The following is a 60,948-nucleotide window of genomic DNA, read 5'->3' on the forward strand; positions in this document are numbered from 1 at the left end:
TATTAGAGTAGTTATATTCTTGTACATAGGAGGTAGTATTATAGTAGTTATATTCTTGTACATAGGGGCAGTATTATAGTAGTTATATTCTTGTACATAGGAGCAGTATTATAGTAGTTATATTCTTGTACATAGGAGCAGTATTATAGTAGTTATATATATTTTTTTTTTTAAATGTAGATTGTAAGCCCACATAGCGCTCACAATGTACATTTTTCCCTATCTGTATGTCTTTGGAATATGGGATGGAAATCCATGCAAACACGGGGAGAACATACAAACTCCTTGCAGATGGTTTTTTTGTCCTTGGCGGGATTTGAACACCAGGACTCCAGCGCTGCAAGGCTGCAGTGCTAACCACTGAGCCACCGTGTGGCCCCTTATAGTAGTTATATTTTTGTACATAGGAGGTAGTATTATAGTAGTTATATTCTTGTACATAGGAGTAGTATTATAGTAGTTATATTCTTGTACATAGGAGTAGTATTATAGTAGTTATATTCTTGTATATAGGAGCAGTATTATAGTAGTTATATTCTTGTATATAGGAGCAGTATTATAGTAGTTATATTCTTGTATATAGGAGCAGTATTATAGTAGTTATATTCTTGTACATAGGAGGTAGTATTAGAGTAGTTATATTCTTGTACATAGGAGTAGGATTATAGTAGTTATATTCTTGTACATAGGAGTAGTATTATAGTAGTTATATTCTTGTACATAGGAGTAGTATTATAGTAGTTATATTCTTGTACATAGGAGCAGTATTATAGTAGTTATATTCTTGTACATAGGAGTAGTATTATAGTAGTTATATTCTTGTACATAGGGGGCAGTATTATAGTAGTTATATTCTTGTACATAGGAGTAGTATTATAGTAGTTATATTCTTGTACATAGGAGGTAGTATTATAGTAGTTATATTCTTGTACATAGGAGCAGTATTATAGTAGTTATATTCTTGTACATATGAGCAGTATTACAGTAGTTATATTCTTGTACATAGGAGTAGTATTATAGTAGTTATATTCTTGTACATAGGAGTAGTATTATAGTAGTTATATTCTTGTACATAGGAGGTAGTATTATAGTAGTTATATTCTCGTCCACCCTCCATACTTGTGTTTCGGCTGCTGTAGACAGAACTATTTCTCTCTTAATCCTGGAACATTAATCCTCAATCACTGAGGGAACTTCTTCTTGGTCTCGGCTGTCTGTGTTGTCCTGCCTGTGATAAGCGGCTTGGGTGCCTGTATCTGTAAGGCTTGGGTGTGCGGGGTGGGGGAGGGGTGATAAGCGGTGGCGGACATCAGATACGGAATAAGTTGCTCTTTCCTGCGCTGGTAACTAAACTTTCCGTCACGTTGCGATGTTTTTTCCATTGATCAGATTAATGGCTTTTAATGAACGTGAATCTATCGAGCGGCTTTAATAAATGATAACGTGGATGTTACTGCCCTGAAAGACGTCTCAGAATTACCGCGGAGTAGACGCTCGGTGTCCTCGGGGGGTAAATGCTTATCACATTCTTGTGGCTTTTATTTATTTATTTCATGTCCATTTCAGTCTCCGCCGGTTATACTTAGTCACTCGGCTTCTCCAGCTGAATAATAAACTTTCTTCTTCCTCCTCGCAGCAGTTTGTGCTCCAGAGCTGCTGCTGCTTCTTGTTATTGGGGACAGCAGGATTCTACCATTGTCAGCCATTGTTAAGCCTATAGTAGGCTGCATTGGGTCACTCAGTCACCCACCTACATTAGAGTATGCAGTCTGAAAGAAATAAGACCTCTGACCGTCTCTACAGCTTTAATTTTCACCCAGCTTTCTGTTGACCCTGAGCAGCACTCTCTGTGTAAGTGTCAGTCATTACTGTAGTTCTGGCATTCTATTCACCAGCTGTTGTGCATGATCTGTTATTTCTTATTGGGATTCTAGATACAAACTTTTTTTTTTTTTTTAATATAAAATAACTTTATTTATAGTTGGCTTTCACACATCACACAGCGAGTGCCTCACCACAGCCCAGTCTGTGGAACGATTGTCCATAAATCCGTCACCCACCATTCACTGCGCGGCAGGATAATAAACCGCGCAGGGATTTCTCCTCTGTACAGCAGGCGCAGCGATAGACTAACATTTACACAATAAATCCGACATCAGCCTAGCAGGACATGGTACAGGCCAAGTCCCCCTCCTCCTCCTGGCAATGGTCTGGGCCAGTCTTGTAACATTTTTATACTGTTGCAGATTATCATTCTGTTTCCTTAAAGGGATTCTACCACTAAAGCAACATTTTTTCTAATTACCACGTCGGAATAGCCTTAAGAAAGTCTATTCGTCTCTCATCTTTATACGTGGTCTCCACAGCGCCGTTCCTTAGAAATACCGGTTTTAAACCAGTATGCAAATGAGTTCTCCGCAGCAATGAGGGCGGGCCCAGCGCTCAAATGGCGATGGGGGCGTCCCTACTGCTGCCCGAGAGCTCACTCCAGCACCGCCTCCATCTTCAGCTGCACCCCCGCCTCTTCTGTCTTCCGTCTCAGTCCAACTTGCCTGCGCAGTGCGCTCCTGTATTGAACTACAAGAGCAAGAGCGGCTTCCCAAAAATGCCGTCGGGGGAGGCCGCTCTTGCTCTTGTAGTTCAATACAGGAGCATACTGCGCAGGCGTCGGAAGTTGGACCAAGACGGAAGACAGAAGAGGCGGGGGTGCAGCTGAAGATGGAGGTGGTGCTGGAGTGAGCTCTCGGGCAGAAGTGGGGACGCCCCTATCGCCATTTGAGTGCTGGGGCCCGCCCTCATTGCTGCGGAGAACTCATTTGCATACCGGTTAAAACCGGTATTTCTAAGGAACGGCGCGGTAGAGACCACCTCTAAAGGTAAGAGACGAATAGACTTTCTTAAGGCTATTCCGACGTGGTAATTAGAAAAAGTGTTGCTTTAGTGGTAGAAACTGGAGGTACGGCTCTCCAGCTGTTGCAAAACTACAACTCCCAGCATGCATACTTGCTCTGCTGTTCTTGGAACTCCCATGGAAGTGAATGGAGCATGCTGGGAGTTGTAGTTTCACAGCAGCCGGAGAGCCGAAGGGTCCCTACCCCTGCTTTAAATGGAACTGAAAAGGGGCGGAGCTGTACAATAGCAGGGAGGAGTCAGTGCAAAGCATCATGGTACAAAGGTTCAGGACCAACAAAATTTAGCTTAAAGTTTTTTTGTTTTTTTTTTAATTGGCTTGGCCCTTTCTGCCTACTTAGGCCCCGACAGTGTGGTTATTAAAATGGACTAAGTGGAGATGCCCTCTAATGCTTAGTCACATGACCTGCTTTGTACTTAGAGTCACATGACCTGCTGAGCACCAAAATCTATCAGAGCCTTGGGGTAAGATTGTGTGTAATGTCTGCTCTTATCAGTGGTCAGGGCGGTTTTCCTAGGAGGTGATTTTCTGGTGCTGTTTTGTATCACTATATGGCTTTATATGTAACGTTGCTATCAGAGGATACTGTTATCTGAACTGGCACTGTATGGCAGCATTATATAACTGTGTATGATACTGTATGGCAGCATTATATAACTGTGTATGATACTGTATGGCAGCATTATATAACTGTGTATGATACTGTATGGTACTTTTACTTGGAATTACGTAGTGCGGTGATGTGTTGTATGTTGGTGTTATTTGGATACATTTGGCCCTCTATGGCGGGGGTGAGCTGGGTATTGTCTTGTGTCCCGGTGCAGAGGCGGTATCTACAAGACACAGCGCTCAGGCCGAATCTGCGAATCCTCGCTGTGACTGTCTATGGCCCGCCATAAGGACACTACATATGTGAACACACATAATAGCGTTATATCAGAGATTTTCTGCATTTAACTCTTCAAATAAAATGGCTGCCATCTCTAACTTTCTAATCCTGAAGGATCCCAGAATAGCGAGCCTCCGTGTAGGGTCTGGCTGCCATGATACGGAGGCGCCGGCGCTGCCGCCTTGTGCATTAGCGGCTGATTTGGTGAAGTTCTGAAGACAGGTTATTTGCTTCAATAAAATAAATGGATGCGTTGGATTGTGGAGCTGTCACTTCTACTTGTTGCATTGTGTCAGGGAAAAAAAACGGTGACAAATGTGCAGTAAACAGCCGCCATCATCGCTGTCACTCTCACACTTAACTTAGCTGCTGCCTCCACTTACCGGGGGCTCGGAGGTGGCTATGGAAGGTTCTAGAGCCGCCTGTGACAGCCCCTCAGCGGGAGACGCCACCTTGTCACATAATCTGCTCTAATCCCCGCTTTCTTTCTTTGCTCCAAAAATGTCTGCACAACAGAGACAGCAAAATCGCCGCTAGCACCCTGACGACACCCCGAGAAGGAGGTGGGTGGCGAAAACTGAGAACATTCACTCCATATAATCCAAAAACTCCTCTGAACTCTGCAGTGAAGGTGTCAACAGTTCTGAGCTTAGTTATATCTGTATCTGGAAAAGCTGGGTGACAAAGGGGTGTTATAACAGCTCCAATGGGGATTGTCTCTTAGCTTTTCTAGAGTCCTGAATGGCAAATCTGCCTTGTTATTTGTCATCACATCTTCACTAGGGCATTTTGCCTTTCAGGGCTCTGGAAAAGTTTGGTGACTGTCCGTGTAGGAATAGTTACTTAGACCACATTCATTGTTATCCAGCTTTTCTACAAAATCTGCTTTCTGTGCCCTAGAAAAGTTACTGAGGCCATAGTGATTGTCATCCAGCTTTTTTGGAGTCCTGAATGTTATGTAGTGAGAGGGGATCGGTGCATAACAAACCTTGTGGGAACTTTCACACCCAGCTTGCCCAGGAGCAGATAGAAAGTTGTATGATTTTTGTATTTTGGGTCTCACAAGTATAAATTGACATCTAAAACATAAGGTGAGCAAATGTATTGAGGCCATGCTATTCAGGAGTCTCAGAAAGCTGAGTGATAACAATTAATAGGATTAAACTTCTTCCATAGCTGTGCACATTATGGCTGGATTACAACAGGGGGCGCCGCTCAGGGTAAGAATCTGCTGCTCAGTCCTATTGTAATTAGATTTGGTCAAGGTTTATCGCTGATTTCCTGGGCTGTAGCTATAGGGGGCGCTGTCTCTCTGGAGAATCCCAAGGTCATTGTCTTTGCTCCTAGGTTTAAGCAACCAGAAAGTTTGCCCAAGGATTAGAAACCCATGGCCGCTTTTTCCAGGAACAGCGCCACCACTGGTCATGGGTTGTGTCTGGTACTGCCGCTCTATAGCAATGTATGGGGTGAGCCACTTCCAGCTCTTGGACAGGTGAGGCGCTGGTGTTAGGTAGGCAGCCATGTTACTCAGACCCCTGAACAACCCCCTAAAGATGTTCCGTCTCTTCAGTCCATCAGACAGAGGTGACCGCAGCGATCAGTGATCGTCTCCACTCCCTTTCCCCACCGAGTCTCACAGGACCTGTAGACAGCAGTTTGCCTTCGCTCCTGGTGCTGGGGCTCCTTCCCTTGTGACTTGCACCGCCCACCTGGCCACTATTTTGAATAATTACATTTCTTAGCCAATAGAAAGTGAGCAATTTGCATAATTTCCCAGAATGCATTGCGGGATCTCTCCCTGAGCTAAAAGGAGGGCGGAAATAATAAATCAAATGAAGCAAAAATCTTTAAATCATAACAAACTGCTCTGTGCTGCTGTGACTGGAGGGGTGGGCGGAGCTTTGTCATGCTGGCTCAAAATCGGGTCAGAACCGGGTTCAAGACCCCACTGGTGGAAAATAATAAGTTATAAGCTTGACACAGTTATGACTTTATTTCTGGTTTGTTGTTCGGAAGCTCTCATAGATGTCTCTGTCGGAGGTCATGTCTGACCTCCGACAGAGACCCCAATATCCTGCGCCCACCACACACAGCAGCGGGTTCTAGCAGGAGCCTCTCGCAGACCGGGGTCAGTCCACACAGAGATCACCCGTGCAGGGAACGCTCTACCTCTAATGTAGGGGGCGCTACCTTCTCTGCAACACCTAAGGAGAGCCTCAGGCAATGCATTGTGGGAATTTATGCAAATGTGAAAGGTTGAAGGTATATCTGATGAAATCAGGGGAGGGGCATCACATGAGACCTCCCCACTCCCCTCAGTACTTCTGGTCCTCCTGAGGTGCACCATGGGATTGAGGCCAATAACCCCAATTATATCACACCCTTGTAGCATATTAAGGAGGCTCCTCCTTAAAGGGCTGATCCACTTTTATGGCAGATGATGTTCAGACTGACAGCTCAGGGGTCACAGTCACCATCAATCTGTTATTGAAAGCCTGGATAAGCGAGAAGGACCCGCAACCCAAAAGCGTCTGGGTACAAGGGACTCTCACACCAGTGACTACCAGGATCCTACGGCAAGGGGCACCCACCCCCACACAAGCAGAGGTAGGGTCCCCTATCAGTCAGTAGGGTATGCAGCGCCCTCAGGTGGGGGATACCTTCAGTGGGACCTCTATGTAACTTAAGGAGTGTTAGAGGCAAAGCATCCTGGGAAATTATGCTAATTAGATGGGGGATGGTACAAGGGTTGTAAACTTCTGCGCAGATCTCAGATACATTCTAGAGAGCGGGGGAGGCGCATTAATCACGGAGAGTGAAGGGTTAACCAGGCGCTCATTAGGTCCGCTCTCTAATACTACAGCAATTAACAGGCTCCTTGTCATGGAAATTAATGAGCAGTGGTCACAAACCCGCCCCCGCCCAGGAAATTAATGAGCAGTGGTCACAGCCCCACCCCCTGCGCTGGAAATTAATGAGCAGTGGTCACAGCTCCGCCTCTTTCCTCTGAATAGTATTAGGATCTTGTCATTGGCGGCGTTCTGTAATATCACCCTAGACTAAAGTATGTGCCCCCCTCCTTAACCCTTTCCTGAACCCCAAGTGCTAAACTGTGCTAATCTATGTCTATGGAGGTTGGTGTAGATGCAGCTTTAAGAGCGCAGCAGATATGGCGGCACCCATCAGATAAACGTTATGTAACACTACAAGTCCCACAGTGTCCTGCAGATTGTGACGGCATGCTGAGACTTGTAGTTCGCCAGTAGCCGTATGCAGGCGCTGAGTCCTCAGTGGCGTTTTCTGAGTCTCGATGTGTTAACCCTTCTATTAGCGAGGGTGGGCGCACGTCTCCTCATTTGTCTTCATTCCTGTGTTCCGACCGCCAGGATGTCGTGTTGCCATGGAGGGATGAAAAGTGACGGTAATGATCATACGAATCGCAGCTAATAGCAGTAAAGTGAAACACTGGGGGGGCGAGGCGGCGCAGTGGGGGAAATGACCGCCCCATTATGTCCTATACTTTTATTTTTGGACATACAACATCCAAAAATATCCAAAAGCTCGGTAAGTTTGTGTTCAGAGCAGCTGTAGCGCAGCACCAGGATCTCAGCGACAATGGACAAAATTGGTGACAAAATCCTACTGTGTATAAGTGACACGCCAAGTGAGTGTGAGCAGCGGTGTCACTAGTGCAAGGATCATGTGTTCACTCTTAAAGGGGAAGCGCTGACTATTGGCCCACACCTGAAAGTGCAGAACATCCCAATGAGTCCAATATGTCACTGCTGAGCTGTATCTAATCCTATCCTGTGTGATACTGACTGCTGAGCTGTGTATCTAATCCTATCCTGTGTGATACTGTATACTGAGCTGTGTATCTAATCCTATCCTGTGTAATACTGTATACTGAGCTGTGTATCTAATCCTATCCTGTGTAATACTGTATACTGAGCTGTGTATCTAATCCTATCCTGTGTAATACTGTATACTGAGCTGTGTATCTAATCCTATCCTGTGTGATACTGCCTGCTGAGCTGTGTATCTAATCCTATCCTGTGTGATACTGCCTGCTGAGCTGTGTATCTAATCCTATCCTGTGTGATACTGACTGCTGAGCTGTGTATCTAATCCTATCCTGTGTAATACTGTATACTGAGCTGTGTATCTAATCCTATCCTGTCTGATACTGCTGAGCTGTGTATCTAATCCTTTCCTATGTGATACTGTATACTGAGCTGTGTATCTAATCCTATCCTGTGATACTGACTGCTGAGCTGTGTATCTAATCCTATCCTGTGTGATACTGTATACTGAACTGTGTATCTAATCCTATCCTGTGTGATACTGTATACTGAGCTGTGTATCTAATCCTATCCTGTGATACTGACTGCTGAGCTGTGTATCTAATCCTATCCTGTGTAATACTGTATACTGAGCTGTGTATCTAATCCTTTCCTATGTGATACTGTATACTGAGCTGTGTATCTAATCCTTTCCTATGTGATACTGTATACTGAGCTGTGTATCTAATCCTATCCTGTGATACTGACTGCTGAGCTGTGTATCTAATCCTATCCTGTGTGATACTGTATACTGAGCTGTGTATCTAATCCTATCCTGTGTGATACTGACTGCTGAGCTGTGTATCTAATCCTATCCTGTGTAATACTGTATACTGAGCTGTGTATCTAATCCTATCCTGTGTGATAGTGTATACTGAGCTGTGTATCTAATCCTATCCTGTGTGATACTGTCTGCTGAGCTGTGTATCTAATCCTATCCTGTGTGATACTCTATACTGAGCGGTGTATCTAATCCTATCCTGTGTGATACTGTATACTGAGCTGTGTATCTAATCCTATCCTGTGTGATACTGACTGCTGAGCTGTGTATCTAATCCTATCCTGTGTGATACTGACTGCTGAGCTGTGTATCTAATCCTATCCTGTGTGATACTGTATACTGAGCTGTGTATCTAATCCTCTCCTGTGTGATACTGACTGCTGATCTGTGTATCTAATCCTATCCTGTGTGATACTGTATACTGAGCTGTGTATCTAATCCTATCCTGTGTGGTACAGTCTGCTGAGCGCTGTATCTAATCCTCTCCTGTGTGATGCAGCCTCCATCGATGTTGTCGCCAACTCACAATTCTTTGTGACTGCTGCGTTGCGGGGCGAGGCGTAGGGGGCGCCGCACACAGTTATAGACAGTAAGAGATATATTAGGTGACAACGATGTGGAAAGTGTCGCTTTCCGGCTGCTTTGGGGCTCACGCTCTGCCACTGTCACCATCATTACGCCACACTCCATGTCTCCGATCCCGAGCGATGGGACGTTCCTATGAGTGACGGACGCCGACGCTTCTGTGCCCGCCGTATAATTAAAGTGTTAACCCTTGCCCGCTCAGACAGGTGAGTGAGCGTCGCAGTCGCCAAACCCTCAATTTCACGCCAATTGCTTTTTGCTTTTCAAATAAAAAATAAGATCAAGCGCTTGTCGTATAATCAGGAAAAATACTTAAGAATCACCGGGAAATTGAATTTCTTCGCTCGGCTGCGCCGGTAACCAGCGAGGATTATTCTGATCTATTATCGGAAGACGCTCGCGGGTTGTGATTTTGTTGCTGCTTGTTCGGAGGACACGACACGTTTCATGCTACATTAGCCGTGTGTGTCGGTCGTGTTGCCACACATGGCGGGGGAGGGGCCTGGGAGGAGCTCTATAACAATCCGCCATTCTGAGGGGTGTCCTCAAAGGACTGACTGAGCCCCCTAAAAAAGTCCCGCTGTCTGGCCGGAGTACGCAGCGCTCCGGGTGTAGCATCAGGTCCGTAATACTAAGGCCAGCCATTGTTTCTTGTTGTGGTCCTCTAGACTTGAGCGAGGGTGCCCCCTATTGAAAGAATCCCCCCAACCCCAGATAAGTACCCCTGACCGCCACGTCTGTCCCCACTTCAGCGTGTCATGTCCTGGAGCGGTTCTGTGATCTGGTGTGTGGATTCTACACGTCATGTCGATCTCTGCCAAACTCATCACCGGCCGCCATATTGTCAGCTCATTGTCTGTGTTTAGCGCTGGCCACCATGTTGTCAATTAATTGTCCATGTTTAGCGCTGGCCGCCATATTGTCAGCTTATTGTCTGCGTTTAGCGCTGGCCACCATGTTGTCAATTAATTGTCCATGTTTAGCGCTGGCCGCCATATTGTCAGCTCACTGTCCACGTTTAGCGCTGGCCACCATTTTGTTAGCTCATTGTCCACGTTTATTGCTCGCCGCTATATTGTCAGCTTATTGTCCATGTTTAGCGCTGGCCGCTATATTGTCAGCTTATTGTCTGCGTTTAGCGCTGGCCGCTATATTGTCAGCTTATTGTCCATGTTTAGCGCTGGCCACCATGTTGTCAGCTTATTGTCCATGTTTAGCGCTGGCCACCATTTTGTTAGCTCATTGTCCACGTTTATTGCTCGCCGCTATATTGTCAGCTTATTGTCTGCGTTTAGCGCTGGCCACCATGTTGTCAGTTCATTGTCCAACCTCCCCGCTGTCTATGAGCCGCTGACATGGCGGCGGCGTTATCTTGTATACATTTTTATGTTATCTCATTGTGCTCCATTAGACTTGTCTGCGGCATCAGCTTGTCGGAAATGGCCCTCGTCGTGTTGCGGTCTAGCGTTATGCAGGCGCTTGGCGTTCGTTCAGTTATTGACAGTCTGTGCATCATACAGAGTCTGGCAGCCGTCCAGCATGGATCTCTTCCCCCAAATGTAAAGCATATGTGCTCGCCCGGGCCGCTCATGTAGGTATCGGCGGCTGTTGCCGCGTTCTCTGACATCACCCAAATTGCTACTTGGAACGGTGCCACACTTATCTATACTGTGTACGTGGGGCCATATCTTACCATAATTATCAGCCGGGGCCGCGCAGACAGCTCCGCTCACAACAAACATAAACATCCCAGCGCCAAACGGCGAGATTAACAGCAGCGCTAACCCCGACGTATGGATTAAACCATCATTGTAATCCCAGATCGATCATTCATGGCTTATTTAGCGGAGCGCCGTCACCTTACTCATCATTCTAATCAAAACGCTGCCGATAAAGTTTTATTACAAGCGGAGACAAGATGGAAGGAGATATATATATATATGTGTGAAACAGGAGCGTGTCTCGTGTCGCGGACACCGCGGGATCCGTGGCAAGATAGCTCATGTCGCTTCTTTTTTCCACTATTTCGAGGTGATTCCGCTTCAAAATCCACCTGCAAAAAACTCTGTGTGAACATACTCTAAGGAAACAAAAAAATCACTGACTGGGCCGTTGTGATCCGCCGGTCAGACAGCACACAGGAATTACAATCCAGTTCTTCTGATTTTCTACTGTTGAGGTTTTTTCTGCTTCGTCACAAAGAAAATAAAAATAATTAAAGAAAAAAAACAAGAAAAACAAATTTCCTGCAGCCAAAAATGTTATGAAGAAATGATTGTGGGACTTGGCGGCCGGCGGTGGCGTCAGGAGAAGATACAATCCTGTAGAAATAAAGAAAACAGCGTGAGGCCTCTGCGCGGGAGAACGGTGGAAGTCTTCACACGTCCGCGCTGTAATCCGGCCGGGCACCGCCACCGCCCGCCGAGACATCAGTAATGGAAAGTAAACATGCCGGGTGCCACCACCTGTTACCGCGCGGGTCACACCAATTATGTCATAGGGGGAAGATAATCATTGGAAAAGGAACGGAACAGTAAGGCCTCACTCACAGGACGCAGGCAGTCATTTCGTAACAATGTGTCAGCCTACAGGAGATGAGGAAGAAGTGAGACCGCTCTGCCCCTAATCAGATATCGCTTTGTTGGAGGAGGGAACCCCGCACCTATTTCATAACCATCAAGTAGGGGGTCATGGCGCCCTCCACTCCCCCACAAATACCCCACAAGTGAAGGGCGTACAAATGTGCTGCAGATCAGTGGGAGCCTTCATTGGTAAAATCGGGGCATTTAAGTCCCACCCCCAGACATGCAACTTATCTTGTAGGACATCCCACTTTGGGGGAGGGGTTTAATAAGTCCTGCCCCTATTTCCCTCTGGGCTGTTTCTGAAAATCAGGGACTGCCCTGGCAAATCTGGGGCCATTGACAACCAGGCCCTACTCCCCCCATGGTTGTGATCCAGAGGGATGGCGGCCGCTGTATACAGACCTATTCCAAACAATGACCGCTGATGGTTTGTTACAATGTATCAGTCCGTAGAGGATTGTCCAGGCCATACTTGAAACCCTCTCAAGTTCCCATAAAAAAGGGTTAACCTCCTGGTCTCCCGAAACAGCAAGCAAACATCCCTGGCCACCGGTTATCAGTCAGTTGGGTGGTCATGTCCAAAAATGGGGTGTGGCAATATATATAAGGGGTGTGGTGACACCCAGAATGTAGGGGGCGTGGCTACACATGTCCAGTCTATGGTCTAGACTGGATACAACTGTAACAAGCCCTCAGCCGTGAGAAGTGTCGCTCAGGACGAGGCTTTCAGCCTGAATGTTCCGAGTTGTTGAACGTTTCGTTATCCAGACCCGTTGTGTTTTGGTGCCCTCATTAACATAACTCCACCCATTATTTATTATTGAGACTGCTGCTGCCGCCATGACAGTTTGTCACTCTCAGAGTCCTCTCCATGCCTAATATAGGATCTATGGCGTCGCTGCGGGGGAGGGCGTCTAAGGGCGCCGATCACGTTCCCCACAAGTGGTACATTAAGTGCCTAAATCAGCCCGGTGACCGTGTGACGGCCTGAAGAGCGAGAGGAGTTTCCATAGCGACACAATGCTGTGATAGATAGAGCGACAGGTATTAAGTGTCCGCCGCCGCCGCCGCCGCTCGCTACATCATATGGCGCCATTTATTATCCCATATTGTTTTATTAAATGTCGCCTCTTCATTCTATAGGTCGCGTATAAAGAGACAAGACTGCTGATGATTATTTCCGTATCTACAGTCTACGTGTGTGATGTCGGCCACATATAGAGGGGCGGTGCTGATAGCCGGGGGGCGCCGCACACCCATAATCCTCCGCTGCCCCATAACCGCCTGTCCGGGCCGCTGCCTAGGAAGTCACCAGGTGACAACCACAATCTGCACAGCCCGCCTATTATGCCGTAGTCACTGACAGGTGCCCTCTATACATGGTGACAGCCCCAGTGATTCCCACCCCTACCTGCAGGGGGCAACACCTACTACATGGGTGACACTGTAACCAGCTCAGCCTGACAGTCTCACGTAAGAAAATCTCCAAACCCGAACCAAAAGAGGGAAAAATCTGCAAGTGCGATGGCAAATTTACATGTCATACACTACACGCCTAACCCTGTCCATGCCCCCTCCTAATTCTACCAAGTCTCTTTGTGCCCCTACATAGTATAATGACCCTTTACAGGCCCCAACACAGTATAATGCCCCATTAGTGCCACCATACAGTATGAAATCCACCTTATGCCCCGAACATTATGATGCTCCTTGGAGGACCCCACACACTACAATGTCCCCCTTGTGGGCAATATTCCGTACAATACACCTTCTGTGGCCCCCACTCAGTATAATGTCCCACTTGTGGCCCCCACATAGTATATTGTCCCCCTTCTGGGCCCTACACAGTATAATATCCCTCTTGTGGCCTCACACACTATGATGCTTTCCTTGTTGCCCGTACACAGTATAATATCCCCCTTGTGGCCCCCACACAATATAATATCCCCCTTGTGGCCCCCACACAATATAATATCCCCCTTGTGGCCCCCACACAGTATAATATCCCCCTTGTGGCCCCCACACAGTATAATATCCCCCTTGTGGCCCGCACACAGTATAATATCCCCCTTGTGGCCCCCAAACAGTATAATATCCCCCTTGTGGCCCCCACACACTATAAAGACCTCATTGTGGCCCCCACACAGTATAAAGTCCCCTGACTGTAATCCCCAAAGTAAAATGCACAATAAACAAATCAAAAATTGTAATAGTCACCCTGCTCGGTTCCCTTGGAGTCTACTTGGGCGCAGCAGGCAGGGTGTAGTGATGTCACTGGTATGTGGCCCCTGCCCGCTTCCAGGACCAGAGAACAGGGCCAAATGGTGACGCAGGGAGTGGACAACTCAAACTGTGTACTCAACTGTGCCCGGAGGATGTAAAGACCTCTCGCCCCCTGGGGCAGGACCTGACATCCGAACTGTCCTGCTGAATTCTGAATGGGTGGAAGGAATGCTCTAGTCTCACAGACCAAGCCGGCTGGTTCTGCAGCCCTGTCTATGTGGTGTAGTCTGGTTGGGGTTATGTGTCATGGACGTAGGTGGTACCTCCAGAACCCCTTACTCACCTGCTGCAGCCTCTCCTGGGTCACGTTCCATAGTGTCTGCACACACCACCCATGTGATGCCCAGGTACAGCATGTAGATGCCAGAGCAGGTGTACAGACCCTCCACTGGGTGTGTGCCCTGTATTCCCAGCATCCTTGGCATCCTCTGTGACTACTACCCCGGCATCCTCTATGACTACTACCCCGGCATCCTCTATGACTGCTACCCCGGCATCCTCTATGACGGCTACCCCGGCATCCTCTATGACGGCTACCCCGGCATCCTCTATGACTGCTACCCCGGCATCCTCTATGACTGCTACCCCGGCATCCTCTATGACTGCTACCCCGGCATCCTCTATGACTGCTACCCCGGCATCCTCTATGACTGCTACCCCGGCATCCTCTATGACTGCTACCCCGGCATCCTCTATGACTACTACCCCGGCATCCTCTGTGACTACTACCCCGGCATCCTCTGTGACTACTACCCCGGCATCCTCTGTGACTACTACCCCGGCATCCTCTGTGACTAGTACCCCGGCATCCTCTATGACTACTATCCCGGCATCCTCTGTGACTACTATCCCGGCATCCTCTGTGACTACTATCCCGGCATCCTCTGTGACTACTACCCCGGCATCCTCTGTGACTACTATCCCGGCATCCTCTGTGACTACTACCCCGGCATCCTCTGTGACTAGTACCCCGGCATCCTCTGTGACTACTACCCCGGCATCCTCTGTGACTACTACCCCGCCATCCTCTGTGACTACTACCCCGGCATCCTCTATGACTACCAGATACACAGGCTCAGAGCTATCACTGAGGACACAGGGCTGTGTGTGTCACGCTCAGTGCTATCTGGAGTGCTGTGACTCGGCTCTGCTACATCTGGAGGCACAGCGCTGCGCTCCTGTAGTCGTTGCTACTTTCTGTACTAATAATGAGACTTTGTTGTTTCCTCTAATCCTCGGCCTCTGACGGTGCGATGTGCTGCAGCAGATTAGCCCTGTGGCGGTGCAGTCATTTACCGGTGCTGGCCGCTGATTCTCTGCAAGCTCTGCTGACCCCAGGGGCCCCTCTACAGACTCCACTCCCCCTCCATGATCTGACACCCCCTGTCCCTCATGGACTGACACCCTTTCCCTCTCCTCCCTCTTACACCCCTACCCCTCATGGACTGATGCCCTCTCCCGCTCCTCACTCTTACACCCCCTGCCCCTCATGGACTGACCCTCTTTCCTCCTCCATAATCTGACACCCCTACTCCATATGGACTGACACAACCCCCCCCCCCCCCCCACTGATGCCGCCTTCACCATCTCCCCTGTCCATATGGAACTACAGAAGGAGATTGTTTCTGTCACTTGTCCTGCCGTTGCCCCCCATGGTTGCTGTTACCCCCCCATCATCTTTGCCCCCTCCCCATTAGTGTTGTGGCTAGGAGTACATGTCAGTGTTTCGGCCGCTTGGACCAGATCCATCTATTTGTATCTACGTTTAACCCTGCAGCCGCGAGACGCCGGTCGCTGATAAGCAGATCAGAGATGTAATGGCAGTGTCATTTCCAGCGCACAGCGGTGATAAGTCGGCGGCGATGACAGCAGACACGGGGGCGGTAATTGTCGAGGGGGTGGGGGGGAGACTTTTGAAAAGACGATCGGAACATCCAGAAATTATCTCTTCATCTGCCGCCAATGACCAGAAATTAGAACCGCAGGAACCAAAACTGAAATCTCTTCACGGACAAGAGACCCCCACCCACCGCGTGCAAAAATACGCCCAACGCTGGATTATCGGGGGCCGCGCCATCCCTGCTGATGATTGATTTTCTAGGGTCAGTAATTAGGGGCCACAGGTAGAAATATCAGAGATAAGAGATACAGAGGAGGGGGCAACAGGTGAGGAGGGGGCAACAGGGGCAGAGTGGTAAAGAGGGAGTGATAAGTGATGAGCGGGCATCAGGGCATGCGTGAGAGGATGGCGGTATTACTCCTGGCCGGAACGGTTACAGCACAACACATACAGATGACTTTATAACCAGGAGCATGAATAGAATACTAGAGTGACATTAAAGACTGACACGCAAGGTAATAAGAGTAAACAATGAAAGCTCCATTCAGAGTCTATAGAAAGCTGGGTGAGGACTGCTGTGGGCACCACGGGAGAAATGATCTGCAAGGAACCTGAACTTTTCATGTACTGCCCCTTTAAGAAATCTCGTACCACGGATGAGCGGTCGGTATCGTGGGGAATTCGCCGACGGGGAGAGATTGAGTTGACCCAATCACAAGATTGATGTCAGTGGAGCCGGAGCGTAATAAAGTCGTCTGCCGAGCGATCTCCAGAATATAAACTACGGATACGAGAAGCTGCGGGGAAAGAACCCGCCAAGTGCAGGACGCCGGGATATCAGGTCGGGTATCGGCGGTGGCATCGCCATGACGTCTTCAAACATGGCGGATCAGCCTCAAAGTGTTACAGTTGGGAGTTGTGCTTGGTTACATTGTTGCGGCCCCGTTATACAGTGCACTGATTAGATACGTTACAATGTGACATCTGAATAGCCACGCCCCCTGCCAGTAATTGCCGCAATATACTGATGAATATGCCACAATTTTTCCTCCATACTCGTCACCCATCTTTCCCAGACTCCAGAATGGCACATCTGCTAAATCCTAACAACCATTAAGCTGCCAATTGACTGCTATACTGTTCATCCTGGTGCATGAACGGAACACTAGCGGTAAAGTGCAAAGTGACACCAACAGCCCTAGTGCATGAACAGAATACAAGAGGTATAGTAAAGACTGACGGACAGACAGTCATGATTTAGAAACGCAAAGTGTCACATAAGTCACCCTGGCTTGTGAATGGAATGTCAGAAGTACAGTAAAGACTAATACGCAGGTTTTCTTGGTTCATGAATGAATGCAAGAAGCACAGTAGATACTGACACTAATAAAAGTAGTCGTGACTCATGAACAGAATGCAAAAAGTACAGTTAAAACTTACACAGTCCAAGTTAATGAATGTAATAATGAGAGAAGTATAGTAAAGACTGACACACGCAGTGAAGGAGAGGAAGGGTAGGGGGTCAGTCCCATTCAGGATCTGTCAACAGCTGGATGTGGGCACTTTATTGGCAGCCATTTTGGTTGTCAGCCGATACCGCTCAGCTGTCCTATAGTTATGGCACGTCGCCCTATCACCGTGCCTGGACGTGGCACCATGGTGAGCGCCGTATCCAACCACAAACTATAAACCAGGAGGGGAGGGGGAAACTGAAACCGAAATCCCAAAGACTTCAAAACCACCAGAATTTTTCCCTCCCAGCAGCTGGATCATGGCACGATTGGCGCGGTGTGGCGTCAGCAGCCATTTATCGTCAGGGACGCCATTCTTGATGTGATTGCAGCTCGGTGGGAGCGCCTGCTCTGAAGGCTTCTCGCTCTAAATGAAGATTATAGTCGCCGGATGTCTCATGATTCAGCTTTTTTCCCTCAGTAATCTGCATCTAGTTGCAGGACGGTGCAGGAAGGAGGGCGGAACAGGGTGAGAGGATGGCACAGCCGGTACAGGGGTAGTAGGGTGACAGTGGGCACAGGCCAGGAGGGTGGCACAGCCGGTACAGGGGTAGTAGGGTGACAGTGGGCACAGGCCAGGAGGGTGGCACAGGCCAGGAGGGTGGCACAGCCAGTACAGTACAGGGGTAGAAGGGTGGCACAGCCGGGACAGGGGTAGAAGGGTTACAGTGGGCACAGGCCAGGAGGGTGGCACAGCCAGTACAGGGGTAGTAGGGTGACAGTGGGCACAGGCCAGGAGGGTGGCACAGCCGGTACAGGGGTAGTAGGGTGACAGTGGGCACAGGCCAGGAGGGTGGCACAGCCGGTACAGGGGTAGTAGGGTGACAGTGGGCACAGGCCAGGAGGGTGGCACAGCCGGTACAGGGGTAGTAGGGTGACAGTGGGCACAAGCCAGTACAAGGGTAGTAGTGTGACAGTGGGCACAGGCCAGGAGGGTGGCACAGCCAGTACAATACAGGGGTAGAAGGGTGGCACAGCCAGTACAGGGGTAGTAGGGTGACAGTGGGCACAGGCCAGGAGGGTGGCACAGCCGGTAAAGGGGTAGTAGGGTGACAGTGGGCACAGGCCAGGAGGGTGGCACAGCCGGTACAGGGGTAGTAGGGTGACAGTGGGCACAGGCCAGGAGGGTGGCACAGCCGGTACAGGGGTAGTAGAGTGACAGTGGGCACAGGCCAGGAGGGTGGCACAGCCGGTACAGGGGTAAAAGGGTGACAGTGGGCACAGGCTAGGAGGGTGGCACAGCCAGTACAGGGGTAGTAGGGTGACAGTGGGCACAGGCCAGGAGGGTGGCACAGCCAGTACAGGGGTAGTAGGGTAACAGTGGGCACAGGACAGGAGGGTGGCACAGCCAGTACAATACAGGGGTAGAAGGGTGGCACAGCCAGTACAGGGGTAGTAGGGTGACAGTGGGCACAGGCCAGGAGGGTGGCACAGCCGGTAAAGGGGTAGTAGGGTGACAGTGGGCACAGGCCAGGAGGGTGGCACAGCCGGTACAGGGGTAGTAGGGTGACAGTGGGCACAGGCCAGGAGGGTGGCACAGCCGGTACAGGGGTAGTAGAGTGACAGTGGGCACAGGCCAGGAGGGTGGCACAGCCGGTACAGGGGTAGTAGGGTGACAGTGGGCACAGGCCAGGAGGGTGGCACAGCCGGTACAGGGGTAGTAGGGTGACAGTGGGCACAGGCCAGGAGGGTGGCACAGCCGGTACAGGGGTAGTAGGGTGACAGTGGGCACAGGCCAGGAGGGTGGCACAGCCAGTACAGGGGTAGAAGGGTGACAGTGGGCACAGGCCTGGAGGGTGGCACAGCCAGTACAGGGGTAGAAGGGTGACAGTGGGCACAGGCCTGGAGGGTGGCACAGCCACTTATCCTCTGTCAGATTAGTGCGGCTTTTTGGTGCGTTTCCTCCATAATATGGCCTGACCTTTAACTCTCGCAGCGCTGCAGCCTGTCCCTGAGCGCCCTCGTGCTGGGAGCCTTTTATCATGGCGTCACCCCAGAACGCGCCCGTCAGCGGTTTTCTCCTCTCTCCGCTGTATACAGACGATCTCCCGGGGCCTGTGCCTTTAACTAAAATATTCATAGACTGCGTATAGGATAAAAGCCGCAGACACGGCGTATCGTGCACAGGACGGGCGTGAAGACATTCGCAACGGACTATGTCAGGGCCTCAGTATGAGAGAACCGCCCCTTTAAATCACACCAAGAAATTACATTGAAAAAGTTATCTGTGATTAAAATGATGTCTTATCTGAGTCTGGGAAAGCTGGGTGGATAAACTTCTCCCTCAGCTCTCCTGACTCCTGCATGGCAGATCTAGCTAGATAGACACCGAAACATCCGACAACTCCCAGAACACTGAGCTGCTGATCAGGAGACTGGGAAAGCTGAGTGACCATAAACTATGAGCTTTCTAGGGACTATTACCCAGCTTTATCATAAGCCTGCATGGCAAAACCATCTAGTGAAGCTAAGAGCACTTGGGGCAAATTCTGATAGGGAGATTAGAGTGTCAGCTCCTGGGGTCAGGGATGATGGGAGTGATACACTGTGTGATATAGAGATTAGAGTGTCAGCTCCTGGGGTCAGGGATGATGGGAGTGATACACTGTGTGATATAGAGATTAGAGTGTCAGCTCCTGGGGTCAGAGATGATGGGAGTGATACAGTGTGTGATATAGAGATTAGAGTGTCAGCTCCTGGGGTCAGGGATGATGGGAGTGATACACTGTGTGATATAGAGATTAGAGTGTCAGCTCCTGGGGTCAGGGATGATGGGAGTGATACACTGTGTGATACAGAGATTAGAGTGTCAGCTCCTGGGGTCAGAGATGATGGGAGTGATACAGTGTGTGATATAGAGATTAGAGTGTCAGCTCCTGGGGTCAGGGATGATGGGAGTGATACATTGTGTGTGATATAGAGATTAGAGTGTCAGCTCCTGGGGTCAGGGATGATGGGAGTGATACATTGTGTGATATAGAGATTAGAGTGTCAGCTCCTGGGGTCAGAGATGATGGGAGTGATACATTGTGTGATATAGAGATTAGAGTGTCAGCTCCTGGGGTCAGAGATGATGGGAGTGATACATTGTGTGTGATACAGAGATTAGAGTGTCAGCTCCTGGGGTCAGAGATGATGGGAGTGATACATTGTGTGATATAGAGATTAGAGTGTCAGCTCCTGGGGTCAGAGATGATGGGAGCACCTACAGTGTACATTAGTTATATAAATGGCGGCTACCTCTGCTGGCTGCGGCTCTCACTTCACAAATCTTCGTTTCTCTCCTTCATCTCCTCACAATCGAAAAAACAAATATTTGCCTGGTTTGGACCAAACACCGAGCGTCTGTACATGATGAGGGAGCGACGCGGGAAACGGGGTACTGCAGCCAGATGATGGCGCCATCAGCAAGATATAACAGACCTGAAACAGAACAGCAACATAACTAGTTACATAGGACTGCCGGTGACATCTACTACATTACCTGTACTCAGAGAGATATCACTGTGTGTTATCTGTGGTGTTACATGGGACTGCCGGTGACATCTACTACATTGTCTGTGGTGTTACATAGGACTGCCGGTGACATCTACTACATTACCTGTACTCAAATAGTTATCACTGTGTGTTATCTGTGGTGTTACATAGGACTGCCGGTGACATCTACTACATTACCTGTACTCAAATAGTTATCACTGTGTGTTATCTGTGGTGTTACATGGGACTGCTGGTGACATCTACTACATTACCTGTATATAGAGAGTTATCACTGTGTTATCTGTGGTGTTACATGGGACTGCTGGTGACATCTACTACATTACCTGTATATAGAGAGTTATCATTGTGTTATCTGTGGTGTTACATAGGACTGCCGGTGACATCTACTACATTACCTGTACTCAAATAGTCATCACTGTGATATCTGTGGTGTTACATAGGACTGCTGGTGACATCTACTACATTGTCTGTGGTGTTACATAGGACTGCCGGTGATATCTACTACATTATCTGTACTCAAATAGTCATCACTGTGATATCTGTGGTGTTACATAGGACTGCTGGTGACATCTACTACATTGTCTGTGGTGTTACATAGGACTGCCGGTGATATCTACTACATTACCTGTACTCAGTGAGCTATCACTGTGTTATCTGTGGTGTTACATGGGACTGCCGGTGACATCTACTACATTGTCTGTATATAGAGAGTTATCACTGTGTTATCTGTGGTGTTACATAGGACTGCCGGTGACATCTACTACATTGTCTGTGGTGTTACATAGGACTGCAGGTGACATCTACTACATTACCTGTACTCAAATAGTTATCACTGTGTGTTATCTGTGGTGTTACATAGGACTGCCGGTGACATCTACTACATTATCTGTGGTGTTACATAGGACTGCAGGTGACATCTACTACATTACCTGTATATAGAGAGTTATCACTGTGTTATCTGTGGTGTTACATAGGACTGCCGGTGACATCTACTACATTGTCTGTGGTGTTACATAGGACTGCAGGTGACATCTACTACATTACCTGTACTCAAATAGTTATCACTGTGTGTTATCTGTGGTGTTACATAGGACTGCCGTTGACATCTGCTACATTACCTGTCCTTAGAGAGTTATCACTGTGTTATCTGTGGTGTTACATGGGACTGCCGGTGACATCTACTACATTGTCTGTGGTGTTACATAGGACTGCCGGTGATATCTACTACATTACCTGTACTCAGTGAGCTATCACTGTGTTATCTGTGGTGTTACATGGGACTGCCGGTGACATCTACTACATTGTCTGTATATAGAGAGTTATCACTGTGTTATCTGTGGTGTTACATAGGACTGCCGGTGACATCTACTACATTGTCTGTGGTGTTACATAGGACTGCAGGTGACATCTACTACATTACCTGTACTCAAATAGTTATCACTGTGTGTTATCTGTGGTGTTACATAGGACTGCCGGTGACATCTACTACATTATCTGTGGTGTTACATAGGACTGCAGGTGACATCTACTACATTACCTGTATATAGAGAGTTATCACTGTGTTATCTGTGGTGTTACATAGGACTGCCGGTGACATCTACTACATTGTCTGCGGTGTTACATAGGACTGCCGGTGACATCTGCTACATTACCTGTCCTCAGAGAGTTATCACCTTGTTATCTGTGGTGTTACATGGGACTGCCGGTGACATCTACTACATTACCTGTACTCAAATAGTCATCACTGTGATATCTGTGGTGTTACATAGGACTGCAGGTGACATCTACTACATTGTCTGTGGTGTTACATAGGACTGCAGGTGACATCTGCTACATTACCTGTCCTTAGAGAGTTATCACTGTGTTATCTGTGGTGTTACATGGGACTGCCGGTGACATCTACTACATTACCTGTACTCAAATAGTTATCACTGTGTGTTATCTGTGGTGTTACATAGGACTGCTGGTGACATCTACTACATTGCCTGTATATAGAGAGTTATCACTGTGTTATCTGTGGTGTTACATGGGACTGCCGGTGACATCTACTACATTACCTATACTCAGAGAGATATCACTGTGTTATCTGTTACATAGGACTGCCGGTGACATCTACTACATTATCTGTACTCAAATAGCTATCACTGTGTTATCTGTGGTGTTACATAGGACTGCCGGTGACATCTACTACATTATCTGTGGTGTTACATAGGACTGCTGGTGACATCTACTACATTACCTGTACTCAGAGAGATATCACTGTGTGTTATCTGTGGTGTTACATAGGACTGCCAGTGACATCTACTACATTACCTGTACTCAGTGAGCTATCACTGTGTTATCTGTGGTGTTACATGGGACTGCCGGTGACATCTACTACATTACCTGTACTGAAATAGTTGTCACTGTGTGTTATCTGTGGTGTTACATAGGACTGCCGGTGACATCTACTACATTACCTGTACTCAAATAGTTATCACTGTGTGTTATCTGTGGTGTTACATAGGACTGCCGGTGACATCTACTACATTACCTGTACTCAAATAGTCATCACTGTGATATCTGTGGTGTTACATAGGACTGCTGGTGACATCTACTACATTGTCTGTGGTGTTACATAGGACTGCCGGTGACATCTACTACATTACCTGTACTCAAAGAGATATCACTGTGTGTTATCTGTGGTGTTACATAGGACTGCCGGTGACATCTACTACATTACCTGTATATAGAGAGTTCTCACTGTGTTATCTGTGGTGTTACATAGGACTGCCGGTGACATCTACTACATTACCTGTATATAGAGAGTTATCACTGTGTTATCTGTGGTGTTACATAGGACTGCAGGTGACATCTACTACATTACCTGTATAGAGAGAGTTATCACTGTGTTATCTGTGGTGTTACATAGGACTGCCGGTGACATCTACTACATTACCTATACTCAGGTGTTACACAGGACTGCCGCTATGACTATGTAGTCAGTGTAGTATGGCTCTTACATGGGACTGCCGCTATGACTATGTAGTCAGTGTAGTATGGCTCTTACATGGGACTGCCGCTATGACTATGTAGTCAGTGTAGTATGGCTCTTACATGGGACTACCGCTATGACTATGTAGTCAGTGTAGTATGGCTCTTACATGGGACTGCCGCTGGTTCCTCCTCGGTCGGGCTGTGCAGGGTTAATCCCCTCCCGGCTCCGCTACATGTGCCGGCTGTGGTGCGGTCTCATTGGCAGGTCTCTCCTCTGCTGTCGCTCTCAGTACTGCCCCCAGCCGGTGTAAGCCGCAGTGTGTGCACAGTGCCGGGGCTGCGCTCATGGAGGACACATCTCGGCTCTTCTGGCTGCTCTGAGGTAAGTGCTGCCGCCTGTTCGGTGCCCCGGCCCTGGGTCTGTACCCGGAGGTCCCCCCGGCTCTTTCCGCCGGACCTGCCTCGGTACTCGGTGGTGTCACTCGGTCAGGAGAATTCGCGGGAAAGGAGATGAGATATGAGGAGACGGCGGCGGAGAGAACCGGAGAGAGGGGGGGGGGGGGGGGTCACTGGGGAGCAGACCACCAGAGAGGAGGAGGGGGGGGGACTGTCCTGGATGGAAGGTCCCAGCGGATACTAGAGCCCAATACAGACTGTGCAGGAGAGGGGTAATAGTGACCGAAACCTTGTGTGAGGAGAGAACTACAGGAGAGGTAATATCTATCTATCTATCTATCTATCTATCTATCTATCTATCTATCTATCTATCTATCTATCTCCTATCTATCTATCTATCTATCTATCTATCTATCTATCTATCTCTTATCTATCTATCTCCTATCTATCTATCTATCTATCTATCTATCTATCTATCTATCCTTCTATCTATCTATCTATCCATCTATCTATCTATCTATCTATCTATCTATCTATCTATCTATCTATCTATATCTTTTTCCTGCTCTTGTTATGATCTATCCCGCACCCTCAGTATATACATATATACACACAGTATACAGTGAGTGGCGGCTGCGGGGTGCCCAGTGTGAGATGTAGTGTCGGTGCCCTCTCTGCAGTGTTGCCCGCTCTCGGCTGTCACTTCTCTTATTTCTATTGATTTCCACATATCAAGTGCTAGGGAGAGCGGGCGGAGGATGTAGCAGAGTTGAAGTTGTGCAGTGTAGAGCCAGAATATACCTGAGCACAGGTCATGTTATACAAAATAGCTGAGCAGATAACAAACCCAGATCTGCTGCATGTCACCATCTCAGCCCTGCTACATCCCGGCTGCTGTCACCAGCTGATATATGTGTAGCAGAGCTGTGTCTGCCTCTGGGCCGGGTCCTATAACACAGGGATTGGATTGCTTGAAATGTGTCACTTGTAATAGTGGATGCTGGGAGTAATAGTGCGATTACTAACCCCGACTCTCTGCACTGACAGCCGACCATGGGAAGTGACCGGTGGAAAAATATCGGAGGATCCTCACAAATGGAGGACGCGGTGCAGGAGAAGTCACAGGTAAGACAATGTAGCAGAGCTGATATAGTCATATTGTGATGTATTATCTATGGCCTTACATAGGACTGCCGGTGACATCTACTACATTACCTGTACTCAGAGAGATATCACTGTGTTATCTGTGGTGTTACATAGGACTGCTGGTGACATCTACTACATTACCTGTACTCAGAGAGATATCACTGTGTTATCTGTGGTGTTACATAGGACTGCAGGTGATATCTACTACATTACCTGTATATACAGAGTTATCACTGTGTTATCTATGGCCTTACATAGGACTGCCGGTGACATCTACTACATTACCTGTATATAGAGAGTTATCACTGTGTTATCTGTGGCGTTACATAGGACTGCCGGTGACATCTACTACATTACCTGTATATAGAGAGTTATCACTGTGTTATCTGTGTGTTACATAGGACTGCTGGTGACATCTACTACATTACCTGTACTCAGAGAGTTATCACTGTGTTATCTATGGCCTTACATAGGACTGCCGGTGACATCTACTACATTACCTGAACTCAGAGAGTTATCACTGTGTTATCTGTGGTGTTACATAGGACTGCCGGTGACATCTACTACATTACCTGTACTCAAATAGTTATCACTTTGTTATCTGTGGTGTTACATAGGACTGCCGGTCACATCTACTACATCACCTGTATATAGAGAGTTATCACTGTGTTATCTGTGTGTTACATAGGACTGCTGGTGACATCTACTACATTACCTGTATATAGAGAGTTATCACTGTGTTATCTATGGCCTTACATAGGACTGCCGGTGACATCTACTACATTACCTGTATATAGAGAGTTATCACTGTGTTATCTGTGGTGTTACATGGGACTGCCGGTGACATCTACTACATTAGCTGTACTCAGAGAGTTATCACTGTGTTATCTGTGGTGTTACATAGGACTGCCGGTCACATCTACTACATTCCCTGTACTCAGAGAGTTATCACTGTGTTATCTGTGGTGTTACATAGGACTGCCGGTGACATCTACTACATCACCTGTATATAGAGAGTTATCACTGTGTTATCTGGGGTGTTACATAGGACTGCCGGTCACATCTACTACATCACCTGTATATAGAGAGTTATCACTGTGTTATCTGGGGTGTTACATAGGACTGCCGGTGACATTTACTACATTACCTGTATATAGAGAGTTATCACTGTGTTATCTGCGGTGTTACATAGGACTGCCGGTGACATTTAGTACATTACCTGTATATAGAGAGTTATCACTGTGTTATCTGGGGTGTTACATAGGACTGCCAGTCACATCTACTACATCACCTGTATATAGAGAGTTATCACTGTGTTATCTGGGGTGTTACATAGGACTGCCGGTGACATTTACTACATCACCTGTATATAGAGAGTTATCACTGTGTTATCTGGGGTGTTACATAGGACTGCCGGTGACATTTACTACATTACCTGTATATAGAGAGTTATCACTGTGTTATCTGCGGTGTTACATAGGACTGCCGGTGACATTTAGTACATTACCAGTACCTAGAAACAGTTCCACCTCTGCTACATCAGTACGTCTTGTTCAGTGTGGGAATAAACCACTGAAGGGTTAACTGCGCTGTGCGGAGATGACTGACAGCCGCCATGTTTGTACTTTGGTCAAACCTATTAATATTCGCCATTTCTCGTACAGCCTTCTGTCCTAATAAGACGATTCCTCTTTAACGGCGCCAAATACTGCAAGTTATATGTAATGTCGCCCATCCTGGTAAACACAAGAAGATGGCAGGCAGTATACATTGTGCGTATATCTATGGGGCGGGACTCAGTTAGGCTCCTCCTATTGTTACAGTCCATTTGATTACTATATTCTGAGCTAATTCCTCGGGGGAGGAGCATAAGGCTGACATCGCCCCCATGAGGCATGTTAGGGTGTGAATTCTCAATAACCGTGGATAGGGTTCTGGTTGTAGCAGGGCCTGACCAATATTCAGAAGGTGTGGCCATTATCCAGGAGGTGTGGCCATTATCCAGGAGGTGTGGCCATTATCCAGGAGGTGTGGTCATTATCCAGGAGGTGTGGCCATTATCCAGGAGGTGTGGCCATTATCCAGGAGGTGTGGCCATTATCCAGGAGGTGTGGCCATTATCCAGGAGGTGTGGCCATTATCCAGGAGGTGTGGCCATTATCCAGGAGGTGTGGTCATTATCCAGGAGGTGTGGCCATTATCCAGGAGGTGTGGTCATTATCCTGGGGGTGTTACTTATATTTTAATGCAGTTGTCTGCTTCTTTCATGCAATTGAGTTTAGGCTCTGCCTCTCCAGAATTAGGTCACCTGGTCATAAATTCTGTTCTAGAGCACAGACCTGGAAATGTTCTTGTAAGTTCCACAACACTTGTGGGGTTTCTTCTCTTCTTGGGGGAAGAGCTTGAGCATCACCAGCTTAGAGTGTCATGTGAAGAGGATACGGTAGGAGCCTAGTGCGGGGAATGCAGGTACTTCTACCTTGGAGTTCTGTGTGCAGAGAGTCCAGGTACTTCTACAAGGGAGCTGTGTGAGGGAAGTCCCAAGTACCAACACCAGGTGCTGTGTGCAGGCAGTCCAGATACTTCTACTGAAGAGCTGTGTGCAGGGCATCCAGGTATTAAAACCAGGTGCTGTGTGCAGATAGTCCAGGTACTCCTGCCAGAGAGCCGTCTGTCTACCAGGTAACAGTGTGCAGGCAGTCCAGGTACTCCTACCAGGGAGCTGTGTGCAGGCAGTCCAGGTACTCCTACCAGGTAACAGTGTGTAGGCAGTCCAGGTACTCCTACCAGGGAGCTGTGTGCAGGCAGTCCAGGTACTCCTACCAGGTAACAGTGTGTAGGCAGTCCAGCGACTCCTACCAGGGATCTGTGTGTAGGCAGTCCAGCTACTCCTACCAGGGAGCTGGTGCAGGCAGTCCAGGTACTCCTACCAGGTAACAGTGTGCAGGCAGTCCAGGTACTCCTACCAGGGAGCCGTGTGCAGGCAGTCCAGGTACTCCTACCAGGGAGCCGTGTGCAGGATGTCCAGGTACTAACACCAGGGAGCCGTGTGCAAGGAAGCCAGGTGCTGTGTGCACGAAGTCCATGTACTTCTACCAGGGAGCCATGTGCTGGGAGTCTATGTTCTAAAACCAGGTGCTCTGTTCAGGGAGTCCATGTACTAACACCAGGTGCTATGTGCAGGCAGTCCAGGTACTTCCACCAGGGATCCGTGTGCAGGCAGTCCAGCTACTTCTTCCAGGGAGCCATGTGCAGGCAGTCCATGTACTTATACCAGGTGCTGTGTGCAGGCAGTCCAGATACTTCTACCAGGTGCGGTGTACAGGCAGTCCAGGTACTTCTTCCAGGGAGCCATGTGCAGGGAGTCTATGTACTAACACCAAGTGCTGTGTGCTGGCCGTCCAGGTACTTCTACAAGGGAGCTGTGTCCAGACAGTCCATGTACTAACACCAGGTGCTGTGTGCAGGCAGTCCAGATACTTCTACCAAAGAACTGTGTGCAGGGCATCCATGTATTAAAACCAGGTGCTGTGTGCAGATAGTTCAGCTACTCCTACCAGGGAGCTGTGTGCAGGCAGTCCAGATACTTCTTCCAGGGAGCCATGTGCAGGCAGTCCATGTACTTATACCAGGTGCTGTGTGCAGGGAGTCCATGTACTTATACCAGGTGCTGTGTGCAGGGAGTCCATGTACTTCTACCAGGTGCTGTGTGCAGGGAGTCCAGGTACTTCTACCAGGTGCTGCGTGCAGGGAGTCCAGGTACTTCTACCAGGTGCTGTGTGCAGGGAGTCCAGGTACTTCTACCAGGTGCTGTGTGCAGGGAGTCCAGGTACTTCTACCAGGTGCTGTGTGCAGGCAGTCCGGGTACTTTAACCAGGAAGCCGTGTAGATGGTTCTAGATCAATACACTATGATGTGCTGTCAGGTTGCCTTTACAGTTCTAGCGGTGATTATAGTTGGTTTTCTGACACTTTTGTGCCGAGCAGATCTAAGTGGAGGGCTCTAGATTTCTACTTTGTTGTTTTCTCTGCCTCGTAGCTTTCGGCTTCTCACACTGTTAGTTCCTCTGCAGCCTGTATGTAGAGGGGTTCAGTGCAGAAGGTGCCATTAGCTGATCTCTGTGCTGAATGTCCTAGACTTTTCCATTGGGATTTGCAAGTGGTTCTGGAGAAGGTTCTAGCCTTTCTGGCAGTGAAGGGCTGTAAAGTTACCATAAGGAGCAGAAGAAGGTTATAGATACCCCACCGTGGAGCACAGCAGCAACATACAGGACACTATAGAGAGGTCAGGCTTCCATCAATAGTACAAGTGAATATAAGAAATTGTGTAATTCGTCCCATCAGAGAAAAACGCCTTAATCTCCACTTATTAGGCTCCTCTCTTGATTTTCCTTTCTGCTGAATCCATCTTGGTTTCCCAAGACAGACTGTCAATATCAGATTACATATGTCCATGTGAGTCTATTGAGAGGGAAGGAAGAGATAATAGTAAGCTTCTCTCTCACCCCAAGTGCTTTATTGTCATTGATATTACCCAGTTGTCTCTATAGTGTCTTTTATGCTGCTGCTGAGTGACTTGGAGAGAGTTATGGAGCAGAATATCCTGCTCTGTCCATGTCCTGCCTATGGGAGACATCATATCATCTAGTGTCTGACCACCAGAGCAGGGAGAACTAAGGATCAGAGATGGAGCCTGCAAGGGGAAAACCGCTAAAACTGCAGCATACACGCCATATACCGGCCATGGCAGCTGATTCTGAGGCGGCACCTGTAGGGTTACCTGCTGAGGGGCTCTGAATCCCTCCACCATGTGGTCTCAGTGCAGAATGTTTTGTTTTCCTTCTTGCTGATGAGCTCCTCAGATTACCTCGCAGTATAGGAATTGTCTCTTGCCTCCAGTTCTAGGAGCGGACTATATGGAGGAGCAGAGCTGGCTATTGAGCTGGAGCAGAGGTCAATCCTTTTTCCGATAGGTCATGTGCAGGGGCGGAGGAGAGGATCGGCTGTCCGGGCTTCCTGTCTGATCCTCGTCTGATGGATCTGTTCTGTTTACGGACCATTTGATTCATCACAATATGCAGATACAAAGAAACTGAATGGCCAGCCGGGGAGTGAAGGGTTGTAGGATTGGGGGGGAATTGTCCACCTGTAATCAGAGGTGCTGCAGGTAACAGTCGGGGGTCACGTGGAGACGTTCCCCCCCCCCCCCGGCAGCCGCATCTGGTGAGTCACTGGAGTCATCATCGCTCGGCATCATTACCTTGTCATGTTCATGAGCACAGAACATGGGAGCAATAATGACACGACAACCTCCATTGCCTGTTCCAGCCTTTCACTGCCCCCCCGTCCAAATCCTCTCCAGCGTCATGTACAGGGTTAATGGACTGACAGTGGTTGTCATATCATGGGGGCAGCCATAAAAATTAACCCCTCCCAAGGTGCTAACTCCATTGTTCATTCCCGCTCTGTATCCATAACAACCTCTGTGTTCTAAAATCTGGTGACCGTATCCCCTCAGTGCAGCCGCCGTCCCGTCCTCCTCTGCTGGGAATGACTTTCGGGGGATTTGCTCCGGCTTACAGGACCAGGCTCAATCTTCTGTTCTGCAGCGCCCGACGCAATTCAGGTTCTGAGGATGAGACAGAAAATCCAAACAAGTTTGTAGCAAAGTGTAAATGTCCCCTCCCCCCGAATATTGTAAGGAAGGAGGGATTTATGGGGGATATTTCCTGGGCAGGTTAAAAGATTCAGCGCCAAAGTGGTTAGACATTTTGTGTTTTTGGGCAAAAAATGAATTTTTATCAGAAGAAACAAGAAGAGCGATGAGAAGCAAAGCCGACCCTGAACGGGGTAACATGGCACAGCGGTCCAAGGAGAAGACGACTCGGGGTACAGGATAATGACAGGCTGACACTCGGGGTACAGGATAATGACAGGCTGACACTTGGGGTACAGGGTAATGACAGGCTGACACTTGGGGTACAGGGTAATGACAGGCTGATACTCGGGGTACAGGGTAATGACAGGCTGATACTTGGGGTACAGGATAATGACAGGCTGATACTTGGGGTACAGGGTAATGAAAATCTGACACTCAGGGTACAGGATAATGACAGGCTGACACTCGGGGTACAGGATAATGACAGGCTGACACTCGGGGTACGGGATAATGACAGGCTGACACTCGCGGTACAGGATAATGACAGGCTGACACTCGGGGTACAGGATAATGACAGGCTGAAACTTGGGGTACAGGATAATGACAGGCTGATACTCGGGGTACAGGATAATGACAGGCTGATACTTGGGGTACAGGGTAATGACAGGCTGATACTCGGGGTACAGGATAATGACAGGCTGACACTCGGGGTACAGGGTAATGACAGGCTGATACTCGGGGTGCAGGATAATGACAGGCTGATACTTGGGGTACAGGATAATGACAGGCTGACACTCGGGGTACAGGATAATGACAGGCTGATACTTGGGGTACAGGGTAATGACAGGCTGATACTCGGGGTACAGGATAATGACAGGCTGACACTCGGGGTACAGGGTAATGACAGGCTGACACTCGGGGTACGGGATAATGACAGGCTGACACTCGGGGTACAGGATAATGACAGGCTGACACTCGGGGTACAGGATAATGACAGGCTGAAACTTGGGGTACAGGGGAATGACAGGCTGATACTTGGGGTACAGGATAATGACAGGCTGATACTCGGGGTACAGGGTAATGACAGGCTGATACTTGGGGTACAGGATAATGACAGGCTGATACTTGGGGTACAGGGTAATGAAAATCTGACACTCAGGGTACAGGATAATGACAGGCTGACACTCGGGGGTACAGGATAATGACAGGCTGATACTCGGGGTACAGGATAATGACAGGCTGAAACTTGGGGTACAGCATAATGACAGGCTGGCACTCTGGGTACAGGGTAATGACAGGCTGACACTCGGGGTACAGGATAATGACAGGCTGAAACTTGGGGTACAAGATAATGACAGGCTGGCACTCTGGGTACAGGATAATGACAGGCTGGCACTCTGGGTACAGGGTAATGACAGGCTGACACTCGGGGTACAGGGTAATGACAGGCTGACACTCGGGGTACAGGGTAATGACAGGCTGATACTTGGGGTACAGGGTAATGACAGGCTGATACTCGGGGTACAGGATAATGACAGGCTGACACTCGGGGTACAGGGTAATGACAGGCTGATACTCGGGGTACAGGATAATGACAGGCTGATACTCGGGGTACAGGATAATGACAGGCTGACACTTGGGGTACAGGTTAATGACAGGCTGATACTGGGGGTACAGTATAATGACAGGCTGAAACTTGGGGTACAGCATAATGACAGGCTGACACTGGGGGTACAGGATAATGACAGGCTGACACTGGGGGTACAGGATAATGACAGGCTGACACTCGGGGTACAGGATAATGACAGGCTGACACTCGGGGTACGGGATAATGACAGGCTGACACTCGGGGTACGGGATAATGACAGGCTGACATTGGGGGTACAGGATAATGACAGGCCCATTCCCTATGGCATCAGAACCTGATCAGTGATTTGGGGGGGACACATTTATTTGGGGACGTTTTCTGTCTCGATTTTCTGCAGATTCCAGTTTGGATTTCTTTCTATCGCTCTTTCTCTATGAGTGTCACTCTCTGTGATATTTCCAGAACATTCTACATCTCAGCCTCCATTACATTAGGGTTCACCCCTCGATTGTCAGCCTCTCATCCATTATTCCCCTATCAGTCCCCAGAATCCTCTTTCTTAGCACAGTCTTCTCCTATCTCCGGTGGTATTTGCGGTGGTGTTGCATATTATACCGCACGTTTTCTTCCATTCTGGAGCTTTTACGGACAATCAAGTCAGGATTTGAGGTCTTGACTGTTAATAAAAGGCAGCTTTACAGAGAGTCCGGGGGGTGCGCCGCAGGAGGGGATTCCTCCCCCAAGATAACCACTTAATACCACGTCCTCCGCAGCGACCACTCAGTGACTCCGGATAGAAATGATATCAAGGGAATAAGCCACAACTAAAGCCATTAGTGAGGCTGCGATAGCGTTATATCCACAAGATAGAAGATATGAGATAAATAGATAGATCTATAAAGAGATAGATAGATAGATAGATAGATAGATAGATAGATAGATAGGAGATAGATAGATAGATAGATAGATAGGAGATAGATAGATGGGTAGGAGATAGATAGATGGGTAGATGATAGATAGATAGATAGATAGATAGATAGATAGATAGATAGATAGGAGATAGATAGATAGGAGATAGATAGATAGATAGATAGGAGATAGATAGATAGATAGATAGATAGATAGATAGGAGATAGGTAGATAGATAGATAGATAGATAGATAGATAGATGGGTAGATGATAGATAGATAAATAGATAGATAGGAGATAGATAGATAGATAGATAGATAGATAGATAGATAGATAGGAGATAGATAGATAGATAGATAGGAGATAGATAGATAGATAGATAGATAGATAGATGGGTAGATGATAGATTGATAGATAGATAAATAGGAGATAGATAGATAGATAGATAGATAGATAGATAGATAGATAGGAGATAGGTAGGTAGGTAGATAGATAGATAGATAGATGGGTAGATGATAGATAGATAAATAGATAGATAGGAGATAGATAAATAGATAGATAGATAGATAGGAGATAGATAGATAGGAGATAGATAGATAGATAGGAGATAGATAGATAGATAGATAGATAGATAGATAGATAGATAGATAGATAGATAGGAGATAGATAGATAGATAGATAGATAGATAGATAGGAGATAGATAGATAGATAGATAGATAGATAGATAGATAGGAGATAGATAGATAGATAGATAGATGATAGCTAGATAGATAGATAGATAGATAGATAGATAGATAGATAGATGGGTAGATTGATAGATAGATAGATGGGTAGATTGATAGAGAGATAGATAGATAGATAGATAGATAGATAGATAGATAGATAGATAGATAGATGATAGGAGATAGATAGATAGATAGATAGATAGATAGATAGATGGGTAGATGATAGATAGATAGATAGATAAATAGATAGATAGATAGATAGATAGGAGATAGATAGATAAATAAATAGATAGGTAGATGATAGATAGATAGGAGATAGATAGATAGATAGATAGATAGATAGGAGATAGATAGATAGATAGATAGATAGATAGATAGATAGATAGATAGGAGATAGATAGATAAATAAATAGATAGATAGATAGATAGGAGATAGATAGATAGATAGATAGATAGATAGATAGATAGATAGGAGATAGATAGATAGATAGATAGATAGGAGATAGATAGATAGATAGATAGATAGGAGATAGATAGATGGGTAGATTGATAGATAGATAGATAGATAGATAGATAGGAGATAGATAGATAAATAGATAGATAGATAGATAGGAGATAGATAGATAGATAGATAGATAGATAGGAGATAGATAGATAGATAGATAGATGGGTAGATTGATAGATAGATAGATAGATAGATATGAGATAGATAGGAGATAGATGGATGTATAGATAGATGATGTTCTCCTGTGATCGGATACATGAAGGATACTTTGATACATTGTTCCTTTTTCCCTTCATTTTGTTACTTTCTCTGTAAATGTTTCTTTTGTGTAGATCAGGAAATCTGAGAGATAAAAGTGGAGGAGCTGAGACCCCGGATCAGCGTCGCCCTCGTCTTTTCTCGCCTTCTCTCACTTTTGTCATGTAAGATTGCCGCTTGTCACCAGAACAATGCGCCTCTTATAAGGTGCCGGATTCGCCATCTTCTGCTCATTGTCTGGAGTTTTCTAATTCCCGGGGTCAGGAGATTCCGCCACTCTAGGTAAACCGCTTATTGAGCTGTGACTGATGTATCCGAGGGCTGGGCGGCTGCCGCCTGGCATTGACCTGTGCCATCTCTCCATCTCCGCTGTGCTCACACTATATACTTTGGCAGGCGCTCATTACAGCCATTATACTGGAACAATCCGAGGCCTGGTGTCAGCACCGTCCACACGTGTCTTTCTGGAACATTCTACGACAATGTATTCTGTACAGAGGATTAGTAAGGGAGAAGGTCGGGGCGCTCCGAGTGGTCCTCTCTGGGTACGGCCAGTAAGCAGGGCGTCATGTCAAATTTATAAATGGACCCCTTTCCTGGAATATTTTTGGGTGGTCCCACCCCATACACAACGTGTGAATCTGCAGCATCGTCTGCATGTGCACTCTTCTCTCAAGATGGCGTCTACACCACAAGGCTCCTTGCTCCCCCCCCTCCAGGCGTTGCTGCCACCATTGCTCTGGGTCCTGCTGTCTGGACCCCTCGAGCTCTGCACGTTCCGACTTTGGGCAGCATCAGGTTATCTGGGGTTGCTTTGATATATGGGTAGCTTTCAGGGGCGCCCTCCACCCTCGTCTTCACTGTCTACACATTATGACACTTCTCGTTCCACGTTCTCCTCTCTCCGGCCCAGACCACCATGACGACTTCCTCCGGCTGTGACCCAGACACCTTTAGCTCCTCACTAGTCCCACTCCTACAGATGTATTTTACATTATACCAGTAGTGTATGGCGGTATTATATACGCACTGTATGGTTGTAGTTGTATGGCACCATTATTTGGCCATTATCGGTATATATTTCCCAGATCCTTGATCAGACAGGAGAGAAGGAACCATGAAAGGAGGCGTGAATCCATCTTAAAGCTGCGGCGTGCTCGGATCCCGCCATCCTACATGCACATAATTACACTCCTCTATCTTCTCCCATCTATTTGATGTCAAGGGTAGGAACAAAGATGTCCTCTCATCTTACAGATCTGATCCATCCTCTCCGCCACGTCTGAAGTTCTCTCCCGGAGCGTTTGATGCCGCAATTCACCTTTTATACCTAGACAAGACACCAGAAAATGCAAAGAAGGGACCCCGGCTCATGTGATGACTACAGGAGTAACGTTACCGGGGGTCATGTGACCGCAGTCCTTGTCATTATTGGTGGTGTGTGATATGGCGGCACTCAGACTGGTCCAGCCGATCCCACCCACCCTGCCCACTGCACCGCCGAGGTCTATATACAGAGACCTGAAGTAGTTCTGCCATACAGTTATAAAGTTATTTATATACCACAGCCTGGCCATTATAGATATATATAGGAGGCTCAAGATACAAGATGTCTCTATAGTGACCTGAAATAGTTCTACCATACAGGTATAATGTTATATGCCGCAGCCGGGCACTGCCATACAGGTATAATGTTATACGCCGCAGCCGGGCACTGCCATACAGGTATAATGTTATACACCACAGCCGGGCACTGCCATACAGGTATAATGTTGTATATTGCAGCATATACATACAGATACTATTGAGGCGCGAGGTTTCAGGCACCTCCATTATGTGACTTTTCTCATCCTCAGATTTCAATGTCACAGAAGAACGGTGTGGCGGTGGAGATGAAGGTGAACGTCTTCTTAACGGTGCAGAGCACACAGGCCGCTGTCTGGCACTGTCGTCCTCCTCCCCCGCCCGGCGATGACAGCCGCCTTGTCAGGTTTGGCGGTGTATTATCCTCCACTTGGGCGCCTGATGCTTTTCCTGTTGCTTGGCTGATCGTCCGGCTCCTGTAATAACAGCTCTGCCCAGCATGTGCTGCCTAATAGTCTTGGGGAGTGGCGTGATGGCGGTGTCAGGAGCAGCGGGGGGCCACCTTAACCCCCTCAATGCCAACCCGCGCCTGCAGCGCTAAAAGCTTCTGACATTTACTAAAGCCAATCCTCACCGTGATGTGTCCAACTGCAACCGCACCACCCTGATATAGAGAAATAAATTCCATACTTATATGGTAATGTAAGGTGGGCACTGTGTGGTAGCGATACGTGGGGGCTGTAGCGATACGTGGGGGCTGTAGCGTTACGTGGGGACTGTAGCGATACGTGAGGGCTGTAGCGATACGTGGGGGCTGTAGCGATACGTGGGGGCTGTAGCGTTACGTGGGGGCTGTAGCGTTACGTGGGGACTGTAGCGATACGTGAGGGCTGTAGCGTTACGTGGGGGCTGTAGCGTTACGTGGGGGCTGTAGCGTTACGTGGGGACTGTAGCGATACGTGGGGGCTGTAGCGTTACGTGGGGGCTGTAGCGATACGTGGGGACTGTAGCGTTACGTGGGGACTGTAGCGATACGTGAGGGCTGTAGCGATACGTGAGGGCTGTAGCGATACGTGAGGGCTGTAGCGATACGTGAGGGCTGTAGCGATACGTGGGGGCTGTAGCGATACGTGAGGGCTGTAGCGATACGTGAGGGCTGTAGCGATACGTGGGGGCTGTAGCGATACGTGGGGGCTGTAGCGTTACGTGGGGGCTGTAGCGTTACGTGGGGACTGTAGCGATACGTGAGGGCTGTAGCGTTACGTGGGGGCTGTAGCGTTACGTGGGGGCTGTAGCGTTACGTGGGGACTGTAGCGATACGTGAGGGCTGTAGCGATACGTGAGGGCTGTAGCGTTACGTGGGGGCTGTAGCGATACGTGGGGGCTGTAGCGTTACGTGGGGGCTGTAGCGTTACGTGGGGGCTGTAGCGTTACGTGGGGGCTGTAGCGTTACGTGGGGGCTGTAGCGTTACGTGGGGGCTGTAGCGATACGTGAGGGCTGTAGCGTTACGTGGGGGCTGTAGCGATACGTGGGGGCTGTAGCGTTACGTGGGGGCTGTAGCGTTACGTGGGGGCTGTAGCGTTACGTGGGGGCTGTAGCGATACGTGAGGGCTGTAGCGATACGTGAGGGCTGTAGCGTTACGTGGGGGCTGTAGCGATACGTGGGGGCTGTAGCGTTACGTGGGGGCTGTAGCGTTACGTGGGGGCTGTAGCGTTACGTGGGGACAGATAGGGTTATTATATTACCTTTATATGGCAGTATTATGTAGACACTGGATGGTGGTATTATGTTTGCACTGTATGGCAGTATTATGTTTGCACTGCAGTGCACTATTACATGCGCAGTATGGTACTGTTATACCTTCTTCTCATATTCTAGGGACACAACTATGGGGAGGCAGAATACACAGAATAATAGAATTCGGGCCATATGGGCCAATATGGAGGCTCTGGCATCAGCGAGTGTCTCCGGCTGGCAGGATGGAGTATAAGGATGGCTGTGCCACTGTCAAGGAATGTTTAACCCTTATTGCCGCCTCCGAGTACTCTGCTGGTTTTCGGGATTAACCCACACAGCGCCAGCCCGAGGGGGAGGGGCTGATTGGTGCAGGCACAGGGGACGGGTCACATATACGGAGCAGACAGATGGATGGCGCTCAGTGACAATGCGCCACGCTCCATCATCTCCTCTCCCTGCTCCAGCGCCCCCCGAATCACCCGCAACACTCTCTATATGGCAGCAAAGCAAGAAGAAAGTCACAGGGAGCGAATATAGTATAAGAGCCGAACGTAACAGCACTGCGCTACAGTATGGGACAGTGTTACATAGGACTGCAGATAATCCACAGCATGACATGTCCTCTGTATGTGTTATCTGTGTGTTACATAGGACTGCTGGTAACATCTACTACATTACCTGTACTCAGAGAGTTATCACTGTGTTATCTGTGGTGTTACATAGGACTGCCGGTGCCATCTACTACACTACCTGTATATACAGAGTTATCAGTGTGTTATCTGTGTTGTTACATAGGACTGCCGGTGACATCGACTACATTACCTGTACTCAGAGAGTTATCACTGTGTTGTCTGTGGTGTTACATAGGACTGCCGGTGACATCGACTACATTACCTGTATATAGAGAGTTATCAGTGTGTTATCTGTGGTGTTACATAGGACTGCCGGTGACATCGACTACATTACCTGTACTCAGAGAGTTATCACTGTGTTATCTGTGGTGTTACATAGGACTGCCGGTGACATCTACTACATTACCTGTATTCAGAGAGTTATCACTGTGTTGTCTGTGGTGTTACATAGGACTGCTGGTGACATCTACTACATTACCTGTATACATAGAGAGTTATCACTGTGTTATCTGTGGTGTTACATAGGACTGCCGGTGACATCTACTACATTACCTGTATATAGAGAGTTATCACTGTGTTATCTGTGGTGTTACATAGGACTGCCGGTGACATCTACTACATTACCTGTATATAGAGAGTTATCACTGTGTTATCTGTGGTGTTACATAGGACTGCTGGTGACATCTACTACATTACCTGTATATATAGAGAGTTATCACTGTGTTATCTGTGGTGTTACATAGGACTGCTGGTGACATCTACTACATTACCTGTATACATAGAGAGTTATCAGTGTGTTATCTGTGGTGTTACATAGGACTGCTGGTGACATCTACTACATTACCTGTATATAGAGAGTTATCACTGTGTTATCTGCGGTGTTACATAGGACTGCTGGTGACATCTACTACATTACCTGTACTCAGAGAGTTATCACTGTGTTATCTGTGGTGTTACATAGGACTGCTGGTGACATCTACTACATTACCTGTATATAGAGAGTTATCACTGTGTTATCTGTGGTGTTACATAGGACTGCCGGTCACATCTACTACATTACCTGTATATAGAGAGTTATCACTGTGTTATCTGTGGTGTTACATAGGACTGCTGGTAACATCTACTACATTACCTGTACTCAGAGAGTTATCACTGTGTTATCTGTGGTGTTACATAGGACTGCTGGTGACATCTACTACATTACCTGTATATAGAGAGTTATCACTGTGTTATCTGTGGTGTTACATAGGACTGCCGGTCACATCTACTACATTACCTGTATATAGAGAGTTATCACTGTGTTATCTGTGTGTTACATAGGACTGCCGGTCACATCTACTACATTACCTGTATATAGAGAGTTATCACTGTGGTATCTGTGGTGTTACATAGGACTGCCGATGACATCTACTACATTATCTTTGGTGTTACATAGGACTCCAGGTGACATCTACTACATTATCTTTGGTGTTACATGGGACTGCTGTATTGCACCTCCAGCCTCCTGTATACGCTATTGCGGTGTTGGCAATATATTTTTGCCTCTGTTTTTGATATCAGACTCTCCATATTATTTATACAATTTTTCCATTATATGTTGGGGGAGGGGACACGATGGCGTCATGAGCCGTATTGATAATATTACTATACAGATAATAGCGCCATACAGTGCACACATATTATTATCCTATAGTACATAATAGCACCTTGTGTGGGAAGTGTAATATTCCTTCAGAGTAACTACATAATAACACCATATAGCACCTGTATACACCGCCACACAACACCCACATAATAGCACCATACATTGGAAGTATATTGTACACCAGACCTCATAGTACCTGGCAGCGCCCACTTAACACCGCCACACACTGCACAGTCACCACATCTAAAAGAAAACCTGTCATTTTTGTCCATAGCTACCAGTCACAGCACACACATTGCTTGCTATGGCCAACAACGACAGGTTTTCTTTTAGATTTGATGATGACTCTCCCCCCGGAGGGCGGGGGTGTCTGGTATTTCGGACGGAGTTGCTCTTTAAGGGTTGCGCCTATCTTTTCGGTACTCTCCTCATTTGCATCTCATTACGCGAGCCGCCGTTCGCACGTCACCGATATTTTGCGTTGTGATTAATTCTCATTCACTCAAGTGATTTGGAAGTTGCTGACGCCAGGAGTCGATGGCGGTTTTGTGTATTCCCAGTGCGGCGGTTTCTCATTTCACCCCATTGTGCCGCTGACTAACACCTGTAACCCTTAAAAACCGTCTCCATCTTGGTTAGATCTGGGAAAGCTGGGTGATGTCTTATTTCCGCTTTCTTCAGGGGCCGTCACCCAGCTTTACCAGGTGCAGACAGAACAGTTACCTGTATCGTCTATGGGATACGTTCACCATCTGCAGACTTTGCCCTTGCAGGGCTCTTCGGTTTCCATTGAGATAAGCGACGCTGGAGACGTCTGACGGCCACTTATCTCCCCCCACCCAGACATGGCGCTCAGCCGAGCAGAACAGACACAGTAATAAGGAGTCAGGAAGGATGGCTGTCAGCCGGATGATGGGTGTATTATGTCCACGGGCAGCGGACGATACATCAGACATATTAATGGTGGCCATGTATATGTATAAGTGCGGAGTGCTGCATCAGCAGGTGACAACATGGTGACCATAAGCCAGGGTGCTGCAAAACCCTCACTGCACTGAAGCAGATTTACTACATCTATCACAGTGATGCCCACGACAACTATGGCGCACGTCAGACTCTGCTGCGTTTTTGGTTTTTTTTTAGTACGACATAATTGTGCCCCTGCCTGAGGAGCATCGGCCCCATTGTAATAAATAGGCGTCTGTCCCTTTAAGAATAATATAAGTAAATGTATGAGTCAGCTGGGAGCGCGATCTGTAAAGATGGAGGTTGTCAGGACGCAGTGATTTGCACAAGGTCACTTATCCCCCGGTAGGTGTTCTCCTCTCCCCTGTGCAGCGCGGTCATTTCCTTGTGTATCCGTCCATAATAATTTGTTGTATTATACCGCCGGCTGTCAGTCACCAACACAACAACATCAGCAATTCTACCGCATTAACCCTGCCGGTGAAAATAGCCGCACAACATCCTAGGCCCACTAAACCCCCACCCCAGAGAGTAGAATAGTCAGCCTACAGTCCGCCTCTCCTCTCCTGACATGGCTGATAACAGATAGTAATAGATTGTATTCTCCTGTCCTACAGTCGGCCTCTCCTCTCCTGACATGGCTGATAACAGATAGTAATAGATTGTATTCTCCTGTCCTACAGTCGGCCTCTCCTCTCCTGTCATGGCTGATAACAGATAGTAATAGATTGTATTCCCCTGTCCTACAGTCGGCCTCTCCTGACATGACTGATAACAGATAGTAATAGATTGTATTCCCCTGTCCTACAGTCGGCCTCTCCTCTCCCGACATGGCTGATAACAGATAGTAATAGATTGTATTCCCCTCTCCTACAGTCGGCCTCTCCTCTCCTGACATGGCTGATAACAGATAGTAATAGATTGTATTCCCCTGTCCTACAGTCGGCCTCTCCTCTCCTGACATGGCTGATAACAGAGAGCAGTGCCTTGTTATCACTTGCAGACACACCATCCTCAGGAGTCCTCAGTTAGATGTTGTTATGGGGGCTCTCGCTGACTCCAGGATGAGGTTTGTCTGGTCGATCGGTTCCTCCACCATGTTCTGTACATGATATAATGGAGCTGCAGGTGTCAGTAGATTACTGGGGATGGTGAAAAACAAACCACTCCAGTAATGAAATCCCATCTCTTCATTATAGTAATTACATCACTGCAGAGAGAGAGAGAGAGAGGAAGCATCAAAGCCACAGAAGACGGAGGGAAGTGATGGAGACGTCACTGCACCCCAAAATAGAGACCGCTGCAGGGGCACCCAGGGTAATAAAGGCAAAAAGAAAATGGAGGCAAGTGTGGAAAGTAGAAGACCACAAGATAATGACACTGAGTACTGGAGAATGACAGGCTGACACTCGGGGTACGGGATAATGACAGGCTGACACTCGGGGTACAGTATAATGACAGGCTGACACTCGGGGTACAGGATAATGACAGGCTGACACTCGGGGTACAGGGTAATGACAGGCTGATACTGGGGGTACAGGATAATGACAGGCTGATACTGGGGGTACAGGATAATGACAGGCTGATACTGGGGGTGCAGGATAATGATAGGCTGATACTTGGGGTACGGGATAATGACAGGCTGACACTGGGGGTACAGGATAATGACAAGCAGACACTTGGGGTACAGGATAATGACAGGCTGATACTCGGGGTACGGGATAATGACAGGCTGACACTGGGGGTACAGGATAATGACAGGCGGATACTCGGGGTACAGGATAATGACAGGCTGACACTCGGGGTACAGGATAATGACAGGCTGATACTGGGGGTACAGGATAGTGACAGGCTGATACTTGGGGTACAGAGTAATGACAGGCTGATACTCGGGGTACAGGATAATGACAGGCTGACACTGGGGGTACAGGATAATGACAGGCTGATACTGGGGGTACAGGATAGTGACAGGCTGATACTTGGGGTACAGAGTAATGACAGGCTGATACTCGGGGTACAGGATAATGACAGGCTGACACTCGGGGTACAGGATAATGACAGGCTGACACTCGGGGTACAGGATAATGACAGGATGACACTCGGGGTACAGGATAATGACAGGCTGACACTCGGGGTACAGGATAGTGACAGGCTGATACTTGGGGTACAGAGTAATGACAGGCTGACACTCGGGGTACAGGATAGTGACAGGCTGATACTCAGGGTACAGGACAATGACAGGCTGACACTCGGGGTACAGGATAATGACAGGCTGATACTCGGGGTACAGGATAATGACAGGCGGACATTTAAGGGTACAGGAAAGTTTTTGCTATAATTTTTTTATATTTTTGGCCTCCCCTCCCCCATTTATTCTCTGTTCAGTCTTAAAGGGTAACTCCACACAGACTCCACTTTTTCATTCAATTCTTTGGTTGTCTCCAGAACTCTCCAGTTTTCCGGATTTCTTAGATTTGCCGCGGTCCAGTCATTCCTTATTACCAGTTTTTATTATGGGGGGCTGTGACAACTGGGAGGAATCGTGGTGATCATGTGACCGTCCTTATGTATCAGGATAGCGCTCTGCTCAATATACCGTCCGGTCAGATTCTTTGGATACACCGTATCTCTTATCAGTCGGATCTATAGATTGAGTTCCTCCTGTCAGCCGCAGACGTCTGGAAGGATAGATGGGGGAGGGGAGGGGATTTGCGCAGAGACATCAGCGGCCGCATGTAGATTTGTTATGTAGCGGGAAGGTAACGATATCGGATGAAGAGACGGCAGCACTGACAGCTCAGCAGCAGGCGGTGACAACTCCCCGACTAATGAAACATGTCACATGGAGACATATGGCGCCTGCACAACCCCTACGCCAGCCATGTTTTTGTTTTTAGGAAACAAGCCCCCACCCTCCCATCTGACAGCTCCAACTTCTCCAGGAGAACCCCGCGGGGACAGATCCTCCAAAACACAAAACCTCCCGCCGAGTCTCAGATGTCTCTCGCTTCCTCAAGGAACTATTCATCCCTAGAAAAGTGACTTCTCCCATATGGATGCCACAGAGCAGAGTTCTAGAGGGCGGGGCCCTGACAACCCGCCATGTATGTGGTTGTCAGAGAGTTTGGGGGAGATTTCGGAGAGGTGATCAAAGACGGCATGGAACCCCCAAAGTAAATGTCCTCAAATCATGGAGATGATGAAAGCCTAAAGTAGGAGGAACAGGAATCAATGTGGAGCTCCCCTTTAAGCATCATATTGTAGGGCAGGGTCTGCTGCTTTCTGGTATTGGGGAACCCCTAAGAAAACAAAGTCTCTTTAGGAACCCCAAATAAAATTAAAAAATCTGTATAAATCATTAAGTCAGACCCCAAACTACTAATACAGTCTTTGGAACCCAAAAATAATCCAGGTCCCAAACCAGACCCCAAAACCAGACCCAACCCCTAAATCAGACCCAAGACTGGACGCAAGACCAGACCCCCAAAATCAAACCCAAGACCAGACCCCAAAACCAGACCCAACCCCTAAATCAGACCCAAGACTGGACGCAAGACCAGACCCCCAAAATCAGACGCAAGACCACACCCCTAAATCAGACCCAAGACCGGACCCAGGACAAGACCCTTAAACTGCAGATTTAATTTGGACCTCAGAGTAAAATCTCCAAATCCAAATTAAGACCAGACCCCATAATTAATTCAGCCCCCGGACGACCCCTGCCTCACACATATCTCCCGGCTTGAGGCCTCTCTGTCGCTCCGGACCCCCGATCACTGCACAGAACGATGACATCATCAGTCCTATTACTGAACGATGACATCATCAGTCCTATTACTGAACGATGACATCATCAGTCCTATTACTGAACCATTTCACAAACACTGCGCTGACTAGGCGACGCTTCACTTTGGACAGTTGCCTTGCAACCAGCACCCCTGTTGGTGGGTGACAACACAGAGAATTGTGGAGGTGTCGCTGACTACGGAGCGAGGGAGGGGCCGCCGACAATCTCTGCTCTGTCACGTGCGCCGTTTGTAAACCTATTACATAGAAGTTACAGGTTCGCGCCGTTTCCTGGGGCAGATTCAAAATGGCGCGCATTACACCAGCTGTCCATAACTCAGCGACCATGCCGCCACGTGATGTCCGTTCTGTGTCACAGCCCTCCAAACTGATAATATTCTCATCACCCGCCGCGCCGAGACCCCTCCCCTGATAGAGAGACAGAAGAAGAGATAAATAATGAAATCCTGGGTGACAGCTCGGAATAGAACGCAGCGATAACTATTAATACGTTCCGGGATCTCGTCTGGTGCGGCCTCCCCGGGGGCACATACTTAATGCTTTATAAGTTGTTGTAACTTCAGGGCACAGCGTTCCTTGGCGGCGAGTCCCCGCAGATCGCATTATTGTGCCGCTCAGCAGAATCCGCTCAATTTTGGAACAGAGAAAAACTCATAAAAATCAGAGCAGAATCGCAGCGCCTGCGGTCGTATGGTACGCACGCGAAATATTAAGACAGAGGAGAGAGCGCCTCCTGTCTGAGCGTCACGTGGGAGACCTGCAGATAGCGCCCTCTGCCGCCGCCGCCGCACTCCGTGATCATATGGCTGAGCAGCCTATCAGATGGCAGCAGATCCCGCACTCCGATGACATCAGCAACATCTTGAAACAATGTGACAAGGCAGAATTGTCACATGACCTCAGGGTTACAGCTCTCCCCCTCCCTCCATTGGGCTCCACCGCAGGTAGTCAGAGTCCGACCCTCCTCCTTGATGCTGGGGGCAAATAATCTTCTAATGCAGGTCATACACTAGCAGTAGTGCAGACATTTTCTGACCCCGGGCTCTTCGCCCCTAAGTTACAGACATTGACCAAACGAAATTCCTGTGTCTTCTTAGGGACCGCCCCTGCAGATCCGGCCTCATGTGACCATTGCATATGTGTTCCCTCTTCCTGCTGGTTCAGTGCCTGCTCTAGTGCATTATGGGAGTGCTCAGCTACGTCGTTGACTGATTCTCAGTATTGATCAGCAGGATTGTGACTGCAGCTTTGGATGTGACTAGAGTATGACTAAGCTGTTCTCTTTCTCTTGCAGAGGACCAGCTGTGGTTACATTCTGTGCACCGTGTTACTGTCCGTGGCCGTCCTGCTGGCTGTCACCGTCACCGGAGCGGTTCTGTTCATGAACCATTACCACGCCCCGTCCACCGAGCCCCCGCCAGTCATCACCACCAACATGGAAGACCCCAATGCGCTGGTCACCATTGAGAGGGCAGATAGCTCCCACATCAATATATTCATCGACCCCAATTGCCCCGACCCATTGCCACGCCTGGATGGCTTACAGTCCTCTGTGATGTCCGCACTGGCCAACCACGACGCAGAGATAAAAGCTGCAGTGGGCAAGGAGCGGGCACTGCTGGCGGGACTGGCCGACCAAGTGTCACAGATGGTATCGCAGGTATCCCGGCAGCGAGCAGACTGGGAGAGCCTGCGGAAAGGGCAGAACGGACTGGTATCTGAGCTGGGGGCGCTGCAGAGCGAGCAGGGGAGACTCATACAGGTAATGCCCCATTAGCAGGTGGTAACAATATGGCCACCCACAGACCCTTTAAGGGTTGTCACCCAGTTTCCTACACCGTCCACAGTACTGTTGCTTAACTATACAGATATGCCCTTCAGGACACAAGGAAAGTGGGGTGACAACTCTATTGGAAGCTGTAACCCAACTTTCCAGATAAAAGAAGTGTGGCCCGGTTAGGATACGTCTGGGTGTGGCCGACCTTGCCTCGCATTCAGTTCTTAGTCATATCATATCATCTGTTCTGATAAACTCACAAAAAGTTTTCACTTCTACAGTCCTATGAAAAAGTTTGGGCACCCCTATTGATCTTAATCATTTTTAGTTCTAAATATTTTGGTGTTTGCAGCAGCCATTTCAGTTTGATATATCTAATAACTGATGGACACAGTAATATTTCAGGATTGAAATGAGGTTTATTGTACTAACAGAAAATGTGCAATATGCATTAAACCAAAATTTGACCGGTGCAAAAGTATGGGCACCTCAACAGAAAAGTGACATTAATATTTAGTAGATCCTCCTTTTGCAAAGATAACAGCCTCTAGTCGCTTCCTGTAGCTTTTAATCAGTTCCTGGATCCTGGATAAAGGTATTTTGGACAAACAATTCAAGTTCAGTTAAGTTAGATGGTCGCCGAGCATGGACAGCCCGCTTCAAATCATCCCACAGATGTTCAATGATATTCAGGTCTGGGGACTGGGATGGCCATTCCAGAACATTGTAATTGTTCCTCTGCATGAATGCCTGAGTTGATTTGGAGCAGTGTTTTTGGATCATTGTCTTGCTGAAATATCCATCCCCGGCGTAACTTCAACTTCGTCACTGATTCTTGAACATTATTCTCAAGAATCTGCTGATACTGAGTGGAATCCATGCGACCCTCAACTGTAACAAGATTCCCGATGCCGGCATTGGCCACACAGCCCCAAAGCATGATGGAACCTCCACCAAATTTTACAGTGGGTAGCATGTGTTTTTCTTGGAATGCTGTTTCTTTTTGGACGCCATGCATAACGCCTTTTTTTATAACCAAACAACTCAATCTTTGTTTCCAAAATGAAGCTGCCTTGTCCAAATGTGCTTTTTCATACCTCAGGCAACTCTATTTGTGGCGTACGTGCAGAAACGGCTTCTTTCTCATCACTCTCCCATACAGCTTCTATTTGTGCAAAGTGCGCTGTATAGTTGACCGATGCACAGTGACACCATCTGCAGCAAGATGATGCTGCAGCTCTTTGGAGGTGGTCTCTGGATTGTCCTTGACTGTTCTCACCATTCTTCTTCTCTGCCTTTCTGATATTTTTCTTGGCCTGCCACTTCTGGGCTTAACAAGAACTGTCCCTGTGGTCTTCCATTTCCTTACTATGTTCCTCACAGTGGAAACTGACAGGTTAAATCTCTGAGACAGCTTTTTGTATCCTTCCCCTGAACAACTATGTTGAACAATCTTTGTTTTCAGATCATTTGAGAGCGGGCTGTCCATGTTCGGCGACCATCAAACTTAACTGAACTTGAATTGTTTTGTAGAAAGAAATGGTCCAAAATACCTTCATCCAGGATCCAGGAACTGATTAAAAGCTACAGGAAGCGACTAGAGGCTGTTATCTTTGCAAAAGGAGGATGTACTAAATATTAATGTCACTTTTCTGTTGAGGTGCCCATATTTTTGCACCGGTCAAATTTTGGTTTAATGCATATTGCGCATTTTCTGTTAGTACAATAAACCTCATTTCAATCCTGAAATATTACTGTGTCCATCAGTTATTAGATATATCAAACTGAAATGGCTGTTGCAAACACCAAAATATTTAGAACTAAAAATGATTAAGATTAATAGGGGTGCCCAAACTTTTTCATAGGACTGTATGTTTGGCAATAATCTCAATAAGAAATTCATTTAAAGGGACCTTTCACCAATTCCAGGTTTTTTCATCTGTTCATAGACTTCTCCTTACTGACTCTGGTGCAGTTGGAATTGTTTCTGCACCCCTCACCATTCCTGAGTAATAAGTCCAGTTAGTTATGTGTGTCAGGCAAGGGGGTGTGACTCAGAGCTTCAGTCAGAGGTAGACACTGTCAGAACCACGCCCTCTCACCTGCTTCTGCTGACACCGTCCAAAACTACCTGCACTGATTGATCAGGAATGGTGGGGTCTAGAGAAAAAATTCCAACTGCACCAGAATCGGTGGAGGAACGGCTATTAACGTCTATGTGGTGGAAGGTCGCCTTTAAGCCAAGTCCTGTCTAGGTTGTCAGAGTCCCTTTAAGTGACTAAAATCCCTATTCATGTTCTCCAAAGCACATAACACGTGCAGAGCTCCCTGGCGCCGCTTCATGCTGAACACATGGCGATGCTGGCTCACTGCACAGGCCCATGCCTGGCACCCGCGCTGGGTACAGTTTTCAGTACACATGCCAAGTGACTGCTCTGCTGCTACAGGTTGTAAGCGAGGGGCAGAAATCTCCAGGAGACTTACATCGAGGCTCATTAAGGAGTTTTAATTAAACCTTTGGCAGATGAGGAGAACAAGATTGGCGCGCAGAGGTGCCCGCGCTCAGATCTGCAGCAGGTTCATGTCTGACAACTTTTTTTCTGCACTTCCCAGTTCTTGGTAGACACCCCCTTTAAGTTTTTGACCATAAACCTGGTTGTCAGTCACAATTTCCGTGGTTTCTCAACGCTGGTCTGGTCACATGATGGCGATATGGATACTACATGTACCAGCACATGGCGCCCGCCATCACCATACAGTACATCACATCTGATTAGTACAGATATGGCCCCCTTATGTCTCCTCTGTTCCCACCCTGCAGCTTCTGTCTGAAGGTCACAGTCACGTGGCGCAACTGGTCAGCTCCGTAAGTGAAGTCCTGGACTCGGTCCATGGAAAGTCCCGCGGGAAAGGTGATCTCATCCGGTCGCCAACGAAGAGCTCCAAACCCCGTGGCTGCACCAATGGTGAGATCTCCATCCTTTCTCCTTATTCTCAGGGGTCTACAAACTCCAGCACTATGTTAGGGAGCTATAGCATTGCCCATCCTGAGCATTCTGGTGCAGGAATATAATTCCACAGCTTAAGTGAAAACCGACACAAACAGCATATTTACGCCAAACACTCCAGAACTTGCATAGACCCCAACAGTGACTGTAAATTATGGGATGTAGCTTGTATCAGTATATGACAGACATCCCAGGGACACAAGGTTGTGCTACAGAACGTGGAGCATCCATTGACCCCCTACACTGCTCTGTCAGTCTGGACAGTCGGATCCTTGCTAGGCCCGTGTTGTAGATGAGAGCGCGGCTCCCCCTTCCCCCTCCTGATTTTCTGAGTGTAAAGCCAGAAAACTGCGACTCCTGGTAGTTCTGCCATCTTGACAGCATCATAAATCTTGGCGCCGGAGTCTTCCGCAGCGCTGTAGCATTTTCAAGGGAATTTTTTTTTTTTTTTATGAGTTAATCTGCGCATTTGACCGGGAATAGAATTATCCGCCACCGTGACTCGGAGATGATGAAATCACTCTCTGCCTGGCACCGTATAACGCCATCACTTTATCCGCAGGTTCCAAACCCCGCGACTGCTATGACATCTTTATGAGCGGGCAGCAGGAGGACGGCGTCTATTCCGTGTTCCCCATTCACTATCCCACAGGATTCCAGGTCTATTGTGACATGACGACGGACGGAGGGGGCTGGACGGTGAGTCACAAACATATATCCTTAGGAGAAAAGCCGGTGACATCATTCTACTCTAATCACATCCAAAGCTGCAGCCACAATTCTGTTAAATCCCAACTTCTTATACTCCAGTCACATCCAGTGCTGCTTTTACAGTTAGCTATTAGAGATAAATGCTTGACTGTGACTGCCATTGCCAACCGTCAGAATTTCAGAGGCAGCTTCGGATGTGACAGGAGTATAGACATGATGGGGGCCACACAGTGGCTCAGTGGTTAGCACTGCAGCCTTGCAGCACTGGACCCCTGGTGTTCAAATCCCGCCAAGGGCAAAAAAACATCTGCAAGGAGTTTGTACACTCACCGGCCACTTTATTAGGTACACCATGCTAGTAACGGGTTGGACCCCCTTTTGCCTTCAGAATTGCCTCAATTCTTCGTGGCATAGATTCAGCAAGGTGCTGGAAGCATTCCTCAGAGATTTTGGTCCATATTGACATGATGGCATCACACAGTTGCCGCAGATTTGTCGGCTGCACATCCATGATGCGAATCTCCCGTTCCAGCACATCCCAAAGATGCTCCTCTATTGGATTGAGATCTGGTGACTGTGGAGGCCATTGGAGTACAGTGAACTCATTGTCATGTTCAAGAAACCAGTCTGAGATGATTCCAGCTTTATGACATGGCATTGCATTATCCTGCTGAAAGTAGCCATCAGATGTTGGGTACATTGTGGTCATAAAGGGATGGACATGGTCAGCAACAATACTCAGGTAGGCTTTGGCGTTGCAACGATGCTCAATTGGTACCAAGGGGCCCAAAGAGTGCCAAGAAAATATTCCCCACACCATGACACCACCACCACCAGCCTGAACCGTTGATACAAGGCAGGATGGATCCATGCTTTCATGTTGTTGACGCCAAATTCTGACCCTACCATCCGAATATCACAGCAGAAATCGAGACTCATCAGACCAGGCAACGTTTTTCCAATCTTCAATTGTCCAATTTCGATGAGCTTGTGCAAATTGTAGCCTCAGTTTCCTGTTCTTAGCTGAAAGGAGTGGCACCCGGTGTGGTCTTCTGCTGCTGTAGCCCATCTGTAGCCTCAAAGTTGGACGTACTGTGCGGCGTTCAGAGATGCTCTTCTGGTTACCTTGGCTGTAACGGGTGGCTATTTGAGTCACTGTTGCCTTTCTATCAGCTCGAACCAGTCTGGCCATTCTCCTCTGACCTCTGGCATCAAGAACGCATTTCTGCCCACAGAACTGCCGCTCACTGGATGTTTTTTCTTTTTCGGACCATTCTCTGTAAACCCTAGAGATGGTTGTGCGTGAAAATCCCAGTAGATCAGCAGTTTCTGAAATACTCAGACCAGCCCTTCTGGCACCAACAACCATGCCACGTTCAAAGGCACTCAAATCACCTTTCTTCCCCATACTGATGCTCGGTTTGAACTGCAGGAGATTGTCTTGACCATGTCTACATGCCTAAAGGCACTGAGTTGCCGCCATGTGATTGGCTGATTAGAAATTAAGTGTTAACGAGCAGTTGGACAGGTGTACCTAAAAAAGTGGCCGGTGAGTGTATGTTCTCCCCGTGTTTGCATGGATTTCCATCCCATATTCCAAAAAGACATACTGATAGGGAAAAATGTACATTGTGAGCTCTATGTGGGGCTCACAATCTACATTTAATAAAAAAAAAATAAAAAAAAAGGAGATATAGACATGATGTAACTCTGGAGCAGTACATGATAAATAAAGAGTCAACAAAAATAACAACTATGGCAACCATGATCATGTACACAAGGGGGCGCAATTACACCAATAAATGGTCAGTCAGGGGATGACAAGTAGTCGGGGTCACTACTGCAGCTGGTGAGACACAAGATTCTTCCCTTTTCTAAACTCTAAGTGCTACAACAAAGTCCGTGTGCTCTATTGATGGACTAGATGGGTCCTCATGGGAGGGGCTTATGTAACAAGCTATTTTCTAGCCTCCTGATTGGCTACCAGCTTTACTATGCTAGACTATAGATACTCTTACAGGGGCCAGCACTGCTGTCAGGTTTTTGGATCATGTAATAAGATGGTAATGTAGCAGCAGTCACTAATATGATTGGCCTATGTGCAGGCTCCGCCCCTGAGTAAATCTTCCCTGCCCCTGCGTACCTGTGCTCAGGATTATTGGGTTATCATTGGTCACATCTCCTGTTGCCCAAACTATGATGTTAACACACACGACATGGAGCCTGCCCCAGCTCCACCTTATAGATTATGGCTCTCTCCATATTGACTCCTTCCTGTTTCGTCCAAGCCCCCGGTGAACGCGCCACCCGCCGGATTCTCTACATTTCTCCATTGGATTGACGTATATTGTCCTGATGCGAAGAACAAGTAAGAGGTTGTGAAATGTCGCCGCGCCCGATGTCAGCGGAGTGTGCACAGAGTCACACCGAGAGCAGCAGCAAAGACACAGACCTCATATGTTACTGCAGCTTTAAGAGAATACTTACAGCACCTTAAAGGGACATTATGACGCCCCCAAGCTTTGCTGCATTGCATTGACACTGAATAATAGAGCTCAGTTCACATTGTGCCCAACAGCAGACTGTTCCCAGATTCCAAGCACCCATCAGCAGAATTGCGAATGCAGCTTTGGTAGTGACTAGAGTAGAAGACAAGATCATAGAACATAGAACAATGTCAAAGTTCTCAGCACAAAGAATAGATTCAACCCATTGAAGTCAAGAGCGAGGAGGGCCCCATTGCAGGTGTCACACGGGGCCCCGGGGGGCTTCCTACTGAGATTGCTCCACAAATTCAGGCTCTAATTTCTGGATGTCAACGTTTTATGTCTCGTATTCTGGACTTTATATTGGGGGTGGGAATTAGTTGGGCTATCGGGGTACATATTGGGGATGTTTCTTATTTTCTGCACAGGAGGGGTTAATATCCATGTAATATTGGGGCCAGGGGCCGGCTCTGGAGGGTATTAATATTTCAGCGCCTCGGCCCGCGGACTGACTTACTTTGCTTTAGGGGAGGATTCATATTTAATGAGGAGTACACAAACAGGAGTGACCCCGCGCCACCCCCTCGCCCGCCGCCACTGATCACATCAACCTGAGTCAAATCTCCGAGGCCCGTCACCTCCGCGTCCGAACGCGCACAAGTCTCATTTCATCTAGTCCTTGCAGCTGAAGTCGTGGTAGTTCCTGGAGGCTCCTCAAGGGGGGAATCGGGCACATCAAGAGCAAGGGGTGAAAAGAGGTCTGATGATGTCACCAGTCTGTACTACTGCATCCGTATAGCGAAATTCTGTATATCCAGCGCAAAATTTACTAATCCAACCTCAAGAACACTGCCGTCTGGATCAGCAGATATACGCGGCAGTGGGGGTTACTAGTGGTGGGGCAATGACATTGGCACCAGCAGTGTAGACCCCTGACCCTCCGCTGACACCCCAGGGAGTTATGTATCCACCCTATATTAACAGGATGTGACCCGATATACCGAGCGGTGCCGCCTGCAGAGGGCGTAACAACTGGGGCAGACCCCACAATGTGACTATGATTAACAGATGGTGTTGCCCTTTAAATACCACCCTTGCCCCTCCCCCCCGCATTGTCACTTTTGTCTTCCCCGTTACACAACCTGAGCGTGTCCTACTTCAGCCGCACAAGGTCGGATCAGATTAGGCAGGGCTTTCCCCTCGCCTCCTCCGTCCTGCCGACACCTGTGCGATTGCACGCCGCCCCAACCCCCCCCCCCCCTGCTCCGCAAAGCCGCAAAATCTTCTGGGACACGAGCGCCGATGTCGGACACATTAAAACTCCATAAACCTTTAACCCTTTCAGCCACCTGAGATGTAATCTCCATTGTCCCTGATGCTAAACACAGAGCGTGCGGCAACATTCGATAAATCAAAAGACCGGCGGTGGACAACAACGCCGCCGCCAGATTATTTTCTCTGATAGATGGAAGAGTCTCTTTGCTTCGGGAAATCTTTGATACATAATTCCCGGTGCGCCTTTTATAGATGGATCAGGCAGAGCGCGGTGCCCGGGAGAGCAGAGACAATGCATGACAAATACAGAGCCGCTTGTAATGGGCTGCCACGAAGAGCCGCGCCGCGCTCATCCTGTCATGTGATCTATTATTCACTTTGTCCTCGCCGTCACGCCGCCGCCATCGATCCTTCTGTGGTCTTATTACAGTCACCTGGAGCCTCTGTGACAATCCATGTGATCAGCAGTAGATACCGGGCGGCCGCTATTGTTCTAGGGTATCAGCCATTGCGCAGCAAGCAAAGAACTACAACCCCCAACATCCCCACAACGTGATGGCAGCGTCCTGTATTCTCTATGAAACCAGTGACTAATGAGGTAGAAGTCATGGAGGAGCGACAAGGTGAAACCCCCCCCCAACCTCATCACTGTCATGTCACTCTATTTCCAGGTGTTCCAGAGGAGAGAGGACGGAGCCGTGAATTTCTTCCGTGGGTGGGAACAGTACAGGGACGGATTTGGAAAGCTGACAGGAGAACATTGGCTGGGTAAGAACCGGAGGAGTCTAATAATGAGCAGGACTTAAAGGGCCAGAAAAGGAGCAACATGACATGGCTGATAACAGATAGTAATAGATTGTATTCCCCTGTCCTACAGTCGGCCTCTCCTCTCCTGACATGGCTGATAACAGATAGTAATAGATTGTATTCCCCTGTCCTACAGTCGGCCTCTCCTCTCCTGACATGGCTGATAACAGATAGTAATAGATTGTATTCCCCTGTCCTACAGTCGGCCTCTCCTGACATGGCTGATAACAGATAGTAATAGATTGTATTCCCCTGTCCTACAGTCGGCCTCTCCCCTCCTGACATGGCTGATAACAGATAGTAATAGATTGTATTCCCCTGTCCTACAGTCGGCCTCTCCTGACATGGCTGATAACAGATAGTAATAGATTGTATTCCCCTGTCCTACAGTCGGCCTCTCCTGACATGGCTGATAACAGATAGTAATAGATTGTATTCCCCTGTCCTACAGTCGGCCTCTCCCCTCCTGACATGGCTGATAACAGATAGTAATAGATTGTATTCCCCTGTCCTACAGTCGGCCTCTCCCCTCCTGACATGGCGGGGTACTGTCATCGCCCGGTGGGGTGCCCCCTTTGCTCTCCTTAGCCTCCTCCATCCATAGTGTTGTAGGTGAGGGGTGTCTTAGGCCGGGGGTACATTTGGCCGCTGATCCCCATGCTCAGGGATTCCTGTTCTGTCCTCCTGGACCCTGCAGAGGAATCTTAATTGGAATCAGTAGGTGGGGGGCTGGCGGTCGGAGGACGCCTTGATTTGCATTCAGCATTCACCTGATGTCCTCATTAAGATGGTGAAAATGGAGTCGGACCCTCGCGCTGGGACTTCTGTGCAGACAGCGATGGCAGCAGAATGAGAAGATCTCACAGAAGTTCTTACAGGGCTACACAATGTTCTGTACAGGGAAGAAGGTGCCAGAAAAGTCAGAGAAAACTCTGCTTTATGGTGTGTGGTCTGACTCCTGAATAGAATAGAAGTGCAGTGTAGACTGACACACAAGTAATGCAATAGAAGACAGCTGCATAACACAACTAATCTCCTTGTCATCCAGGGTCTACAGAGAGGTCCGACTATCTCATGATTTTGGTAAAAGTCTTAGAGAGATTGTACAAAAACAGCGCCACATGAGTTGTGTCTGATATAGCAGTAAATGTGGCCAAGCTGCAATACTACACATAACCTGTGGACAAGTGTGGCGCTGCTTTAAAAAGAACCATTATAATCCTGGACAATCCCTTTACGTATCATTATCCTAATCTGGAACAGACAGCACTGCTTCAATCCAAGCTTTTTGAATTGCGAATAGAATGCTAGAACTTCAGTGTAAACTGACAAAAGCACCGTTCAAAAGAAAAGGGAGTATAAAGTGAATCTCCATGTCATTCAGGGTCTGTGGAAAGCTGAGTGGCAGGCTCTGGGCTATGTATTACATTTTGATCATTGACTGTAGCTCTGCCCTTGCCTCGTAGGCCTCCAGCGGCTGTACCTGCTGACCATGCAGACACATTACCAGCTCCGCATTGACTTGGCAGACTTTGAGAACTCCACAGCTTATGCCCAATACAACACGTTTGGAGTGGGCCTGTACTCTGTGAACGCAGAAGAAGATGGCTACCCTCTAACTGTGTCCGACTACTCTGGAACAGCAGGTGAGTCCTCCATAAGTAGTCAGGCCTTGCACCACAAGCTTTCATGGTCTTCCGCTAGCTCATGGCTTCTTTTCTCCCCAGGAGATTCCTTGGGAAAGCACACGGGGATGAAGTTCACCACCAAAGACTTGGACAACGACCACTCGGAGAACAACTGTGCAAGCTTCTACCACGGGGCCTGGTGGTACCGCAACTGCCACACGTCCAACCTGAATGGGCAGTACCTGCGCGGGCACCACGCCTCCTATGCCGATGGTGTGGAGTGGTCTTCATGGACGGGCTGGCAGTATTCCCTCAAGTTCACAGAGATGAAGATCCGTCCTCACCGGGAAGACAAGTGATCGAATCTCCTTTCTTGGACTTTTTGTTCCATTTTCTACAGGGGGGGGTTATGGACTTACCCAATGTTATTTCTTTTTTGGAGGGGTGGGAGAACTTTTATTGGCAGCCAGAACTTTCCAGCACTGGTCGATGCCAACGCACACAATATGCAGAGAGTTGTCTTCTTGGCCAACTCCTTGGGAGACAACATAACGAAGACCATATGGAGATGTTCTGCCAGGATCGTCCTCGGCCGGCCATCTTGACACCCGTACATGAGTTCAGTGGAATAAAGTTGCTCCAGCTTGACTTGTACGTGCAGACGCTACTCCCCCCCAACGTCCTAAGTGCAATGTTTTTTTAATATTGTCAATAGTCCGGATGACTCCTTGTGTGTGGCTGGCGTCTCCTCCGATAGACGAGTCGTTGACTTTGTGGATCCTTCCATGAACATCTCTTCTACCGTTGACCTTGGTGATAACTCCCGATACGTCATGACATGTCACAACCGCACTTTGAGTGTTTTGTTAGCTCATCTTTGCCTCCGACACTTACACAAGATTAATTTTTGAACCTGAGATTGGGAATGAAACCAGATCCAAAAAGGACTTCAAGAAACAGAAACACTGGGATTGATTGGGTGAGGAGGAAGCCATCGGGCTCGAGACGTAGAGTTCAAAAACACTTGGATGCAAACTTTATAAAAGTTTACAAAGTTGACCAAGACGTTGTTTTGTAACTTTTCAAAAATGTCCTCGTAGGTCAGGCCCAGGTCAGCTTAGAGCGATGCCCATTGATGTGCCAGATTATCCAAACCATGAGGAAAATTGAAGTCGATTTTTTGTGCCGAGTGCCCGTCAAGATTCGGAGACCAGTCTGTAATTGAAATGGATGGAAAGACTGCCGGAACCTGCGAGAGGCGCTAATCCTTGTCCCCCGGCTCTGATTTGTCATCCGCTCTGTCACGGCCCGTCATCTCCCATCTCATCCTCATCCTCGGGTTTCTAGATGTTTTTGTTTTTTCTGCACCATCTCGGTAGGTGACATTGGGAAGTGGCGGTGGACAGCTGCTTAATGCAGAACTTTATGATCAGCGCAGGTTCAATTACCAAAGACACAATTTACACCGCCGCGCGCTCAGCCGTCTCCGCGTTCTTCTCCATTGCCGTCACGTTCGCTCGCCGGATAATTAGTTGGTCATTTTTAGAAGCAGAAAAAAGAAACAGAACGTCGGTGTCAGGAAGCTGCTCCTGGGGGATAAGGCTGTTGTTTTTGGGGGGGACATCAATAAACCAGCAGGGTCTCGCTCACCTCGCAACCACGCAGCTGGAACCTGGGTAATGAAGAGGATTCGTGCCGCCATCATTAGCTCCTCAGCGCAGTCAGTCGTGGCGTTACCTGCTCGGTGGCAGGCGCTTTTTGTAAACAAGTGTTTTGTAAATTAGAGGAACCCAGGCAGATATAACCTGGGACTTAATGGAGCGCAGCCGTGCTTGGTTGGTTAGATCCAAAGACTTGCATTAACAGGCTCCTCATTAAGACCCCATCCTGGCGTCGCCCCCCCCGCCCCCCCTCCAAATCCTGACAAGTAAAATAATTTGCTTTTAATGTCTTGGTTAAACGAGCATGAAGACGTACGAGGAGACATAACTCAGCGGGAGCACCTGAGATGGAGTCATCTGCTGGGCCCGGCAGTCAGGGAATGGGGGGGACTTCATACGATTGAGGTCAGAGGGGAGGGGGAGGACAGAAAAAAGTGGGAGGAGGCGACGTTATCGGTACAAGGGGGTGAGGAAGAAATAAGACGCAGATGGAAGGAGGGAGACGGATGGAGGAGAGATCCTGGCTGAGACAAACACTGAGCGAGACGTCCCGGGGAAGAGACAGTCCGAGGAGGATGAGAGTGATAAGTGGGCAGGGATGGGGGGCAGGAGGAGGAGGTCACTGGTCAACCAAGGCAGGACCTAGAAAGGTGCAAGATGGAGCAGAATTTGATGTCCCCTGTAACGCACCCGTCTGTGTAAATAGGGGCGAGGAGAAGGTCACAATTAGTGGGAAATAAACATGGCGGAAAATACACGAAATGTGACGAGATATTTCTGTTTCTGATGTTTTTTATCGACACTTTCAATGTTTTGAGGATTTCTCAGATTAGATGAGAAGAAAATGATTTTGTGCAAATTAAAGGTAAAGTAAAGCAACCGAGGTCTGGGCTGTTACTGTGTGTCAGTGTGTACAGCGCCGAGCAGCTCAGTGTGGGCGGGGCCACCGCCTGACGGACAGCTCCGCCGCTCTTATGTCACCGTCACTTACCAAGTCCATCAACCTGCAAGACACTACACATACCACAAAGCAACACAGCACAGGACATCAGTATGCCGGCCGCAGCTCTGGATGTGACTAGAGTGCAGAACAAGCTGTAATTCAATATTTTACTGCTGCAGATACGCGGGGGCTCAAGAGGCAGGTGAATGAGCAGAGCCCAGACTTTCACAATTTACAGTAACACAGTCGCTCCCACCAGTTAATGAGGGCGTCAGCTGGCGTGGGTGAAGCACCAAGTAAAAACCGTGGGACATCACCGAGAGCCCATCTGGAGTGGATTAAGCTGCCAACTCTAAGAATCCTCTTCAGAGAAACTTGTGAGGCAGACAAAAGACGCAGAGAGTCTTATTGTAGAGCAGAGTGTTCAAGAAGCCACTTATACAAGACGGCGGCTCCAAGACAACAGCGCAGTGTAAGAAATACTGACAGCAACATGAAGAGCAGCAAAATAATACTGCCCAGCGGAGGCCTGAGAGACAGGACATGATGGGAAGGAAAATAAACCCAGAAAACTATAATACTGCCCCCTATGTACAAGAATATAACTACTATAATACTGCCCCCTATGTACAAGAATATAACTACTATAATACTGCTCCTATGTACAAGAATATAACTACTATAATACTACCTCCTATGTACAAGAATATAACTACTATAATACTACCTCCTATGTACAAGAATATAACTACTATAATACTGCCCCCTATATACAAGAATATAACTACTATAATACTGCTCCCATGTACAAGAATATAACTACTATAATACTACCTCCTATGTACAAGAATATAACTACTATAATACTACCTCCTATATACAAGAATATAACTACTATAATACTGCTCCTATATACAAGAATATAACTACTATAATACTACCTCCTATATACAAGAATATAACTACTATAATACTGCTCCTATATACAAGAATATAACTACTATAATACTACCTCCTATATACAAGAATATAACTACTATAATACTGCTCCTATATACAAGAATATAACTACTATAATACTACCTCCTATGTACAAGAATATAACTACTATAATACTGCCCCCTTATGTACAAGAATATAACTACTATAATACTGCCCCCTATGTACAAGAATATAACTACTATAATACTACCTCCTATATACAAGAATATAACTACTATAATACTGCTCCTATATACAAGAATATAACTACTATAATACTGCTCCTATATACAAGAATATAACTACTATAATACTGCTCCTATATACAAGAATATAACTACTATAATACTACCTCCTATATACAAGAATATAACTACTATAATACTACCTCCTATATACAAGAATATAACT

General features: G+C 47.8%; 1 protein-coding gene and 1 long non-coding RNA gene across 2 annotated transcripts; one reads left to right on the plus strand and one right to left on the minus strand.

The window, feature by feature from the left end:
• Positions 1 to 22,751: 22,751 nt before the first annotated feature.
• On the minus strand, positions 22,752 to 25,451 carry LOC142185363 (uncharacterized). The gene is made up of 3 exons (XR_012711866.1): positions 25,377 to 25,451; positions 23,520 to 23,582; positions 22,752 to 22,964 (listed from the first exon to the last, which is right to left on the minus strand). It is a non-coding gene; the product is annotated as an uncharacterized LOC142185363 (long non-coding RNA).
• Positions 24,013 to 59,219, plus strand: FIBCD1 (fibrinogen C domain containing 1). Its single transcript, XM_075260743.1, has 8 exons — positions 24,013 to 24,083; positions 25,145 to 25,222; positions 46,555 to 47,022; positions 49,859 to 50,003; positions 50,608 to 50,744; positions 55,189 to 55,285; positions 56,791 to 56,970; positions 57,052 to 59,219. Exons 2-8 carry the CDS (start codon positions 25,151 to 25,153, stop codon positions 57,309 to 57,311), a joined length of 1,359 nt encoding a protein of 452 aa, XP_075116844.1. The 5' UTR covers positions 24,013 to 24,083; positions 25,145 to 25,150; the 3' UTR covers positions 57,312 to 59,219.
• Positions 59,220 to 60,948: the final 1,729 nt, after the last annotated feature.

The sequence above is a fragment of the Leptodactylus fuscus genome, chromosome 11, assembly GCF_031893055.1.
Source record: "Leptodactylus fuscus isolate aLepFus1 chromosome 11, aLepFus1.hap2, whole genome shotgun sequence".
Lineage (NCBI taxonomy): Eukaryota > Metazoa > Chordata > Amphibia > Anura > Leptodactylidae > Leptodactylus > Leptodactylus fuscus.

Excerpts from the sequence above, each read along its gene's own strand:
- FIBCD1 (XM_075260743.1), top strand. The coding sequence starts at position 25,151 with ATGGGAAGTGACCGGTGGAAAAATATCGGAGGATCCTCACAAATGGAG. Across the intron at positions 25,223-46,554 it reads CGGTGCAGGAGAAGTCACAG|AGGACCAGCTGTGGTTACAT; the intron begins GTAAGACAATGT and ends TTTCTCTTGCAG. Across the intron at positions 50,004-50,607 it reads ACCCCGTGGCTGCACCAATG|GTTCCAAACCCCGCGACTGC; the intron begins GTGAGATCTCCA and ends CTTTATCCGCAG.